This window comes from Lathyrus oleraceus, chromosome 7, assembly GCF_024323335.1.
Source record: "Lathyrus oleraceus cultivar Zhongwan6 chromosome 7, CAAS_Psat_ZW6_1.0, whole genome shotgun sequence".
Taxonomy (NCBI): domain Eukaryota; kingdom Viridiplantae; phylum Streptophyta; class Magnoliopsida; order Fabales; family Fabaceae; genus Lathyrus; species Lathyrus oleraceus.
The window spans coordinates 195,483,943-195,556,031 of NC_066585.1; the positions used below are offsets into that span (position 1 = coordinate 195,483,943).

Genomic DNA, 72,089 nt, shown 5'->3' on the forward strand with positions numbered 1-72,089 from the left:
TCTTTCTTTTTCATTTTGATGATGGTTGATGGTGGACCATTCCGGTGAGGTCCACCGGAGAAGAAGACCGGAGCTCTGGCTTCAGTGATATGTTGTCATGCATCTCAACCATAAGATCCAGTTCAAATGTTTTAATCTCGTGCGTTGCTTTTGATTACCATATGTGTGGTTCAGTTGACCAGGGAACATATGGAACGCGCGCTTGTCACCATCTAATCTGCCACCTCAATTAATGAGGGAGATCAGATGGCTCTCATTTTTTTGAATTTTTTATTATTTCATTTAATTGCTTATTTTTAATTAATTTCACTATTAATCCAAAAAATATGGGACTTTCACCAAAAAAATTAAAATATTTCCCTCTTTCATTTTCTGAATTAAAATTATTTTTTGGATTAATTTTGATATTTTTTATGTTTTAATTATTTTTGTGTATATCTTTAATTGTTTAAAAATACTTCTGACTTTTCAAAAATAATGAAATTTTTTGTCTAAGGTCCTTTGACCTTCATTGACCTAGGATAAATCTCTTGACCATTTATTTGATGTTGTAAGGAGGTTTTAGATTTTTGATCAAACATAATTTAATTTAATGCATTTTAATTTGATTTTTAATTGATTAATTGTGAATAAATTGTGTTGAGCCATTTTTATTGACTTGTGAAGTTTGACTATGTGTTTGTCCCCTGGTCAAGGTTGATTTGACTTTTGTTGGATTAAAATCATTGGATTTAGGGTATTGATGAAATGTACATTTCATCTCCCAAAATGAATGAATGATTTTAATTTGATAAAATTCCTCCCATGACCAATTTGTATTAGTCTCATTTCCCCTCCCTCTTCATCTTCAATCCCATTCAATCCCTATCCCTTTCATTGACCAATGAAGTCTCAATATCTGAGGGCTAATTGGTTCATCAATAACTTCATGTTAGATGAACCAATACAGGTATGGATGAGATTAGGTCCATCCATTGATCATTTTTTTTTGTATGTTTTAGGAGTATGGTTCATTATATCATATCTCTAACATGCATTAACACCAAACTTTCTATTGCCCGACCTCTAATAGTTGTGACTTTTACATAAGTCCAATTACGATTTCTTAACATAACCCTAAATTTTGACCCAAAGGCATAACATTCTAGTAAGTGAGATTGTAAGTCTCCCCCCTTTCATGGTATTATGTGGAAACTTGGCCTTTTTTCCTTTCTTTGGAAGATGTCTTGGTTCAAGGATCCATGCTTGTGAATAGAGGGTTGAGTGTTCTCCAAAGAGTGACTTAAACAATTAAAAAGCAAAACTCCACTAACATCTAATCAACTAACATTTGACTAACTTTTATTCTCGTTACTTTTAATTTCAAGTCATTTACTTTATGTCATTTAAATTCAAGTCATTTACCATTTCATTTTCCATTTACATATCATTTAACTTGTTTATGTTTATGCCATTTTCACTTTGCTCACTTGAGCCATATATTGTGATTGGTAATATTTGTTTGTGTATCTCGTTTGTGTTTGTGGTCTTAGGACCTTAAAATACCTAATAAACAACAAAAACCCTAAAAAATGTTTGTGTGGAGAGTTGGATTTGATCCGAGCTTTGAACTTAGAATTAGGCCACATTCCTTATGCAAAAGGACTTGGCCAATGCCAACATTTCTGAAACCAAGTTCTTGTGATTTAAATTTTCATCTGATGCAAGTATTGGGATCCACTTGAGTTCATCTACTACATGGTCTTGATGCAAATGTTACTTTGAACTTGTATCTAATGCCTTATTCTGAGTCATTCAAGGAGTATGTCATCTGATACATGGGAAGATTATGAAGAAGACTATGAAGTTGCTAGCTTGGATGTGGCTATATTTATTTGATGTCTTGCTCTTCATTGTTCTACTTGCTTATTGATATTTGATTGATTCTAAAGTCCAAAGGTAAAGTGGATTTCTATATGACACTCTTGTCTATTGGATTGCATCCCACTGGTCAGATCTTTTCAACCCTTAACTTTTAATTTTTGCTTAGGATTAGCCTATTCATCTCCTCCCATTTCTTAAATTTCAAATCTCTCCCCCCTTTTCAAAACCTTCTTTGCTTGTGATTTCAAAACTTGGACTCTTTATTGCAAATTAGAAACCTTGGCCTAATGCCATTGCATTTTGACACTCTTTTCTTAATCAAACTTGTAAATGAACTTAACCATATTGACTTAAAATTTCAAAAGACAAAAAGAACTAACACTCATTCAAACTCTTTTAGGTCATTTGTGCCTCCTTTAAACTTAAATTTTTGTTAAAATCAATTCACTCACTTTGAAATTGATACCACGAACTACAAGGTTTTGACCCCTCATTTTTATGTTGGTACGTAGGCACAAGTCCGAAGGTCTTGTCAAACACAAAAATATAATTAATGAATTCTTTTCTCATCCCCAAACTCTATTTATTGCAAACATCTTTTATACCAAAACACATACACACATAAAAAAGGGCTCCCTAGGAGTACCTAGGACACTTTGGGTGCTAACACCTTCCCTTATGTAACCAACCCCCTTACCTGCAATCTCTAGCATTTTATTAGTTTTGATTTGAAAACTTCTTATCTTTGGGTTTTGTTCATACTTTTCCCTTTTCCTTTGGAAACAATAAAAGCGCGGTGGCGATTCTGATTTTTATTGACGTTAAGCTTATCCATAGCTTAATGGTCATGAATTTACCGCTATAGAAATTAAGTGGCAACTCTGTTAGGGAGTAGTCCTCAGTGGGTTTAGCCTACTTTTTATGTGTATATATTTGTATACTTGATGTTTGTATATTTGTCTGTGTGATATAATCTGCTTGTTGTGCTTGGTGATCTCTGAGTGGTGAGATAAGTTCTAACCCGAACTTGAGTGCAATTAAGATAGGAAGATGGTATAGTCATGTTTGACTTGTGTGGAGTAGTCCTTAACAAGTTGGCTTGAGACCCATCTACTCAGTGGAGACCCTTTTGGAGCTATTGATGTCACACAAGTTATTTGTGGTTAGGTATTACTTTCTCTGATTTGGGGTCCGAGAAGCTAAGGATCGTAGAACATTTAACCCAACTTGGCCTATTTAGGACGTAGTGCGGAGACTGTTCAAGTGTAGACTTGATAACAGTTGTTACGCGATACTACACTCAGACGAGTTTCTCTTGAGAATATTATGGGTTGATGAGTCAGTCATCCTAACCTGTAATATCTGATAGATGGAATTAAGACTCTTGGAACTTTTTAGAACATGATCTATAGGTTTTTATCCTTAGTACACTCCTTTGGGATGGTTCTTAACTTGACTCCATTCTCGTGACTCACAACAAACCCTTGATTCTTGGTTGATCCAATCAAGTCTTGTCAATATCAATGGAACTTGGGTGTTGATAAGGTGAAAGCCATAATCCTCCAAAATGGATGATTGATCTTGACAATGACTTGATTCATCCCTTGACCTCTGTTTGTTTGCCTTATGTGTGATCCCTTATTTGTGATTGTTGAATTCATGCATTCATGCGCATCATAACATTTATCACACGAAAATTAACTTCAAGAAACTGAGGTTTTATTTGCAAATATTTTCAGACCATGGATTATGGACGAAGAAACACTAAGAAGTACAGTTTCAGATGTCCCGATTTGAAAGAGCTAAGGAAGCTATCATCTTTTGTATTAGATCCCTTGGACTTCAAGCAACGTCGTGGGAAGCTCCTAATTATATTGTCTGCTGATGTGGTTGAAGGACTCTTAAGTGTGTTGGTTCAGTTTTATGATCCTCTCTACCGTTGCTTCACTTTTCCCAATTATCAGCTTGTGCCTACGTTAGAGGAGTATGCCCATCTCTTGGGAATACTTGTTTCTGACAAGGTGCCTTTTAGTGGATTGAAAGAGATTCCCATATCTCATCTTATAGCTGAAGCTCTTCATCTGAAGAAGTCTGAGATTGAGGCTCATTGGGTGTAGAAAGGAGGAATATTTGGGTTGACTTCTGAGTTCCTTATTGGGAAAGCTACTGCTTTTGCTCAGGTCGGTAGTATGGATGCCTTTGAAGTCATCTTTGTGTTTCTCATCTATGGTTTGTCTTTGTTCCCTAACATTGATGGTTTTGTCGATGTTAACGCCATTAGAATCTTCTTGATTAGGAATCATGTGCATACTCTGTTAGGTGATATGTACTTATCTTTGCATCTAAGAAATTCTAAAGATGGTGGAATTATTGTGTGTTGTGCTCCTCTTCTATACAAGTGATTTATTTCGTACTTGCCTTAGACACCTACTTTTGTAGAGAACAAATAATGTCTACGGTGGTCCCAGAGACTTATGTTTGTCACTAATGATGATATTGTTTGGTATGACTTTGCATTGAGTAGCTTGGATATTATTGATCGTTGTGGTAAATTCTCTAATGTGCCTCTCATTGGTACACAAGGAGGAATCAACTACAACCCTGCTTTGGCTCGACGTCAACTTGGGTTCCCCTTGAGAGACAAACCTAATAACACTCAGTTAGAAGGTCTTTTATATCAAGAGGGTAAAGATCCCAAACATTTGAAGCAGAAGATGGTGCATGCTTGGCATAATGTGCATAGGCAAGGAAGATCCGAGCTTGGTCCGTGCAACTGTGTAGCTTTGGAAGCTTACACTACTTTGGTGAAGAAGAGAGCTTTGGAATTGAAGATGTCGTATGCTTGTGAAAGACCTATGTATATGGTTGTGGTTGAGCCATTAACTCTCCCTAACCAATATGTAGTGGAGTTGGAAGACGCACTCGCCAAGGAGAAGCAAGAGAGGGATATGTGGAATGAGCAGTTCCATGCTTTGAGCCGAAAGCATGAGGAGTTGCAGCTTGAGTCTAAGGATAAAGACACGCTTATTGAACTTCTTGAAGACCGAGCAGTGAAGAGACAGAGAGAGCCAGAGGGTCCATCTTTCTCTAGTATGCCTTAACCTTCCGGTGCTTGGAAGAAGATTGTTGATCAGCTTGTCCGTGAGAAGGCTCAGATGAAGACTTCTTTTGAGTTCGAGATTCGACGCATTCGAAGGTAGTATGTGCCTACAGCCAGATCATCTGACACTGTTGTTAGGGGATCCTTGGGATGATTAGTTTCCTTTTCTCTTGTACTTATATTTTGGTTTCTGAAATTGTACTCAGTGTAATCCTTCCAAAATTATGTGAATAAAAGAGATTTTTATGGTCAATCAAATTGTTATTTTTATTATATACTTGCAAATGAAATAGTATGTTCCTTGAAAATAAAAACAATCAAAACATTGCATTTCATGCATCATTTGCATAACAAGTTTTCTTCTGCCAGATGTCTTATTGGTTATTCTTATATGCTTCAGCCAAGCTGACTCACCGATACAACACTCGCGCCAATCAACCGAGAATCATGGAACATTTGGAACAAGAGAACCAAGAACTAAAAGATGAGATTGCTTGCTTGACTGCCATGATGGAGTCTGTTCTAGCTGCTTAGAATCAGTCTTCTCCAACACCTGTAACTCCTCCTCCTCAGAGGACTGTCATTTCAAAGGTTGCTACCTCAACTGTGCCTTCCACTCAGTTTTCTACGACTATGCTTGCCAGATTCCCGTGGCGAATGCCACCAAATTTCATGCCTGAAGGGTTTGCACCTACTTTTGCTTCCATGCCGGTATCTAGCCTGGTCATGTTTGTTCCGCCTCCAGTTGTTCACACTCTGCGTCGTGTTGAGGACACCATCTATCATTCTGAGCCGTCTGAGGGTCTCGATATTTATGAAAAGATGGATGAAATGAAAGACCAGTTCCTTGAGCTTCGAAAGGAATTGAAGATGTTGAGAGGAAAGGACTTGTTCGGTAAGAGTGATGTTGAACTTTGCTTAGTGTCGAATGTCAAAATCCCGATGAAGTTCAAAGTCTCTGACTTTGAAAAGTATAAGGGAAATACTTGTCCACTTAGCCACCTCGTCATGTATGCCAGAAAAATGTCAACACATACTGATAATGATCAGTTCTTAATTCAATATTTCCAAAACAGTTTGACTGGTCCTGCTCTGAGGTGGTACATGGGGTTGGATAGTGCAAGTATTCACACATTCAATGATTTGGGTGAAGCTTTTGTGAAGCAGTATAAGTACAATGTGAACATGGCACTTGATAGAGACCAGTTGAGGTCTATGTCTCAAAAGGATAAAGAGACGTTTAAAGAGTATGCCCAGAGGTGGAGAGAGCTTGCTGCTTAGATCAATCCTCTATTTAAAGAGAAGGAGATGACCAAGATTTTCCTTAAGACCCTGAGTTCGTTTTATTACGAACGAATGATTGCTAGTGCCCCCAACGATTTTACCGAAATGGTAAACATGGGGATGAGATTAGAAGAAGGAGTCCGGGAAAGACGTTTGTCTAAGGAAGAGGTATCATCAAGCAAGAAATATGGAAGCAGTTTCGCTAGAAAGAAGGAAGGTGAAACCAATGCAGTATCTATGGGGAGGCAGAGGAGGCCTCATGTTAAAAGAAATATGCAACCGTGTCAGCATCATCGTCACGTTTCATCTGTTATTCCAGTATTTTCAAACAATCAATCAGTACTAGTTTAACAATAACATCAACAACAGCCACAACAAAGAACAAACAACTACAACAACAACACCAATAATCAACAACAACAACATAATTTTGAGAGGAAGAAGGTCTCTTTTGACCCTATTCTTATGTCATACGCCGAATTGCATCCATCTCTGGTTCTCAAGAACCTACTTCAACCAAGAAATCCTCCTCAAATTCCAGAACCACTTCTGTGGTGGTATAAGCTCAAACTCCATTGTGCCTTTCATCAAGGAGCTTATGGCCATGATATTAAAAACTGCTACCCGTTGAAGTATGAGGTCTAAAAGCTAATAAAAAGTGGGATGGTGTCCTTTGAGGACCGTGTGCCAAATGTAAAATCTAACTCATTGCCTGCTCATGGTAATTCCTCTGTTAATATGGTAGATGGTTTTCCAGGAAGCTTCCGAGTCTTCGATGTGCGACGTATTCGTCGGTCCTTGGTGGAGATGCATAGGACCCTGTGCACCATAAGTAATTGTGAGCACGGCTATGATGGTTGTGCAATTTTCAGTGTAAATCCCCGTGGGTGTTTGATCGTCAAGAGGGATATTGTCATACGGTGAACTGACTTTTGGTGTTTTTTTTTTTGCTTTGTAAAGCAAATATCGCGGTTAGCAAGAGTCGCCACCGATTTTTCTTTTATCCAATAAGGAAAGGTGGAAAAGAACAGGAAAGACCTTAATTAGATTTTGGGTTCGGGAGGTACATTATACAAAGGGAAGGTGTTAGCACCCTTTGTATCCATGGTTATCCATGGGCTCTTAATTGTTTGATCACTTATGTTTGTCTGAAAAAAAAGTGTTTGTGAATTGCTTGAAAAATGTTTTGAAAAGAGAGTTTAACTTTGTAATGATTCTTGTGCGAATGTATACAAAGTATTTATCTCGTTTAATTTCGAAAGCAGTTTAGAAAAATATAACTTGACAATGATTCTAGTACGAATGTATGCCAAGTGGTGATTTTCTAGTATTTGCAAAGTGTGAGGTGTGAAAAGCAGTTTAAGTTGTGAGCAAGCATTTAGGAGTTATACCTACCCAAGGTCTTTATGGGCATTTCCTATCCTTATGAGGGTAAAACTGTCCTTACTATTGAGAAGTAAGTAGTCTTATCCCTTTGGATGTAAAAGGGTCATCGTAGGGTCATCGATTGGTCATTGAAAGCAACGGTTGTAAGGATACCTTAGCATTCGAAGGGACTATCATCATTTGACCGTAGGCTACACCGAAGGGTCATCGAGGGACAAAATCATATATTCGAAGGCAACATCCGAGGGGCTATGATTTATTTTAGAGGGACATGATGATTTAATCGAAGGGTCTTGGCTAAAGGTATCTCCACATTCGCGGGACATGACCGTAATACCGTAAGGCAACAAAGAGAGGTCCAAGATCACATATTCAAAGGCAATATTTTGCAATTAAGTATTTAAGATGAATTTCCACATTATGATCAATTAAGATGAATTTCCACATTATGATCAATTAGGATGAATCTCCACATTAAAATTAATTAATTAATTAGGATGAATCTCCACATTAAAATTAAGTAATTCAGAATCCATCTCCATAAGGGTATCCCACAAATAAAGTGGAATACCTAGCTGGCCGTTTCTTCGGGAATATGTAAGCCTTTACACAATTCAGCACACGGGTTAGAACATCGAGATAAAGTACAATTGAAAATTGCACCACAAAATAAACACAACAGTCATAAGGTCAGGCCAAATAATGCAGAATTATAATAAATCTTGATTAGATAAACATAAGGCAGAACAGAAAAGAAACAAAACAGCCACTGTCCCGTTCGCTCCTGCTTTGCCTAGCAAAGGCTTAGCGAGTGCTCGCTACAGGCTCGCTTAGCGATGTGCTAGCGAGCGGCTACGGGTTTTGAGTTTGATAGCAGCATGATCTCCGGAACCCTGAACTTTATGGCATTTAATTACAGGAATAGCATGGACAAACATCAGGATATTCATGCATACTTAAATTCACATGTGAAATCAAATTACATATCCGAAAATTTAATCATGATGCCTTATGTATGTAGAGATTACCGATCAAAAGCATAAAACAGTAGTGATGTGCCAACCTGTTTGCAACTGAGCTGCGATGTTGAAGGGACTGACCACTCTTGGTATCGGATGGAGTTGGGCGGAGGTAACTTCGGTGCGGATGAGCGGCCTTCAGGGTTTTTTGCCTCGGAATTCTCTGAGTTAGTCTCCAGGGTTTCTATGCCAGGGTTTCTGTCCGTCTTCCTCTGTCCATTTTCGTGACTGAAGTGTCGGTATTTATAGTGATTGTGGTGACCTAATGGGCTCAGAATGAAGCCCGAAAATTCTGATATATCACAAGCTTCGCTAGGCGAAGGAGTTGCTCACCTAGCGAGCAAGCTAGTTTGGGCCTTTTTCTGGATTGGGTCTGTTGTGAGCTGGGCTTTTGTTCCTTTAAGGTCAGTGCCTTGCAGAATAAGTTGGAGTGCTTCGAGAAATGTTTTGCAAGATTAATGGGCAAATTTTGGGGTATGACAGCTGCCCCTGTTCAATATTCTTGAACCGAGAGAGTTAGGATGGCAAGTATGCCATTCGTGGTCTGGAGGTGGAAGATTATTGAACACTAGAATGCCCCAAAAATTTGCACTTGTCAATTAGTCTTGATGGAGATGGGCTTAAAGATGCCATCCAGGAAGTTTGATGATGAGAGCTTCAGATTGTGTCGTACGTTAGACGATATCTGAAGACATGGGTGTCATACCGGGTCATTCGCTAGACCGTATCGTGAGTCCTCCCTTGTCGACTTCGCTGGGGAGTCAGAGTGTGTTATACGCTGCTGGGGATAAGGGATCAGAATAGATCATACGCTAGACCATATCTGAATAGCAGAGTGAGTTGTCCATTATGCGGAGGACTTCGCTAGGGATGAAAAATCAGAATGGATCGTACGCTAGATCGTATCTAAGTTGCGGAATGAGCCGTTCGTTAGGCTGTATCTGACGAAGGTAGAATCAGAATGGATCGTACGCTAGATCGTATATGAGTTGCATAATGAGTCGTACGTTAGGCTGTATCTGAAGAAGACAGTAGTCGTACGCTAGACTACACCCCGGAATGTACCGTACGCTGGGCAGTATCTGAGGATTTGAAGGTCAGAATGGATCGTACGTTAGATCGTATCTGAGTTGCAGAATGAGCCGTATGTTAGGCTGTATCTGAAGAAGAAAGTAGTCGTACGCTAGACTACATCCCGGAATGTACCGTACGCTAGGCAGTATCTGAGGATTTGAAGGTCCAAATGGGTCGTACGCTAGACCGTATTGGAGTCGCAGAATGTCAGGATGGATCGTACGTTAGATCGCATCTGAGTTGAAGGAGTCATATGTTGAGCTGAATCAGAGTGAACCGTACGCCAGGCTATATCTGATAGTATTTGTATGTGTTGTATTTGCAATGAATATCTGGGGTGGGCTTAATGATGCCACCATTGGGCGGATATCAGAGCGCTTGCCAGAGTGAATGCTCACATGGATTGTATCTGCGAGATGTAGTTGAATCTTGAATGTAATTGATAAAGATGTCCGTCTGGATGGACCTTTGTTTTGACTGTATCAGGAGGATAATTAACCTGAAAAACAAAGTTAGCTTCATGCCATGTCATGATGCATGAGATGTTTTATGCCTATGAAAATAAATGCGAACAATGTATGCATGCGTATGCTGTGATGTAATGAATGAATTATGCGTCTGAAAAGTTTTTCTTGGCGACTCCCTGGGGAAAATAAATCCCCCTCTTCTGGTTGGAGATACTTGTACTGATGACCTTTTCTTAGCTAGGGATACTTGATTTCCGTCTGATGGTAGAAATATTTAACAGAAGCCTGGCTGGGGATGGAAGAGATGACCAGTTTGTCTAGTAATGTCGATTTCTTCTGGGAAATAGCTGTTTTTATTGGGGAATGGAATTAGCAACCGGATTCATTGGAACGCGTGGTTAGACCTTCTCCTCGATCCTGAAGTCTCTTGTAATTGCTATTTCCATTTTATGCATGTATTTTGATAAACATCGATCATATTCAAATGCATATATCAGTTCAAATTAAATCAATGGACGTTTATGCAAACAAAACAGAAAAAGTAAAACAAAAGCATCTTTTTGGAAATAAAATTATATTGATTTTGAAAGAGGGCCTATAAACAGGCAATTTGTGTACATGGAGACAGAAATCCTAGTAAGAGGAAATTGTCGAGAACATAAAGAAAAGCTATGAAGGAAAAGCCCTGTTGATTTTAATTCTACTACTGTCATTATATCTTCAAGCGTCTCATCTCCTACTGTCGGATAGAATTGATTGGCTTGTTCAGTCCCTTGAACTTGGATAAAGCTGTCTGAGAACGGGACATAGTCATACGCTTTTAATCCCTAATTTTTGCCTGGACCGCCTTTTCAGGTTTTCAGTCCACCAGGATACCCTTTTTTGCCCAAGCCGCCTTTTCAGGTTTTCGACTTGCCGGGTGTACATTTTTATATGTTTATCCCTAATTTTTGCCCGAACCCTTTTGGTTCGCCGGGATGCCCTTACTTTTGCCTAGGTATGTCGACCTAGCGGGTCTCTTTTATGCGTAGTATTTTTTAACTATGTCTGCGTTCACGGGATGTGGGAAGTCTTCGCCATCCATCGTAGCAAGTATCATGGCTCCACCAGAGAATACCTTCATAACTACAAATTGCCCTTCGTATGTGGGAGTCCATTTGCCCCTGGGATCACCTTGTGGTAGAATGATACGCTTTATCACCAATTCGCCGATTTGATACACCCGTCTCTTGACCTTTTTGTTGAATGCCTGGGTCATGCGCTTCTGATATATCTGCCCATGACAAACAGCCGCGAGTCTCTTTTCATCAATCAAATTTATCTGATCGAGTCGAGTCTGAATCCATTCATCCTCGTCTAAACCTGTCTCTTTCATGATTCTTAGAGAGGGAATCTGAACCTCTACCGGTAGGACGACTTCCATTCCGTAGACTAAAGAGAAAGGAGTTGCCCCTGTCGAAGTGCGTACTGAAGTGCGATAACCATGAAGAGCAAATGGTAAGATCTCATGCCAGTCTTTGTACGTTACTGTCATCTTTTGTATGATCTTCTTGATATTCTTATTAGCAGCCTCCACGGCGCCGTTCATCTTTGGCCGGTACGGAGAAGAGTTATGGTGTTTTATCTTGAACTGCGTGCAGAGTTCAGTAATCATCTTGTTGTTCTTCCGGAGAGAGCAGGTTTTCTCAGATGTATACTTGATAAGATCCATCTTAGAAATCAATAAAGTGGTATGATTCAACATATACTGTCTTAGTCGGCGAGCAGCCCAAGCCAAAGCACAACAAGCTTTCTCGAGCTGTGAGTATCTTGTTTCACAGTCGGTACCTTTTGCTAAGGTAGTATATTGCATGCTCTTTTCGACCAGACTCGTCATGTTGCCCCAACACACACCCTATTGAATTTTCTAACACGGTCAAATACATGATTAGAGGTCTTCCTTCAACTGGTGGCATCAGAATTGGAGGTTCTTAGAGACATTTCTTGATTTTGTCAAAAGCTTCTTGACATTCATCATTCCATATTGTCTCCTGATTTTTCCCCAGTAATTTTCTTGTCTACTTCAGTACCTAGATTTCATTTGATTCCTCATGCGGCTGTATAGTCTTTTCTTCTTGCAGTACCAGTTTGGCAAGCTCTTCAGGTACTTCACAAACTTCCTCACTTCCATCCTCGGTTTGGTAGATCGGATTTTCGAAGACATAATTAACAGCAGCAGAATTATTATCAACAGGATCCAGAGTGAATATGGATATGAAATTTGTTACGTGAGTGTGTGCAAGAAAACATAGCTTATTTGAAAGATGACAGGAAAGATAAAGAGCGCAATATTTGAATGCAAAAAGGTCCATTGATTTATTGAATGTGAATATGCTTATGAAAATGACAAAACCTTTAACAAAATTTAATACATTAAAATAAGCAATAACAATTACTCCTGACTAAAGGAAATCAGGATAGAGTCTTCAGCCTTCCAATTGTCGAGTTCGTCGCCAGTTGTTGGGAAAATCCAGCTATCCAAGTCACAATCGTTATCAGCATCTTCCACAGCATTGACAGTCTCGCCGTGGTTAGGCAGAGGGGCAGTGATGTCATTAGGAGTCTCCGGAGGATCGGAGGTGGCCGCCTGTATCTTTCCACTTCGAATGCCGCGTTCCACATGCTCACCTGTTAATATAAGTTCAGTGAAACCCGATGAGGAACTTCTCAATAGATGGCTGTAGAATGGGCCAGTCAGTGTGCTCATGAACATGTCCACTAATTCTCGATCAGTCATGGGGGGTTTGACTCTGCCAGCCAAATCTCTCCATTTTTGAGCATATTCTTTGAAGCTTTCTTTAGAGCCCATAGTCATATTCTGCAACTGTAGCCGAGTAGGCGCTAATTCAGAATTATACTGGTAATGCTTGTAGAAAGTTGTCGCTAAATAAGTCCAGGTGTGGATGTTAGAGCTCTCGAGCTGATAGTACCATTCTAACTGTGTGCCAGACAGACTCTCTTGGAAGAAATGGATCCATAGTTTCCTATCAGTGGTATACGGCTGAATCTTTCTCACATAAGCTCTCAGATGCATCTGAGGACAAGACGCACCATCATACTTAGTGAAAGTGGGGGTCTTGAATTTGCGAGGAATGACCACATCAGAGACCAGTCCCAAGCTTTCGAAATCCAGACCGGGCGCCTTCTGACCCTCCATAGCTAGCATGCATTCTTCCAACAACTTATACTTATCCTCTTTTGGAGAGTACTGTTTATTTTCATAATCTTCATCCTCGTCCTCAGGGTTAAAGGGATCCACATTCTCCTCTTCCGAATCATTTTCTGTCTCCTCTTCCTGATCCTTCGGAATTCTAATCTTGATTCCTGTAACCTGTCCTTTAAGCCTTCTTCCCGGGTTAATGTAACTCACATGTTTCTTGTCTTTCTTCTCGAGCAATAGAGCCTTTAGTTCCTCCTGCCCCTTGGATAAGTTCAAGATCATCTCCTGGAGTTGAGCATTCTGAGCCTGGAGATCTTTGACAGCTTGTTCGAGGTCTATTTTTCTGTTTGGAGGAGAACCGTGAGAACATTGATCACTTTAGAGTACCTGTTATGCAATGTGATGTTATGCTATGCAATGTATGAAATGTTTTCAATGTTTAAAGTCCTTGAAATGGTTAGTACAATGCCATGATGTCATGATGTCATGATGTTATGATGTTAAATAAGTAACAAGCACAAACAAGTCACACAACAATCATTCTTAGGTTTTAAGGCCTGCATGAGTTCCATAGGTAAGTACCCTCCCCACTGAAGTTTGGTTGGTTCCACCTGTCCTAGAATAGTAACCGGGTTCTAGAAGGATCTCAAATCATTGACTTTCCTTTAAGTCCACTTCAGTGCAACACCAAGTGGTTGACCGAAGCTTCCCTAAAGTCCAATCTCAAAGAGTGTAGTATCGAGTCTCAACCAACCTCAGTCGGAACCGAAGTCAGTTATCTCACTACTTTCTAATGGCTAGGATGAGTCAATTAGGGTTCTAAAGGTCTGGTTAATGCTTTGATGACACCACGCGGAAGCCAAATTTTTCCTCAAGTAAACATGAGGAACATCAGGACATCCAAAGTGTCACATTAACCGTAGCCATCATTTTGACCATTCCAGTATACGCCGGATAGTCGCGATGATCTATTGCTACTTACCTAAGGTACACTAGATCCGGGTGTAGGATCTTTCACTCAAGCGTAAAATACCCAAGCAATCCCTTAAAAGTAAATCAGACAATTTGACTAAGTGATCTTGTTTTTAAGGTAACCTCTCCTTTTAAGGGTCCCCAGCAGAGTCGCCAGTTCTGTCATACGGTGAACTGACTTTTGGTGTTTTTTTTTTGCTTTGTAAAGCAAATGTCGCGGTTAGCAAGAGTCGCCACCGACTTTTCTTTTATCCAATAAGGAAAGGTGGAAAAGAACAGGAAAGACCTTAATTAGATTTTGGGTTCGGGAGGTACATTATACAAAGGGAAGGTGTTAGCACCCTTTGTATCCATGGTTATCCATGGGCTCTTAATTGCTTGATCACTTATGTTTGTCTGAAAAAAAAGTGTTTGTGAATTGCTTGAAAAATGTTTTGAAAAGAGAGTTTAACTTTGTAATGATTCTTGTACGAATGTATACAAAGTATTTATCTCGTTTAATTTCGAAAGCAGTTTAGAAAAATATAACTTGACAATGATTCTAGTACGAATGTATGCCAAGTGGTGATTTTCTAGTATTTGCAAAGTGTGAGGTGTGAAAAGCAGTTTAAGCTGTGAGCAAGCATTTAGGAGTTATACCTACCCAAGGTCTTTATGGGCATTTCCTATCCTTATGAGGGTAAAACTGTCCTTACTATTGAGAAGTAAGTAGTCTTATCCCTTTGGATGTAAAAGGGTCATCGTAGGGTCATCGATTGGTCATTGAAAGCAACGGTTGTAAGGATACCTTAGCATTCGAAGGGACTATCATCATTTGACCGTAGGCTACACCGAAGGGTCATCGAGGGACAAAATCATATATTCGAAGGCAACATCCGAGGGGCTATGATTTATTTTAGAGGGACATGATGATTTAATCGAAGGGTCTTGGCTAAGGGTATCTCCACATTCGCGGGACATGACCGTAATACCGTAAGGCAACAAAGAGAGGTCCAAGATCACATATTCAAAGGCAATATTTTGCAATTAAGTATTTAAGATGAATTTCCACATTATGATCAATTAAGATGAATTTCCACATTATGATCAATTAGGATGAATCTCCACATTAAAATTAATTAATTAATTAGGATGAATCTCCACATTAAAATTAAGTAATTCAGAATCCATCTCCATAAGGGTATCCCACAAATAAAGTGGAATACCTAGCCGGCCGTTTCTTCGGGAATATGTAAGCCTTTACACAATTCAGCACACGGGTTAGAACATCGAGATAAAGTACAATTGAAAATTGCACCACAAAATAAACACAACAGTCATAAGGTCAAGCCAAATAATGCAGAATTATAATAAATCTTGATTAGATAAACATAAGGCAGAACAGAAAAGAAACAAAACAGCCACTGTCCCGTTCGCTCCTGCTTCTCCTAGCGAAGGCTTAGCGAGTGCTCGCTACAGGCTCGCTTAGCGATGTGCTAGCGAGCGGCTACGGGTTTTGAGTTTGATAGCAGCATGATCTCCGGAACCCTGAACTTTATGGCATTTAATTACAGGAATAGCATGGACAAACATCAGGATATTCATGCATACTTAAATTCACATGTGAAATCAAATTACATATCCGAAAATTTAACCATGATGCCTTATGTATGTAGAGATTACCGATTAAAAGCATAAAACAGTAGTGATGCGCCAACCTGTTTGCAACTGAGCTGCGATGTTGAAGGGACTGACCACTCTTGGTATCGGATGGAGTTGGGCGGAGGTAACTTCGGTGCGGATGAGCGGCCTTCAGGGTTTCTTTACTCGGAATTCTCTGAGTTAGTCTCTAGGGTTTCTATGCCAGGGTTTCTGTCCGTCTTCCTCTGTCCATTTTCGTGACTGAAGTGTCGGTATTTATAGTGATTGTGGTGACCTAATGGGCTCAGAATGAAGCCCGAAAATTCTGATATATCGCAAGCTTCGCTAGGTGAAGGAGTTGCTCGCCTAGCGAGCAAGCTAGTTTGGGCCTTTTTCTGGATTGGGTCTGTTGTGAGCTGGGCTTTTGTTCCTTTAAGGTCAGTGCCTTGCAAAATAAGTTGGAGTGCTTCGAGAAATGTTTTGCAAGATTAATTGGCAAATTTTGGGGTATGACAGATATCCAGAAGTTGATGGATAAGAATGTAATCCAGATTCAACAGTCTATGGATATAGATGATGTGAATGTGATTGTTCCTGTGTTTAAGACCCCGGAGCGGGTAGTGATGCAATTTGATAGCAGCAGTAGTAACATCTTCAATAGATCGACATCGCTGTTAGTAATACGGTTAGCGGGCCCCGTCTCGTATGCATTCGATAGAGTTGTTCCGTACCAATATAATGCAACAATGGTGGAGAACAGTCAAGAGGTTCCGTTGCCTACGACCAACTCTGTTGTGAACATTGTTGATGTTACAAAGGTGACCCGTCGCGGTCGTGTTTTTGGTCCCGTTTTCCTAAAAGATGTAGAAGATGCTAGTAAGAAGTATGATGTGCCTGTGGTGAATCAGGTTAGTGCTCCAACGTGTCAGTCTGGTGAATCCAGCAAATTGAAGCCTAATAATGATGATGAGGTACTTAGATTGATAAAGAAGAGTGAATTCAATGTGGTGGAGCAGCTGCTCCAAACTCCTTCAAAAATTTCAATGTTGTCTCTACTCATGAATTTTGAAGCGCACAGAGAAACATTGCAAAGAGTGTTGGAGCAAGCCTACGTAGAGCATGATGTGACTGTGGATCAATTTGACCACATCATGGATAACACCACTTCCTACAAGAACTTGAGCTTTTGTGATGAAGAACTTCCTGAGGAAGGCAGAAATCACAATCTAGCACTGCATATATCAATGAATTGCAAGGAAGATGCATTGTCAAATGTGTTGGTTGATATTGGTTCTTCTTTGAATGTACTCCCCAAGTCAACTCTATCAAGGTTAACATATCAAGGAAACCTGATGAGATACAGTGGCGTGATCGTCAAAGCTTTTGATGGTTCTCGCAAGACTGTTATAGGAGAAGTGGACCTTTCAGTGAAGATAGGTCTGAGTGATTTCCAAATTATATTTCAAGTAATGGACATCCACCTAGCCTGTAGATGCTTGTTGGGAAGGCCATGGATACATGAGGTTGGAGATGTAACGTTCACTCTACATCAAAAGTTGAAATTTGTGAAGAATGGCAAGCTTGTCATTGTTGATTGGGAGAAAGCGCTGTTGGTGAGCCATCTGTCGTCTTTTTCATATGTGGAAGCTGAGGAGGAGGTTGGAACTCCGTTCCAAGCCTTATCTATTGCTGAAGTGAAGAAAATTGGGGCACCTATGTCCTATTTCAAAGACGCTCAGAAGATTATTGAAGATGACAGTTCAGATCAGTGGGGCCGTATGGTAGAGACCGCCGAGAACATGAACCGAGCCGGATTGGGATTTCAGCGAGGGTCGTCTCATGTCAAAGCTGAAGATGTACAGCCTAGTTTCTGTAGCAGAGGGTTCATCCATGGTAATGAACAACATTCAGCTGCTGTGATCGAGGGTGATGAAGATGAAGAATGCGCCAATTTTGTGACGCATGGAAAGGCTTGCAACAATTGGATCGCTGTTGATGTTCATGTTATCGTCCATCGCTCTAAGTAATTTGTTTTTATCATTTTTGAAAAATCCTTCTCCTATGCCTAAGAGAGAAGTAAACATTGTTGGGCATATTTCAAATTAATCATCAATAAAATGCAATTTTATTCATCCACATCTATGATGTTTTTATTTTGCTTTTTGCTTTTCTGAAAATGATAATCACAAAAAACATAAATAAATAATAATTGTCCATTTGCATAATATTTTGTCACAATTCACTTCTCTAAAATCAAAATATCAAATTATTATGCTGGTTGGTATCTAAACTCATTGAATACAATGATCCTACTCCTTCTCCAAACTATGAATTCCATGTGTTTGAGGCTGAGGAAGAAAGTGAGGATGAAGTGTCTGATGAATTGTCTCGTCTACTTGAGCGCGAGGAAAAAGCCATTCATCCATTTGAAGAGCAGATTGAGTTAGTCAACTTGGGTTTCGAAGATGACGTGAAGGAAGTCAAGATTGGGTCTCAACTGTGTCCAGAGGTTAAGAAGGGGTTTGTTGATCTTCTCCGAGAGTATTCAGATGTGTTTGCGTGGTCCTATCAAGACATGCCTGGTTTGGATTCTAAGATTGTGGAGCATAGATTGTCGTTGAAACCAGAATGCCCGCCAGTCAAGCAGAAGTTGGGGAGGACTCATCCTGATATGGCAGTTAAAATCAAAGAAGAAGTGCAGAAGCAAATTGATGTTGGTTTCCTTGTTACTGCTGAGTATCCGCAGTGGGTGGCCAATATTGTGCCTGTTCCGAAGAAGGATGGAAAAGTCCGTATGTGCATTGATTATAGAGGTTTGAACAAAGCTAGTCTGAAAGATGATTTTCCTCTGCCACACATTGACATGTTAGTAGACAATACAGCTAAATTCAAAGTCTTTTCGTTTATGGACGGATTTTCCGGTTATAATCAGATCAAGATGGCACACGAGGATATGGAGAAGACCACATCCATTACACCCTAGGGAACATTTTGTTATAGAGTGATGCCTTTCGGTTTAAAGAATGCTGGTGCAACTTACCAGAGAGCTATGCCCACTCTTTTTCATGATATGATGCATAAAGAAATCGAAGTCTATGTTGATGATATGATTGCTAAATCTAGTGATGAAAAAGAACATGTTGAGTATTTGTTGAAGTTATTCCAGCGTTTGAGGAAGTAAAAACTCCGCTTGAATCCCAATAAGTGTACATTTGGTGTTCGTTCTGGTAAGTTGTTGGGATTTATTGTCAGTGAGAAGGGTATTGAAGTTGATCCTGCCGAGGTCAAAGCAATACAAGAGATGCCTGTGCCCAAAACTGAGAAGCAAGTCAGAGGTTTTCTCGGCCGCTTGAATTATATCTCGAGATTTATATTGCACATGACTGCCACATGTGCACCTATATTCAAGCTTCTTCGGAAAGATCAATCTTATGATTGGACCGAGGATTTCCAGAAAGCTTTTAACAATATCAAAGAATATCTGCTTGAACCTCTGATTCTGTCTCCACCCGTTGAAGGAAGACCGTTGATCATGTATCTTACTGTACTTGATGAAAGTTTGGGTTGTGTTCTTGGTCAGTAAGACAAAACTGGAAAGAAAGAATATGTTATTTACTACCTCATTAAGAAATTCACCGACTGTGAGACTAGATATTCTATGCTTGAAAAGACTTGTTGCGTATTGGCTTGGGCTGCTAAACGTCTGCGCTAGTATATGTTGAATCATACCACTTGGTTGATATCCAAAATGGATCCAATCAAGTATATTTTTGAGAAGCCTGCTTTAACTGGGAGGATTACCCGTTGGTAGATGTTGTTATCCGAGTATGATATTGAATACCGATCTCAAAAGGCTATTAAAGGTAGTGTCTTGGCTCACCAACCCATTGAAAATTACCAGTCAATGTAGTACGATTTTCTTGATGAAGAGATCTTGTACTTGAAAATGAAAGATTGTGATGAACCATTGCTTGAAGAAGGCCCATAACCTGGTTTCCATTGGGGCATGGTATTTGATGGAGTTGTTAATCAATATGGTAATGGCATTGGGGCAGTGATTATTACTCCTCAAGGCACGCATTTTCCATTTACAACTAGATTGACTTTCAAGTGTACAAATAATATGGCTGAGTATGAAGCTTGCATTAAGGGGCTTGAAGAGGCCATTGATCTCAGAATCAAGTATCTTGATGTCTATGGAGATTCAGCTTTGATTGTGAATTAAATCAAAGGGGAATGGGAGACAAATCAACCCGGTTTGATACTGTATAGAGGCTATGCGAGGAGGATTTCACCTTTCTTTTCTAAGGTTGAGTTTCATCATATCCCTCAAGATAAAAACCGGATGGCAGATGCTCTTGCAATGTTGTCCTCTATGATTGTGGTAAAATTCTGGAATGAAGTTCCCAATTTAACTGCGATGCGTCTTGATAGGCCAGTTCATGTGTTTGCTGTTGAAGAGATCAAATATGAAAAGTCGTGGTATTTTGATATCAAGTGTTTTCTCCAAAGTCAGATTTACCCACCCGGGGCATCTTTGAAAGATAAGAAGACTTTGAGGAGATTAGCTGGAAACTTATACCTGAATGGTGATGTGCTTTACAAGAGAAACTTCGATATGGTTCTGCTCAGATGCGTGGAGAGACACAAAGCAGACTTATTGATGACTAAAGTCCATGAAGGTTCCTTTGGTACTCATTCCAACGGACATGCTATGACTAAGAAGATGTTGAGAGCATCTTACTATTGGCTGACAATGGAATCTGACTGTTGCAAGTTTATGAAGAAATGCCACAAGTGTCAAATCTATGCAGATAAGATTCATGTTCCACCGACACTGTTGAATGTTATTTCCTCCCCATGGCCCTTCTCCATGTGGGGAATCGATATAATTGGCATGATTGAGCCCAAAGCTTCAAACGAACATCGTTTCATTCTGGTGGCTATTGACTACTTCACAAAGTGGGTTGAAGCGCATCGTATGCGAATGTGACCAAGCAAGTTGTTGTGAGGTTTATCAAGAATCAGATTATATGTCGGTATGGTGTGGCAAGTAAGATCATTATTGATAATGGATCGAACTTGAACAATAATATGGTTGAAGCTCTTTACAAAGACTTCAAGATTTTACATCATAATTCTTGTCCCTACAAACCTAAGATGAATGGGGTTGTTGAAGCCGCAAACAAGAACATCAAGAAGATCATTCAAAAGATGATTGTAACTTACAAACATTGGCATAATATGCTCCCATTTTCTTTGCATGGGTATCATACATCCATCTGCACTTCAACAGGGGCAACCCCTTTCTCGCTTGTTTATGGTATGAGAGTTGTGCTCCTGGTGGAGGTTAAGATCCCATCACTGCGCGTCTTGATGAAAGCCAAGTTGACAGAAGCTGAATGGTGTCAGACCAGGTATGACCAGCTAAATTTAATTGAAGAGAAGAGATTGACTGCCATGTGCCATGGTCAGTTGTATCAGCAAAGAATGAAGAAAGCTTTTGATAATAAGGTCAAACATCGTGTGTTCAGAGAAGATGACCTTGTGCTCAATAAGATTTAATTTTTCAAACCAGATGCTAGGGGAAAATGGACTCCTAATTATGAAGGCCCATATGTTGATAAGAGAGCCTTTTCATGCGGTGCTTTGATTCTTACAACTATGGATGGTGAAGAGTTCACTTGTCTTGTGAATGCCGATGTAGTTAAGAAATAATTCGCCTAAAAAGAAAAGAACAACTCGCTAAGTTGAAAACCCGAAAGGGTGGCTTAGGCGAAAATGAGCGTCTCGGTGGATTGAAAACCCAAAAGGGTGATCCAGGCAAAAGTTAAAGACATAAAATAGAAAAAAATTTCATCCCGATAAATTAAGTACCCCACTTTAGGGCAATTTATGCAAAAATTAAGGATTATGGCAAGTAACTGCATCCTATTGATCTTCAGTCTTAAAGACGTTCTTGAGCACGATGTTTGGTTCTGATTTATCTTCAACCGAAGCCAAGAGCATAGTGGATATTGAAGTCGGTAGAAGGATTAGTGATCATTGTATTCAATGCAGCCCTTTTCCATGTAAATTACCATTTTTCAACTTTTGTAAAAATCTATGGAGTCTTGCCATTTACAGACTACCATTTTATTAAATAAAGTTGAGATTTTTATCCATTTGCTTCTAATCTTACTTATTTCAGCTAAATAGAATTAAATTTTATGATGATTATTTTGAAATTGAATTTAATAATTAAAATCATGTTTTTCTTAAATAATAAAAGCAATTAATTTTTAAGAGCAATCGATTTCATTTAAGGAATATCAATAGCGGTCTGAGAACATGTGAGTCCTAAGATGTGAAGCATTATTGGTTTTCCCCAAGCAGTTGCTGTGATCTCTATTTCCTCCCCAACACCATTTCCGCATCTCCAGCCGAGTTTTGTTGGTTGCTCCAACTAAGTTTGTAATCGCCTCCTTTGTTTTGATGGTGCATTTTCTTAGTGGTTCGCATAGATCCAGCACAAGGTTTTGATTCCCCTCAAGTCGCCGGCGAATTTCAGTTAGGACTGATTCTTGAGCAATATGTATGATCCTCTACAAGGTTGTCTCCCATTTGATATGGCATTTACCTAAAATTCCCCGTAGGGTTGATGGTGCAGATCCTCGGCAGATCCTTCCCAACCAGGGTTAAGCCTTTAAGATGGATAATTCACGTTCGTCCTTTACCTCTCTTTCTCCTGTTGATGCTCTCCTGTTGAGATTGGCTGAGTGTTGTATTGATGATTCAGATCGGTGACGTTTGTATCCTTTGTGATCATTTTGTCAGCATAATCATCATATATACATATACGTATACATATACATTCATAGATTTCATTTTTACATTATTGCACTCTGTGATTCATTATTTCTATGATCCTATGCTATGGTGGTATCCCCCCTCCCCGCGCAGATTCGGTGAGTTTGTCCTCTTTCGATTATAGAGTGTCAGCCCCCTTAAGCAGAAAGAATTTAACCTTTCTCATTCCCCACTAAGTTATTGCCTCGTGGATGATTATTAGTTCAGATTCCTCCCCAGTTGATTATATGGATGGAATTACTCCCCCTGAGTTATATCCTCATTGGGTTGAGTCTTTGGTTGACCTTCTCTTTCTAGATCTTGCCTAGATATATGCTTTTGGGTCCCTTGAGAGTCTATTACCCAGTAACTGATAATATTCTTCTCGATTTGTGAATATTTTACTCTTGCCCGATACTTGGTAAAAGTAATCTATTTCCTTTATTCTTCCCACCGGGTTCGTTTTCACGTTTCCCCAGGAAGTCTATCCTCGATATGTTCATCCTAACCGATGATGGATATTTTCCTTTCCTGCCCTGAGTCTATCCTTGATATGTTCATCTTAACCGATGACGAATATTCTTGCTTCGGTATTCCATCCAATAAAAAGGTAGTTGTAATCCTTATTTCATTCCCCAGAGGGTTAATCCTTGATATGTTCATCCTAACCGATGACAGGTTTCCTCCTTTTTGCGGTCTTCTGCCCAGTAATCGGTAGTTATAAATCTTGCTTTCCCCTTTGCGGATTTTATCCTCGATATGTTCATCTTAACCGGTGATGGATATTCTTTTTTTGGTTTTCTATCCAGTAATTGATAGATGTAATTCCTACTTTCTCCGGCAGTCTATCCTTGATATGTTCATCTTAATCGATGACGGATATTCTTCCCTTTGAGTCTATCCTTGATATGTTCACTTTAACCAGTGACATATATTCTCTTTCTTTGGTTTTCTTCCTAGTAACCAGTAGTTGTAAACCCTATTTGACTTTTCCCCAGTAGGTTATTCTTACCCAGTAACTGGTAATGAATACACCTCCTGGTTTCCCTCAGCGAGTCATCCTTGATATGTTTACCCTGACCGGTAACAAATGTCCTCTCTGACAGATTTTGTTATCTCCTCACCCAGTAACCGGTAGTAGATAATATACTTCTGAGACTCCTGTGCCAAAGATCTTTTCTTCCCCAATTGAGTTTGAGTGCATATTTCCTCAGTGAAATCTCCATTTCCTATTTGGTTCAGGCATTTCAACTTGGTTCTGATTTACTTGTTTCCCCTGCAAAATTTTCCTTTTATCCCCGACTGAGTCTTTCCATTGATTTATTTTCAGGGAATCCCTCGTGTCTCCCAGCAGTTTTAAGTCGTAGCCTTGCCTACGCACAATCGTTTATCCCCCAGAGTCTCTGTCTCCCCTGTGAGTTTTCCTTATGGAATGCATTATGCTTCTGCAGACTCTCAGTCTCTCTAGATTTCTTTTCATTTGTAGCAACATTTTCCCCACAGAGATTATTTTTTACATTTCATAGCATATGCATCATGAGGTCTCTTAGGGACCAAAATTTGATTGTATTATTGTTATTTAAGTCCATTCTACTGAGTTGATACAAAGATTTTAACCTTCATCTCCTAAGCTAGAACGTCCTTAAATAGGGGCAGCTGTAAGACCCCAATTTTGACCCTAGGATCCCTCATGCTATCTCATCATATGCATTAACATTGGGATCACACCTTGACATCCTCCTTACCCCTCATCCATTGGGTTTGCATTATGAGAGATCACCAAGCGCATTTGATTATATGATACTTTGTTCTTCATTATTTACTAACCAAAATACCAAAAATATGTCAATGTATAGTTTGTTGCTTTTATAGCTAGTGCACATGCTGACCTATGCTCTATCAAGTTCATATCTAGGGTCTGAGACCCTCAATGCAAGGAGCTAAATCAAGAATTGGTTTACATTGGCTCTAGACATCATATATGGATCCCCATTATCTTCACATGTTATTTTGATCAAGAAATGATCAAGAGTTTGGAGTTGGTTTGCCAGGGAAACCCTAATTCATCTAGGTATCTTGTGTGACTTCTTCAACAAGTTTCTTCAACAATTGATCAAATATTTCAAGGGATACCTCAACTTACATCATCTTATGCATATATGATTCTCCATGAGTCCCAAAAGTCAAGAAAATGTCAAGCTAGCAAGATGGTTCATGGTGGTTGACTAGAGGAAGTCAACTGGTCAAAACTGGGGTTCCCTAGACCCTATCTCCTACAATTTTGGTCATATGAAAATGATTCCAAGAGAAACGTTACTCAAAATGACATTCCAAACAACTTTCATGTTGAAGTCAATAGCTAGTTTTGCTTGGAAAGTCATTTTTTATGGTGAAATATTATAGGTCATTTTGTCTAAACCCTAGTTTAGAGGTCAACTACCCAAGACCATAACTTGCTCAATTTTTATGAGATGAATTCCATTAAAGTTGAATGATCACATTCAAGATGTCTAATTCAACTTTGATGTTTGGAGGAAGTGCAAATTCAACTTGCAAATGCATGTGCCAAGAGGAAACATTATAGGACATTTTGGACCAATACCATTGAACAAGTGATTTTCCTCAACTTCTAAAATGCATAACTCCTTCATGCCAAATTCAAATGAGGTCAAATTTGTGACCAAATTTAATATGATTGAACTAGATACAACTTTGATGAAGGAACCTTTCTCATTTGAAGTCCATATAAAAAGTTATTCAAGGTGGAAGAAGTGAACATTTGACTTGGGACTTAGAAAATTTTCAAATATGTTTGATTTCCCAAATTTCCACCTCAAAATTCATCATGATGCAACCTTAAAATGAAAATATGTTCAACATGAAAGTTGTTCCCCTTGATCTCACCTTTCTAAAACATCTAAGATCATCTCATTTGGATCAAATTTAAGGGACTTGCGCATGGATTCATTATGGAGAGTGTTTTGGCAAGATTGGATTTCAAGTGATCAAATTCTTTTGTATGCTTACACATGATGCATTCAGCATACTTTGTACATGAATTAGGAGTGGATTCCATCATCCCTAAGGCCCAAATAATTGCCCATGCACCCATGCAAAGGAGTTTCCAAATTTATCCAAATTTCAAGTGGTGTAAATATCAAGTGCATTGCCTATTTAAACAAGCTTAAGGCTTCAGGTTCATCATTAACACCTTGTCCAAGCTTTGCTAGACCAATTCAAACCCCCGCTGCCATAGAATTTCTAAAGGTTTCTTTTGAAATCGTGCTTGAACTTCATCTTCTGTTTGGAAGTTCAAACTCCAGAAATTCACTTCCTTTTTCATCTATTTGGCTTCTGAAAGCAAGAGGAGGAGAAAGCAATCAAATCCAGATCAAGATCAACTGGAATTAGATCAACTCGAACGTGATTTTTCAGAAACTTCTTCTCTTTGATTATCTCTCAATTCTTCACCATTCTTTGTGATTTTTGGTTGTCTGAAGTCCTATCAATGTAGGCAAGAAGATTAAGTTGCTTTGAGGTCAAATCAAAGTAACTCAATTCATGATCCTCAAAATTCAAATCCCTATATCTTTTTATATACTTGGAATTGGACAAAATTGAGGCCAAATTCGAGCTCCTGAGCATTTTTTCTTTAAATCCATGTCTTACTTTTTCATTTTGGTGATGGTTGATGGTGGACCAGTCCGGTGAGGTCCATCGGAGAAGAAGACCGGAGCTCTGGCTTCGGTGATGTGTTGTCATGCATCTCAACCATAGGATCCAGTTCAAATGTTTTAATCTCGTGTGTTGCTTTTGATTACCATGTAGGTGGTTCAGTTGACCAGGGAACATGTGGAACGTGCGCTTGTCACCATCTGATCTGCCACCTCAATTAATGAGGGAGATCAGATGGCTCTCATTTTTTTGAATTTCTGATTATTTCATTTAATTGCTTATTTTTAATTAATTCATATTAATTTCATTATTAATCCAAAAAATATGGGACTTTCACCAAAAAAATTCAAATGTTTTCCTCTTTCATTTTCTGAATTAAAATTATTTTTTGGATTAATTTTGATATTTTTCATGATTTAATTGTTTTTGTGTATATCTTTAATTGTTTAAAAATACTCCTGATTTTTCATAAATTATGAAATTTTTTGTCTAAGGCCCTTTGACCTTCATTGACCTAGGATAAATCTCTTGGCCATTTATTTGGTGTTTTGAGGAGGTTTTAGGTTTTTGATCAAACATAATTTAATTCAATGCATTTTAATTTGATTTTTTAATTGATTAATTGTGAATAAATTGTGTTGAGCCATTTTTATCGACTTGTGAAGTTTGACTATGTGTTTGGGCCTTGGTCAAGGTTGATTTGACTTTTGTTGGATTAAAATCATTGGATTTAGGGGATTGATGAAATGTACATTTCATCTTCCAAAATGAATGAATGATTTTAATTTGATAAAATTCCTCCCATGACCAATTTAAGTTTGTCTCATTTCCCCTCCCTCTTCATCTTCAATCCCATTCTATCTCATCCCTTTCATTGACCAATGAAGTCTCAATATCCTAGGGCTAATTAGTTCATCAATAACTTCATGTTAGATGAACCAATAAAAGTATGGATGAGATTAGGTCCATCCTTTGATCATTTTCTTTTTGTGTGTGGTATATTTTAGGAGTATGGTTCATTATACCATATCTCTAACATGCATTAACACCAAAATTTCTATTAGCCGGCCTCAGATAGTTGTGACTTCTACATAAGTCCAATTACGATTGCTTAACATAGCGCCAAATTTTGACCCAAAGGCATAACATTCTAGTAAGTGAGATTGTAAGTCTCCCCCCTTTCATGGTATTATGTGGAAACTTTGCCTTTATTCCTTCCTTTGGAAGATGTCTTGGTTCAAGGATCCATGCTTGTGAATAGATGGTTGAGTGTTCTCCAAAGAATGACTTAAATAATTCAAAAGAAAAACTCCACTAACATCTAATCAACTAACATTTGACTAACTTTTATTCTTGTTACTTTTAATTTCAAGTCATTTACTTTATGTCATTTAAATTCAAGTCATTTACCATTTAATTTTCCATTTACATATCATTTAACTTGTTTATGTTTATGTCATTTTCACTTTCCTCACTTGAGCCATATATTATGATTGTATATATTAGGACCTTAAAATACCTAATAAATAACAAAAACCCTAAAAAATGTTTGTGTGGACTGTTGGATTTGATCTGAGCTTTGGACTTAGAATTAGGCAACATGCCCTATGCAAAAGGACTTGGCCAACGCCAACATTTCTGAAACCAAGTTCTTGTGGTTTAAATTTTCATCTGATGCAAGTATTGGGATCCACTTGAGTTTATCTGCTACATGGTCTTGATGCAAATGTTACTTTGAACCTATGTCTAACGCCTTATTCTGAGTCATTGAAGGAGTATGTCATCTGATACATGAGAAGATTATGAAGAAGATTATAAAGTTTCTAGCTTGGATGTGGCTATCTTTATTTCATGTCTTGCTCTTCATTGTGCTACTTACTTATTAATATTTTCTTGATTCTAAAGTCTAAAGGAAAAGTGGGTTTCTATATGACACTCTTGTCTATTGGATTGCATCCCACTGGTCAGATCTTTTCAACCCTTAACTTTTAATTTTTGCTTAGGATTAGCCTCTTCATCTCCTCCCATTTCTTAAATTTCAAATCTCTCCCCCATTTTCAAAACCTTCTTTGCTTGTGATTTCAAAACTTAGACTCTTTATTGCAAATTAGAAACCTTGGCCTTATGTCATTGCATTTTTACACTCTTTTCTTAATCAAACTTGTAAATGAACTTAACCATATTGACTTAAAATTTCAAAAGACAAAAAGAACTAACACTCATTCAAACTCTTTTAGGCCATTTGTGCCTCCTTTAAACTTAAATTTTTGTTAAAATAAATTCACTCACTTTGAAATTGATATCACGAACTATAAGATTTTGATCCCTCATTTTTATGTTGGTACGTAGGCACAAGTCCGAAGGTCTTGTCAAACACAAAAAATAAAATAATGAATTCTTTTCTCATCCCACACTCTATTTATTACAAACATCTTTTATACCAAAACACATACACACATAAAAAGGGCTCCCTAGGAGTACCTAGGACACTTTGGATGCTAACACCTTCCCTCTGTGTAACCAACCCCCTTACCTATAACCAACCCCATTAGTTTTGATTTGAGAACTTCTTATCTTTGGGTTTTGCTTGTACTTTTCCCTTTTCCTTTGGAAACAATAAAAGCGTGGTAGCGACTCTGGTTTTTATTAATGTTAAGCTTATCCATAGCTTAATGGTCATGAATTTACCGCTACACCAACCATATCCAGTTGCTTTCGGTTTCTTTGTGGTTGCTATGGTAACACACCATGACAACTGATGCATCTGATATAAATGAGTTAATGGAAGAAAATAATAATAACTATGGAAGTATTTTAAATTTAAAATAGGAACATTAAAAAAATACATCATGAAGGTTTATTATATCTCATAGACAAAGAGGCGTAACATTTGACATGAACTTATCAAATGAAGTGATTTGAGAGCCATATGTGTTTTGTGACCACAAGTTAGATTGTGTATACATAATTTGACTTGAACTTCCAATGTTGATGTCCTTTGGCAGCCTTTCGAACCAAACAATATAATTTTCATATTGATGTCCATTGATAGCCTTTCAAACCAAACAACACAATAAAATATAACATTTTTTTATAAAGCGGATATATAGAAAATATTACCTATTTCTAAATTCAACTATATCTGAGATGTCTTAGTTAATAAGCAGATTCGTTATGTTGTACGTGTTCGATACTGAAAGCGGATACTTGCCTATTTAAAAACAAACATTTATAAGTAACTATGACACAATGTTATTTGATTTAATGTTATTAACTCAATAATAAGAAGAAAGATACCTTAGGCTTTAACTTTCACATATTGTAACAATATGATTGTCGGACCACCGTCTTTGTTCATTTGAACATAGTTCATGAATTTCACAACATATGTCTCCCAAAGAGTTCAATTCATTTAGGCCATTACCAAACATAAGTTTCATTTAGGCCATTACGAAAAGATAATTAAATTGAAATACCCATGTTACACTTAAGTCTGCATCAACAAATATAAGCTTAATGTGTTATTTATTGTTAGAAATTACAGTCCATTTGTGGTGTACTTTTACTTCATTTTTCCATAACTTTTTTGTCTCATTAATATTAGCTATTTTCTCAGATGGCCTTGCCATTAGTTTTAGCATGCATTTTTCAGCCTTGTCATTAGTTTCAGAAATACAACTTCAAGTTAAACGCTTAGTATCATATACTACAAAACAATGACATCAGCAAATTAAACACAACATATTAAGCTTTTCTGTAGAAAACAATCTATTTCCTACATAATACAACAACAAAATTAACAAGTTTTTTAGTTTCATATACTTCAAAATAATGAAATCTAAAAAGAAATATATGAAGTTCATGAAAGACATTTCGTAAATCATACTTAAAGCATGTTGACAAAAAAACCAGTAGACCAACTATTTCAAATGAAGAAGAAAATGCATATGGTGGTTGAAAACCCATCATGTTAAAGCATGATCATTACTTTTTACCATAACTTACCTTCAAAATCGCGTAGAAGGTGAAGAGAGACAAGAAGGGAACGACATAGAAGATTCCAATGAGAGAGACTACTGGAAAGAGTTGTTGTTGCAACAATACTGGTGCCAGAGAGAGAGAGAAAGAAGAGAGGAGCACTGAATATCAATTCATCCATACATTTTCATTTGAGAGAGAGAGAGAGAGAGAGAGAGAGAATAAGTGAACTGGTAGTAGTGATAAATATTTTGCATTGGAATCCATAATCAGTTGACAATATACAACTTATCTAGTTGGTTTGAAACAATATATTCATAACAACATCATATTTGTTCATAATTTCAAACTAATTGCTAAGAACTATGTTATTATATCATTAGAAAAGGTAATTTGGTTAGATAAAACATTATTTAGACATGAAATGCCCCTAAATGGATGAAGTGGCATATTTTTAGGCAAGGGCAAAAGAGGTTTAACCAGAACATCTAATTTTCTTATATAATAGATTCAGATTCGGATAAATCTCTTCATTTTTAAAAATGTCATTATGATCTATTAACTCTATAAACTACTCTCATATAACATAGTTATATCAACTTTAGTGATCAATTTAACTATAAAAAAACAGGTAACTAAAAAAATCCTAAGGTTCAATTTATGTTTTTCATCTTTTTCTCAATTCCACAAAATTCAAAATGTTTAAATCCAAAATTTAAAATCTTCTTCGTCATCTTTAATAAAATTCCAAAATATAATATATTAAATTTAATTATTTAAAATTTTATTTAATTATTTAGTGTTTTAATTAAAATAAAATTATGTTGTATGAGGGTGTTGTAAGACCCCAATTTTGACCCTAAGATTCCTCATGCAATTTCATCATGTGCATTAGCATTGGGATCATACTTTGACATTCTCTTTACCCCTCTTCATTGGGTTTGTTTTGGGAGAGATCACCAAGCATCATGTGATTGTATCACACTTGTATTTTATCATTTCACTAACCAGAATATCAAAAATATGTCTTTGTATTTGCCTAACCCTTTTGTAGGTAGGGCATGATCATCATTGATCTATCAAGTTCATATCTAGGGTTTGAGACCCCCATGGCTAAGAGTACAATCAAGCATTGATCCACAATGTCTCTAAGCATCATATTTGAGTCCCAATGATCTCTACATATTATATTGATCAAGCATTCTTCAAGAGTTTGGAGGTGATTTGCCTTGGAAACCCTAGTTTGACTAGGTATCTTGAGTAACTTCTTCAACAAGCTATCTCACCAATTGATCAAATTTCTCAACGGATACTTCAAAATTCATTATATTTTGCATATATGATCTATAATGAGCCTACAAAGTCAAGATAATTGAAGGTTAGCAAGTTGGTTAATGGTGGTTGACCAGATGAATTCATCTAATCAAAACTGGGTCTCCCTAGACCCTATCTCCTACAATTTTCACCATATGAAAATGATTCCAAGAGAAAAGTTATTATAAATGACATTCCAAACAACTTTCATGTTGATACCTAGAGCTAGTTTTGCTTGGAAAATCATTTTCTATGTTGAAACATTATAGGTCATTTTGTCTAAACCCTAATTTGAAAGTCAACTTCCCAAGGCCATAACTTGCTCAATTTTTATGATATGAAATATTTCCAAGTTGCGCAATCAAATTCAAGATGTCTACTTCAACTTTGATGTTTTGAGTAAGAGATAATTCAACTTTTATGAGCATGTGATATGAGGATACATTATAGGTCATTTTTGCCCTATACCATTGAACAAGTGATTTTTCCAAACTTCAAAAATGCATAACTATATCATTCTAAATCAAAATGACATTACATTTGTGACCATTTTTAAGGTCTTTTAAAGAGCTACAACTTTGATGAAGACACGTTTCTCATTTGAAGCTCACATAAAAGGTTAAGCAAGGTGGAATATTGAGATATATGGCTTGACCCTTAGAAACATTTTCAACATGTTGAAATTTCCAAACTTCCACTTCAAAATTCACCATGATCCAAGTTCCAAATGAAAAAGTGTTAAACATCAAAGTTGTTCCCCTTGATCTAAGCTTTCCAAAGAACCCAAGTTCATGCATTTTGGATAAGGACTGCTAGGTCTGTGCATGACTTTAACAGGTCTGCATGATTGGAAGAAATCAAATGCCAAAAATCACATTTCACATTGCCTTGACATCCAAGCCTCATTTGAACTTCAGAATGATTGTACATGGATCAAATTGGATTGCTTCATGGGCATGTACACGCCCACGCAAGCTTGTGGATGAAATGTCCAAATTTAGCAATTTTTCAAGTGTGCAAATATCAGTCCCAATTGCTATAAATACAGGCCCTTGGAGCTCAATTCAGAGACACCTTGCGCGCCAGCTTTGCCCCCCAATTGAAACCCTCATAATTCAAAGGAAAACCTGAGAATTTTCAACTTGAAAATTAAATTTGATTCTCACTGTTTGGAGATTCAAAAACTCCAGGATCCAAAGCTCTGTACCATTGCCAAACCTCTCCTGCAAGCTTCTTAAGTGTGATCAGATCAAGGTTGAAGCAAGCAAGATCCACTTCTGCACAACATTGAAGGTAAATTTCAGAAAACTTCATCTCTTCGATTCTTACTCAATTCTCTTGAATCTTTGGTTGTCTGAAGTCCTATCATTGTAGGCAAGAAGATTGAGTTGCTTTGAGGTCAAATTGAAGCAACTCAATTGACACACCTTAAAATTCAACTCCTCATATCTTTTTATATATTTGGAGTTAGTTGAAATTGAGGTCAGATTCGTGCTCTACGCCATTTTTTCTTTCAGATCATGTCCTCCTATTTTATTTTGGTGATGGTTAAGGGTGGACCAGTCCGGTGAGGTCCACCGGAGAAGAAGACCGGAGCTCTGGCTCCGGCGGTGTGTTGGCACGTCTCCCAGCCATATGATCCATTCAAATTGTTTTAATCTTAGGCGTTGGTTTTGATTACCACGCGTGTGGCGCGCTGACTAGGTTCCATCATGGAATGCGCGTTTGTGTCCACTTGATCTGCCACCTCAATTAATAGGGGAGATCAAGTGGCTCACGTTTTTTTGATTTTTTGATTTTTGTTTTAATTCATTTGATTTTCATTAATTCATATTGATCCAAAAAATATGAGAGTTTCACCAAAAAATTTCAAATAATTTTCTCTTTCATATTTTGAATTAAAATTATTTTTTGGATCATTATTAATATTTTTCATGATTTAATTGATTTTGTGATTATTTTTAATTGTTTAAAAATACTTTTAAGTCTTTAAAAATTCTGAAATTTTTTCTCCAAGGTCCTTTGACCTTGTTTGACCTATGATAAATCTCATGGTCATTTCTTTGGTATTTTGATGAGTTTTTAGGAATTTGACAAACCATATTTAATTTAAATACATTATTTTTAGTATTTTTAAATTGGATAAATGCCAAATAATTGTGTTGACCTCTTGTGATGGTTTGTGTAAGTTTGACTTGTGTTGTTGGGCCTTGGTCAAGGTTGATTTGACCTTGCTAGGTTAATATCATTGGATTTAGGGGATTGATGGAATGTACATTCCATCTTCTAAATGAATGAATGATATTAATTTGATAAAAGTCTTCCTTTGATCAATTTGAGTTTTGATCCATTCCCCTCCCTCTTCATCTAATTCCCTTTCTTTATGCATACATTTCATTTGGCCTATGATATCTCTAAATCCTAAGGCTAGTTGATTGCAAAATCAACATAAGTATGGATGAGATTAGGCCACATCTTTTGCATATTCTTTTTGTGTGTGGTATGTTTCATGAGCATAGTCCATTATACTATGTCTCTAACATGCATTAACACCAAAATTTTATTGTCCGACCTCAAATAGTTGTGACTTCTACATAAGCCCAATTACGATTGCTTAACATAACGCTAAATTTTTGACACAAAAGGCATATCATTCTAGTTAGTAAGATTGTAAGTCTCCCCTCTTTCATGGTATTGTGTGGAAACTTGGCATTTTTTCCTTCCTTTGGAAGATGTCTTATCTCAAGGATCCATGCTTGTGATAAGTGGGTTGAGTGCTCTCCAAAGAATGACTTAAAATGAAAAGAAAAAGCAAAACGACACTAACTTCTAACTCATTAACAACTAAATTTAATTTTAAGCCTTTTACTTTAATGCCATTTAATTTCAAGTCTATATTCATTTGCCATTATTCATACCATTCTAACTGTTTATATTAATGCCTTTTCACTTTGTCCACTTGGACCATATTATGTGATATATCTTGCTTGTGTATATTTTGTTTGTTTGTGTGGTCTTTGACCATCAATGTACATAATAACAACAAAAATCCTAAAAAACTTTTGTGTGGACTTTTGGCTTGATCTTTGACAATTGGACTTAGAATTTAGGCAACATTCCTATGCTAAAGGACTCGGCCAATGCCAACTTTCATATAACAAGTGCTTGCAATTTGAAACTTCATCTGATACATCTTCGAAGATCCCTTTGAGTTCATCTGCAACATGATCATTATGAAACTGTTATTTTGAACTTGTGACTTGTGGAATTCATCTGCTACATGGGCTAATTTGAGAGAGATCATGTAGTGGCTAAGGCTTGGATGAGCTATCTTTATTTGATGCCTTGCTCTTCAAGATAATATTGTATGCATTGTTTGTGGCTTGATTCTAATATCCAAAGGAATTTGGTGTTTCTATAAGACATTCTTGTCTATTGGATTGCTACCCATTGGTCAGATCTTTTCAACTCTTAACTTTTAATTTTGTGCATAGGATTAGTCTCTTCATCTCCTCCCTATTTCTTTAATTTCAAAATCTCCCCCTCCTTTTTAAAAATTCTTCTTTGCTTGAACTAGTTTTGTTCTAAACTTTGACCACTTTGCAAACTAGAAACTTTGACCTTATGCCATTGCTTTTTCAAACTTCTTTTCTTAAATCAAACTTGTAAATAAACTTAATTATACTTGACTTAAAATTTCAAAAAGCCAAAAAGAACTAACTCATTCAAACCATTTTTATACTTTTGTACCTTTCAAACTTAATTTTTGTTAAAAATAATGCACCCACTTTGAAATTTGTATCACGAACTATGAGGTTTTGATCCCTCATTTTTATGTTGGTACGTAGGCACAAGTCCGAAGGTTTTGTCAAACATAAAAATTTATTTTCTCATCCCCCATTCTATTTGTTTGTAAACCTCACTTTTGTACAAAATACATATGCACACAAAAAAGGGCTTCATAGGAGTACCTAGGACACTTTGGGTGCTAACACCTTCCCTCTGTGTAACCAACCCCTTACCTGTAATCTCTGACATCTTATTAGTTTTGATTTGAAAACTTCTTACTTTTGGGTTTTGTTCGTACTTTTTCCCTTTTCCCTTGGAAATAATAAAAGCGCGGTGGCGACTCTTGTTATTTGATGTCTAGCTTATGCATAGCTTGATGATCATGAATTTACCGCTACAAGTGTAATGATATTGAAATGTGTGGTGAGAGATAGTTGTTTAATATAGTGATTAAAAAATAACTTGAATGTTGACATTTTAATTAATAATAGAATATAGTTATTTTATTTATTTAATTAGAATAAAATACATAAGGAGATTTGGATGGAAATAAGAGAAATAAAAAATAATATATTAGTATTCTTAATAAAAGAAAATTAGAGATGAGAAGGGCATGTTGGTAAATAAGAGGATAAGTAAGGATAGTGTTGGAAGTCTCTAATTGTGGGAGATTATGCTATTAATAAGGAGGAGTTAGTAAGGGTTTAGGATTAGAACATGAAACTCATAATTTGGTGAGAAAAGGAGGAGGCAAAGGCTAGGGCATAAAGAGAACAACCATTGAAGAAATTTAAGGAATTTTTGCTGGAAAATCAAGGTAGAGGAGGGATTACTCATAATAGGGTATATATTGCATGTTAGGGTAGAGGGACACCCTTGATCCATTAGATTTTCTTTACTTTTTATGCCTTTGGATGAATTGGTACTGAATTATGTAATTGTGTGGTATATGTGATGTGATATGTGAAATTCATGCACTGTTATACCATGAAAATTAGGTGTTCTTATTGATGAAATTGCTATGAAGGTGTGTTCATATGTAGTTGTGAAATTGATGAAAAACCATGATTTAATCCATGATTAAGTAATGAAATTGCATGATAATTGGTGGATAAGTACTGTATTGTTGTTATATGTTAGTATCCTTGTGTTGATGTGCGGTTTATGGCCAATAGATGATTTTTTTTATTTGACCTTCATTGCAGAAAACAAAGTTTACGTTTTGGTTCAGGGTGACGACGTCACCCTAATGAAGCCTTGCTCGTCATCGATTTGGAGGTGCTGACATGCGTCAGTTGCTTGATGGGTAGATCATTATGGTCCTCAAGCACGTTTGGTTGGGACGGTCGTCACAGGTGTGACATGTGATATGATGTGGAGGGTGACGAGCGTCACCTTAGTGACAAGTAACCTATCATGTAGCCAGAATGAATATTCTTCGTCCAGTTGCGCATAATTATTTTGTCGTTCGATTTTTGGTGTTGTGTTGGGTTTTTAGGCTATTATTAGGTCATTGTTTGGAGATGAATGATGTTGTTATATATTTACTCCACTTGTTTTGTGTGATGATTATGTTGTTGTTATTAAGGTGATTGCATCGTGAACATTTTTGGTGATATTGTATGTTATGGTGAATCATGCATCATGGTGTATGGACTTTGGTCCAATTTTTGTGTGCTCTGGTCCTATGATGGGGATTCAGGAGCGAGTACCTGGTTCCTGATGAGAATCAGTGAAGCGTTACCTATGGTGATGGTAGCGATTTTGGTATGCTCTCATCCTATGGTGGGAATTTAGGAGCGAGATGGACATGTGTTATCCATAATGGTACCACATGCATTGTTGAGTCATGGTGTTGAGTTCGTTGCATTCATTATTTGTATATGCATGACTATGTTGATGTTGGTGATTGAGAATAATTCGGTGACATATGCAATCGGATTGTGTTGAATAATTGTTGTTATTTGTTTAGGCTACCCTTGCATACTTTTGCATTGTTAATTATTATGAACATATTCTCACCCTTTTTTTGTTTATATGGTTATATGCTCCTTTTTGGGGTACAAACGAGCAGATAACTGAGTAGTTGCTTAGAGGCTTAAGGATGGCATATAGGTTGTTATTCTCTTTCCTATTTTATGTGTTTATTTTAGTATCATGTTGCTCTGATCTGTAACACTGATCGGGTGAATAATTCGTTTGATTATTGTTTCCATCTGAAATGTTGTTGATTTTGAAGGCATTTAGCCATAACCATGTTTATGTCATGAGATTATTTATTTGGTAGATAATTCATTTGATTATTGTTTCTGTCTGAAATGTCGTTAGATTATTTATTATTCATTGATTTCCGCTAGGAGGCAAGCATGTAAGGGCATGTGTTTATATTAATACATGTTTTATATAAATTATGTTACGTAGCAGATTTATGTTGTTTTTCAGTGACACCTTATGTGAGTATTTGTCTTATTTTCACATTAGTTTCTGTTTCAGGGTTTAGGGTGTTACATAGTGGTATCAGAGCAGGTCGGTCCATCCGACCAGGTTTTGACATGTTAATTGTCCCTAGTATGCGACATCTGTGTGTACAATATCGATGCATTGTTTCTTCTAATGCTTGTTTGGTGGTGTGCAGAATGGCTGGAAGAAATGATCGTATAATTGTTGATGCTTTGGATTCAGTGGCTCAAGTGTTGTAGGGTCAGCAAAATCAGGTTGGTGATGAGTTTTGTGGCTTGTGGAAATTTCAGAGGAATAATTCGCTAATGTTCAAGAGCGAGTATGATCTAGAGGGTGCTCAGGTGTGGCTCAGAGAAATCGATAAAAAAAATTGAGTTGGCTTGTACTGAGGAACATAAGGTATTATTTGGGACTTACATGTTGTTTGAGGAATCTGAAGAACGATGGGATAATGCATACTAGAGACTTGAGGTTGTTGGTGTTGAGATCACTTGGGTTATATTTAGGGTGAAATTCCTTGAGAAGTACTTTCCTGAGGATGTGTGTAGCAAGAAGGAGATTGAATTCCTTGAGCTTAAGCAAGGAAACATGACAGTTGTTGAGTATGCTGCCAAGCTCGAGGAACTTGTGAAGTTCTATCCATACAACACTGGTGCGGTTGTGGAAGGGTCAAAGTGCATTAAGTTTGAGAACAGAATGCGTCCAAAGATTAAGCGGGGGTATCGGCTATCAAGAGATTCACATGTTTCCTATGTTGGTGAATAAGTGTAGGATTTATGATGAGGATTGCAGGGCTTGTTCTGCTCACTATAAAAGTGTTAGTGAGAGGAAGGGAAGGGACCAATATCACGGGAAGTCGTATAGTCCGCCAGCTGAAAGAGGGAAACAAAGTGTTGTTGATGAGAAAAATCCAAGTGGTGGAGAGACTATTTCTTCTATTAAGTGCTTCAAGTTTGACGAGTTGGGCCACCGTTCTAATGAATACAGGAATAATGTTCTGAGGTGCTTCAAATGTGGTAAGATCGGTCACCATATTACAGGTTGTAAGAGTGTTAGGCCAACTTGTTATAACTGCGGTGAACAGGGTCACATTAGTACCATTTTCAAAAACCGAAGAAGGCACAGTCTAGGGGAAAAGGCTTTGGTTTGTTAGGGTCGAAGACTACTAGAGATAACCGGTTAATTCGAGGTACATATTTTTATTAATAGTATTATGTTGATTTCTATTATTGACATGGCTTCAAAACATTCATTTGTTTCGCTTGATTGTGCTGAAAGGTTCGGTTTGAAGTTGTCTTATATGGTTGGGAGTAAGATATTTGATACCCCAACTTTAGGTCCGGTAACCACTTCGTAGGTTTGTTTGAATTGTCCACTTACTATTTATGGTAAGAGATTTTGGATGGATTTAGTATGTCTATCTTTGAGAAATCTCGATGTTATCCTTGGAATAAACTGGTTGGAGTTCATACTGTCATACCCCAATTTTGTCCGGGTAAGAAAAAATCTTCAACCAACATTCACTACCCAATGTTATAAGACATGTATTTTATCTTAAGACATAAGCTTTATCTTAGGGTTTCTCAGCCCTTGGTGACATCAAGTCTTCAATGACATTCTCATTTTTTGAGATCCTTAAGAAGACATCTGCTGCCTTTGTCTCTTACTGCTATTACTGAAGCATGGGATGGTATGTGCACTTTTGGTTAACAAGGCCCATTTTGGTTTATCCATAAGAACTTTGGGTTTTAAAAAGGTCCATTCACAAAAACATGTTCATGATTAATATTGCAAAGTGTGGTCCAAATCCTTTTACATTACTAATCCAAAATCCATTTGGTTATTAGTAAGCATTAAGAGTCATGGATATTTTTTTAATGATAATTTGTGGTTAAGCTCACTTCCACATGTTTAGGCCAAAGTCTTGATCCTTCATAAATGTCTTGACTCAAATTGCATTTTTAAAAACATGCATTTGTTTTAAGCTAAAGTGGATTGTTGAAAAACTATGATAATGAACAATGTTTTAAATCTCACTTTGAATTCTTCCTTTTATTGCTTATGATGCACATTTCATATTGTTCATTCAAGTGAATAATAAGCATAATTAGAAGTGACCAAGTGGAAAGTCCAATTTTGATTAATATGGCCCAATCCATTTTCAGTTTGAGTTAGAGTTTAGGCATTCTTGTTTAAGACATATAGAATAATTAGGACAAAGTTCAAGTGATAAAAAAGGGATTAATTGCATAATTAATTTCATAATCCAAGATATTCCAAATAAATTACAAATAGTCAAAAAGAGGGCCAATGCATAATACAAAGGGTTACACGATTAACCCAAATTTTCATAATCCAAAATTCCAATTAATTCCAAGTTTACATAATAATCCAAAGTAATTACATAATTGTCCAGAAAAAAAGAAGTTTCAAATTAAGTTTGTACGTATTACAGACAATTCCCAAAATTCTTATACATTGTCCAAGAGTTTCTGTTACATCAAAAAAGTTGTAAAAGTTGGAAACATCCAAAAGTCTCTATTACACCAAATGAATCTAAGAAAAATTGAATAAGATGTAAAATCCAACAGTTTGAAGCAGCAAGCTTCAAAGACTTTTCCAAAAGCTCTTTTGGAAATTTCAGCCCCCCAATTCCAAGCAAGCGCCCCCCCCCCCCCCCCCCCCCCCCCCCCTTTTCTAATCAACATCACTTCACCTGCAAAACCATTTCAAGGGTTAAAACAACTTATCAAATAGGAACTTAAAAAAACTGGAAAATAAATGATAAAATAAACAGATAAATATGTTGCACAGTAAATCAAGGTGAATGCCCAAGAACACATCTCATTATCCAACTCAAAATAACCTTAAATCCATAAGGTAATCATCCCATGAAATCAGGAAGAGATAACTTCACAAGTTATCTTAAGATCTAACATTCACATATATAACAACAAATCAATTAACAGTAAAAAACACGTTTTTTTGGAGATCCAACAAAACAATCAAGATTTTTTTTTAAAACTCAAACCAAACATAGAACAGGTTCTGGGAAATCCAAGAAGAAATTATCAAACTTTTTAACATCAAAACAACCAAATACACGTCTGTTTGAGAATCAAACAAGAAATCAATAAAAATATTTTTGCAGTAATCACAACATCCAAAAGAACCAAAATAGGAAAAGAGCATCACAAACGAAGAAAGAAGGAGACGAAGTTACTTATCTGAAGCACGGTAGGAGCGTCGCCGACGTTGAACTTCACCCAAGTAAATCCTCCATTTTTCTTTCAAATCTTTGCATCATTCATCTTTGCCTTCGCATACTGAGCAAAACCCCCATGTTAATTCCTTCAAAGTATAGCAATAGGAGACTTAATTTGATATTATAGGGTTAGGGTTTTGACGGATAAGGTTTGTTGTTTAGGTTAGGAAAGAGTTAGGGTTTCGTTTGGTCGTGCGAGAGAGAGAGTTTAGGGCTTAGGTTTTTTTTGGGAGTACCGATCCGGTTGTTTGAGGGAGATTTTGAAAAAACCAGGGTTGGATTTGGATAGAGGAGTGAAAAGCAAGTAGTGTTTGTGTTTGGATTTTTTGGTTTGGGGTTGACGTCGCCGGAGAAGAAAACGGCGCCGCTGTGGTTGGCCGGCCGCCACCGTCTTCTCCGGCAGGCTTGGCCGGGGTTGGTGACGGAAGTGAGAAGTGAGAGTTGCAGAGCAACTCTGCTCTTTGGTGAAGAGAGAGAATGAGAATGAGAGAATGAATTCTCTCTCTCAGATTTTTGTTTTTATTTGTTGATGGTGGTGGATGCATGGGCGCCACATGGCACCTCATGCCAGCGAAACGCGTTTGGTTGAACTTTGAGTCAACCAGGGGATCCTGTGTGGAGCCCCCCACCATATGGTGGTGCGCCCTCACACCCCTACCTCTTGATTCTCTTGACCAGGTCAAAGTCTCCCCATCATGTGGCCTAGATTTCTCCACAGGGTCAACGTTTGACCAGGCCATTCAGGGCCTTGATAATTTCGTTTTGGGCCAAATTCAGTTTGGCCCAACGTTTTTTTTTGCTAATAAACTCCCTATTTTTTCAGCTTAGCCCATTTTCTTTTATTTTTTTTAATTTATTCAACTTATTTTCTTTTATTTATGTACATATAAAACACATACATTAAATTTTTATGGTTATCAAACAAAAATAAAACAATGTTTTAGTTTATTTACTTTCTTTCAAAATTATATAATTATATATTATTATTACTATTATTACTACTTAATAGTAAATATGCAATTATATTGTTATTATTATTATTATTATTATTATTTAATAAATATGCAATTATTTGGTTATATTCATTATTTTTTAATTACTTATTATTTAATTAAAATAATCTACTAAATATTTAATTAATTAATTATATTATTATTAATGTCATCTATAAATTCGATAATTGTTTATTTTATGGAGTGTATGTGCATGATTATTCTTTATTTATTTATTTATAACGAGCCTTGAGCGCACATGAATGACATGTTATAATTGTGACAAAATTATGTCGCCTTCACCGATTTAAAATCATTCGAGCCAATTTCAAAAATAAATCACATACCTCTCGATTCAAAGTCGAGGCTATTTCCAAAATACCTTTGTAAGTCGATTACTTGTAAAAGTATCGCCATCAACCTCACATGGCTTACTCTTGGGTCTTCTTACAATGAGACCTATTCGGTTTTTATCAATCGATTAGATGAACTATTCACTAAATAAATTCAATTCATTCACAAAAAATACAAATTTAAAACCTCGATCCAACATCGAGTATTCTTTATTAAGAATTAAAAACACCTAATCACAATCAAATACTATTTCACTTAAGAATAAAAGAGGTAATGGTTTTGAGTTTTCAACTCCTCTCCTCGATTATTTGAACACGAACTCTTGTATTCGATTAATCGAACAATCGTCATCTCTAATCTACCTAAGCACAAACAAATCAAATTCTTTTACAATAAGGAATAAAAAGGGAGATGACTTTGAATCTTCAATTTTTCTCCTCGACTATTTGAGTACAAGTTCTCTTACTTGGTTAGTCAAATAGTTGTCGCTCCTCTACAAACCTCCAAACCCCGATTAAATCAAAATATTTTCACAGTAAGTTAAATGAAAAAAGGAGTTGACTTTGAGTTTTTAACTTCACTCCTCAATTGGTCGAATACGAGTTCTCTTACTCAGTCAATCGAACAATTGTCATTTTTCCGCAAACATATAACTTAATCAAGTCACTTTCATAACAAATTATACGAAAAGGGAGATGGTTTTGAGCTTTCAACTCCTCTTCTCAAATGCTTGGATATGAGTTGTCTTACCCAACCATTCAAGTACTTGTCGTTCATTATAAAATACATCAACCATATACAACCTCATCTTCATTAATATTCAGATGAAACAGAAAACGGTTTAGAGTCTTCTATTCCCTTTCTCGATTATTAGGATACGAGTTGTCTTACTCGATCATCCGAGTATTCGTCATCATTCCAAAACACATTAACTATTATCAAATCTTTCCTATAATTAAAGATGAGAAAGAAAGTGGTCTAGAGTCTTCTACTCCCTTTCCCAACTGTTAGGATACGAGTTGTCTTACTCGACTAACCGAGTGATCGTCATCTGACCAAAAACATCCAACATATTAATCCCACTTCTCTCCTCCGTGTGACCTAAACTCTTTTCAAAAGAACATCATTTAATCCTTTCTAACGCGCATAACAAATCAATGCTTAAGCCTCCTCCGAGAGTAGACAAGCCAACGTTTAGCCTTTAGGATGCGATCTAAACAGTTGTTCATTTAAAAAACACCAACCAACCGTAGTTCCCCGAACTACGAATGCTCTGATTTCCTTATTTAAGGATACGTAGGCAGGAGATTGCTGTATCTTCGCGAGCACACTAATAAAAAACCTCCCCTTTTCCCTTTCTGAGGTTCCCATCCATTTCTATTTTCAATATATTTATAACCCAATGATAACAAACAAACATAAATTAACACTCGAAACGCACATTAGAACTAAAAGGTTCCCGTTGAATACAACGGACGTAAGGGGTGCTAATACCTTCCCCTTACGTAATTCACTCCCGAACCCGAATATGGTTGCGACGACCATTATTCCATTTCCTTAAGGTTTTATCGATATTTTCCTATCCCTTCATTGGGATAAATAAAGTTCGGTGGAGACTCTGTTCGAACATAATTTTTCCGCGACTATCGTGAGAAATTTCATTTTCGAGATGCGATAGATGGCGACTCTGCTGGGGACTAGCTCCAAGCAAAAGAGACTGAAGCCTAATTTAGTTCAGTTGACGTATTGTGTGTTAATTTTGTGTATCTATTTGTCATTTATTTTTTTATTATTATATTGTCATAATTATTGTATGATGTTTTATTGACTATGTATTATTGGGGTTCTCTGGTTGGTGATACTTTATGAGATAGGCTCTCCACCCGAGTCTGAGAAAAACCATAAGATTAAGTTGGTGGTTGCGTAGTGGGCGCCCACAAGGAGTCTTCCTTGTTGGGAAGAAACGAAGACCCCGCCTAGAGGAGATTCTCTTGAGATATTATTGTCCGACGAGTCTTCGTCACGACGATAGTATTCTCAAATTGGATCAATGACTCTAGGGACCTTTTAACCCATTATATCCGGTGGTTATGTAGTATTTACCTAAAAAATCTCAGACTTATTAGGTTAATACGAAAGCCCCAATCAGATGAGATCCCTTGGGTGTATTATTACCTTACAATGGTATTCCTAACCTCGATCTATGACTCTGAGAACCTTATTAGAACCTTGGACTCGAGAGTTGTGTAGCATGGACCCACTAGGAGTCTTCCTCTTTGGGACCATATGAAGGCCTCACCCAAATGAGACTCAGTTTGGGGATGTTATTTGCAAATGAGTTTTCGTCATGACAATAACTTTCCTAAATAGTGATTGATGACTTTGGGAACCTCTTACCTTTAGCATCCTCCCAAAAGGGTTTTGTTTAGTAACCAAGAATACCCACTCTCACGACCTGTATACTAACCTACATGTGGCACGCATAATATCATTCATAGCATAACATTTATATTATTTTATTTCCAAGGAATCTGAGTATCATGAGTTGCAGGAATTCAAGAAACATGGAATCAAGCAAAAGAAACATTTACTCTTTCAAGTTCAAGGATCCCGATCTAAAGAGCTTATGTGACTTGGTCTCTCAGATGCACCCGGTATACAAAATCAACTTTGGGAAGGATTATGGCAATCTGCTCAGCATCCTCAATCAATGAGTAGACTATACACCTTTAATCACCTTGGCCCAATTTTATGACCTACCTTTAAGATGCTTCACATCCCAAGAGTTCTAGCTAGCACCAACGTTGGAAGAATTCGAGCGTCTTATTAGGATTCCTATGAAGAACACGCCACTATTTGAAGGGATAAATGAATCTTTGCCCCTTGAGGTCATCGCCAGTGCGCTTCACATGGATGAAAAGGAAGCAGAGGATAACTTAGAGACCAAAGGGAATACCAAAGGATTTTCATTAAGTTTTCTCTTGGAAAGAGCTCATACCCTATTGAAAGCAGAAAGTTGGGATGCTTGTTACTCTGCTATTGCATTGGCCATCTATGGCTTCGTCCAGTACCCACTTTGTTAGCTGATGTCTACTATTACATAAGTCATAGGTATACTAAGAAGAAGGGATTGATTGCTTGTTGTGCTCCTTTATTATATCAGTGGTTTCTAGAACATCTCCCAAAGGCAGGTGCTTGGGTTGAATAGACAGATGTTAGTTGGCCTCAGAGATTGGGATCACTCCGATCTGAGGATCTCTCTTGGTACTCCAAAGAATACATCAAAATAGACATCATATTCAGTTGTGGAGATTTCCCAAATCTACCGCTTATTGGAACTCAAGGATGTGTGAATGCTAATCCATTTCTATCACTCAGACAACTTGGCTACCCAATGGAAGGCCCTTCAGAGGCAAAATCTTTGGAAGCTTTCTTGTTACTTGACTTTGGGGTTGAGAATCCTAGCTTATTCCAGCAAATCAAAGAGGCTTGGAAGAATGTCAATTGAAAAGGGAAAGCTGATTTAGGGAGAGCAAATGGGATTACAAAAGAACCATATTTTCAGTGGGTAAAGGAAAGGGTGGAGATGATCAAAATGCCATTCGTTATTCGAGCACCTGTACCTCTTCCTAAACCTAAGCTCACCCATGTCCCTATTGAAGAAGTGGAGGAACTCAAGACCTCCATGGCCAAGTTAGAAAAAGAGAATGAAGAGTTGTAGATAAAACTCCAACAAACCATCAGTGAGAAAAACACCATGAAATGGGAGCTTGAGAGAAAAGAGGCACAACTTCAGGCACATGTGGAGAAGTTCAACAAGGAGGAGCATAAGAGAAAAAAGATCAAAGTGGGTTTAGAACAAGCTGATCATTATTTAGATACTCTTAAGGGTCAACTACGACAAGCTCAGAAAGAATGTCAAGACAATGAGCATTGGTGGCGTCTAGCCATGAAGGAAAACAAGACGATAAGGGATACACTTGGGGCTCAGATAAAAGAACTCACGAATTCTATTCGTCATGCAAAGGCTGAAGTAGATCTGGAGCGCCAACTCAAAAATATAGCCACTGAAGCTTCTAGGGTTTCACCCATGGTATGGGAAGAGAAGTGTCGAGAAGTAAGAGATGCAAGGGAGTCTGTCAGCTATTGGAAGAACCATCTAGAGTCATTACGCCAAGATAGCTCCATATGGTTAAAAGAGCGAGACTATGTGATTGAAGATTATGAATCCTTTAAGAAGACCATAGATTTCCTACAAGGAGATAGAGATAAGTTTCGTGCAAAGCTCGATGGGCTAGTGGGGTTCTGTAATTGGGCGGCTAAAGAATTTCCATGGAAGTTGAGAGACGCAGTCGAAGAATTGAAGGAAGATAGCACTTCTCCAGCCATAATTAGTTTCATTTTACTCTGTAGAGGGTTGCTAAAGAGATTCAAGGAGGAACTAGAGGAGCTTCAAGCCGGAAAGCCAGCAGTTTAATTTTCTTGTCTTATATTTTGTTCCTTTAACAAATATATTTTTGAACTATGACCTTTTTGGACCTCTATGTTATGTACTTGAATGAATGAAGTTTAAAAATTACTCCATTATTGCTATTCTAAGTATTTCTTGGTTCTTCGAACTACTAACAACTAATGGAACTCGAATGATTCCCTGAAAATAAAATACGCATGACATTCGCATCTTCATTATGCATCACGCTTCATAAAAATTCAAAAAAACTTACCCAACCTTTTTACCCTTTATCCAGCCACACTGACTAATCAACACCGATACGAGACGCGAAGCAAATACAAGATGACATTAGAGCAAGTTGAGGCCAACCAGGTTACCATGAGGACAAACATCAATACGATCTAGGAGAAGATGGATCAGTTGTTGGAGACAATGCTCGCAATCGCTCAAAGAGAGAGGATTGAGGAGGAAGAAGCTAGGGCAAAAAGGAATGATAGCACACCAGGTCTGAACTCCCAAGACGAGGGTTACGTCCCCACCAAGAAGAGACTGGTTCAGATACCAGTAGGAGGCAAAGGAGATGGAGATCGTGCAGAACCTTCTGATACGTCTACTCATCATGGATCCGAAATTGGAGATGACCATACGATGGATTTTATATGCCTGATCAACCGAAGCCTAAGATACTTCCAGATCCTACTGCAGATAGGCTCTGTGCCCTGGAAAAGAAGATCAAAGCCATAGAAGGAAACAATATCTTCGGCGCTTCTACCATGAACATGCGTTTGGTATCGAATTTAGTCATCCCGGCTAAATTTAAAACTCCTGATTTCGAGAAATACAAAGGACAGACTTGTCCAAGAAGTCACCTGGTAATGTACTTCAGAAAAATGGCTGCTCATACCGAAAATGAAAAACTACTTGTACACTATTTCCAAGATAGTCTGAGTGGGGCATCTCTGAGATGGTACATGAGCTTAGAGCAGAGGCGGATTCAAAGCTGGGAGGATTTGGCTGACGCATTTCTCCGTCAGTACAAATATAACTTAGATATGACACCCGACCGAATGCAGTTGCAAGGGATAACTATGAAGGATAGTGAGTCATTTAAAGAATACACCCAGCGATGGAGGGAGTTGGCTGCTCAGGTAGAGCCACCATTGTCTGAAAAGGAAATTACTGGGATATTTGTGGACACCTTGAAGAACCAGTTCTTCGATGGATTGGTGAGCAATGCAGCATCTGACTTCGCACATCTAGTCACAATTGAAGATCACATAGAGAAGGGGTTAAGGGATGGAAAGATTCCAGGAGCTGTGATAGCCCCTAGCGCACCAAAGAAGTATTCTGGAGGCTTCCCAAAGAAAAGAGAAGGTGCGACAAACGCCATATCCAGAAACTATAAAGGGAAGCAACAGGCTTCATATGGTCAAGTCGCCGTCGTGGTACCCATACCTTATCAACAGCCAATGCAGCAACAACAAATGTATCAACCACAACATTAACAACATCACCATCAGCAAAATACAGCACCACCAAGGCAATTCAATCCAAGACCTCTGAGAAGGCAACTTGATCCCTTACCAGTACCTTATAGCCAGATATTCCCATATCTACAAAAGGAAGGCCTTCTGACATTGAGAGAATTAAAACCAGTTGTTTTTCCATATCCACCCGGATACGATGCTAACGCCCATTGTGAGTTTCACATGGGAGCACCTGGTCATACCTTGGAGAATTATTTTGCATTTCAAAATCGGGTGCAAGACTTGATCGAAGCAAAGGTCGTATCTTTCACTCTGAGACGCCCGAACGTGAACACCAATCCTATGCCAACACATAAGGATGCTTCCGTCAGTGCCATTGAGGAGAGTGATCAAGGCAAGTTGATCCGTAAGGTTGAAGAAATTCAAACCCCTATCACTAGGATATGAGCATAATTGCTGAAGAATGGTCTGATCCCGGAGGAGCTGGTTGCTGAAGAGAACGATGGAGGATTGAGGAATTTTATACAACAAATGATGGATCAGGTGAGTTACAGATAAATTATCGTATCAAGAGCAAGCGCCAGGAAGAGATAGCCATGGTGGACATCCCTTATGATGAGGTTAAAGTAGAAATACCTATAAGCCCATTGGTGATAGAGTTCCTAGCACCATTCGAATATAAAGATGAGAAGGCAGTCCTGTGGATATATCAGCCCGAGCTTTTAAGCAAGGCCAGGAAGATAAACCTTTGATGATCAACGAACCAAATGTCACTTCAATTGTGGGGCCAGCAGGAATGACATGTAGTGGCCGAGTGTTCGCGCCAAGAACTGCTGATACTTCTGCAAGGGCTAAAGGGAAGGAGGTTGCTGTCCAGATCCCCGCCCCTAATCAAGAAATGCAAGACATGCACCTGTCTCCTAAAGCTGCGGTCACTCGTGAAGAGGCTGAGGAATTTCTGAGGATAATAAAGAAGAGCGATTATAAGGTGGTGGACCAGCTAAATCAAACACCTTCCAAAATTTCCATGTTATCTCTACTACTCAACTCAGAAGCACACAGGAATTCGTTGTTGAAAGTATTGAGCGCCGCACATATCACGAAGGACATAATAATAGAACAGTTTGATGATGTGATAGCTTGTGTAACCACTGGGAACTTCTTGGGTTTTAATGATGATGAATTGCCAATCGAGGGAAAGAACCATAACAAGGCCCTCCATATCTCCTTGAAATGCATAGACACTATACTATCAAGGGTATTAGTGGACACAGGTTCCTCATTGAATGTCATGCTGAAGACAACTTTGATAAAGCTGCCAGTGGAAGGGATAAGTATGAAGCCCAACACCCTAATCATGAAGGCATTTGATGGCTCAAGGCGAGCAGTGATAGGAGAGGTTGACTTACCAACCAAGATAGGTCCAACTATTTTCAATATCACGTTCCAGGTCATGGACATACATCCCGGTTATAGTTACCTACTTGGGAGACCCTGGATTCATTCCGCAGGTGCTATCACCTCCACTCTGCATCAAAAGCTAAAATTCATTACAAATGACAAGATGATTGTGATTGGAGGAGAAGAAGATATTTTGGTTAGTCACTTGACATCTTTCCGATATATCGAGGTGGATGGTGAAATCACTGAGACACCATTCCAATCCTTGGAAGTGGTAAATATGATGGCCATCCAACAAACCTTGGAGACCCCGAAATCTGGACCATCCATGGCCTCGTGGCAAGGGGCTAAGGCTGTTATGGAAAGTGAAAATGCTCAAGACTGGGGCAAAGTGGTGGAAGTGAAAGAGAAACGAGACAAGTTTGGCCTGGGGTATGACCTGTCATCAAACAAAGCCGGTAACCAACTTGACAAAGAGAAGATTCCTTCTGTAGAGAAAACCTTCACCAGCGCTGGCCGCATCTTTGGCAAGCAGGTGGCAATGATCAGTGAAGAAGACCGCAAGGAGGAGGTGTCTAGCTGGATGCGTCAAGCCGCACCTAATGAAGAACTAACAAACTGGAAGGCCGTGGAAGTTCCCCAAATATTTCAGAAGTAATTTTATTATTTTAGACAAAACCCTATGCTCTGCCCAAGGCACAGTGGCATGCTGTAAGGCCTCCTTTATCTTTTTCAAGAGTTTTTATCAATGAAATGACAATTTGCATCCAAATTTTTGTTCCTTTCCTTTCGTTTTTTTATCTATTTACAAAAATGGCAATCAATTTTTATGCACGCACTTTCTAAATAAAATGCATAAATCATAACATGCAGAAACACCACCGATATCATTGATAACGACGCTGCTAAGGTCCAATATGATTTTGATTGTCCAATCTACCAAGCTGAAGACGAAGTGGGGGAAGATTGCGAACTCTCTGAAGAGTTGGCCAAATTACTCAGACAAGAAGAGAAAGTCATTTAACCACACCAAGAAGACGTTGAAGTTATCAATACGGGAACAGAAAAAGACAAGATAGAAGTAAGGGTAGGCGTCACGCTTCAAGATGCAGTGAAGACAAGACTGATAGAGCTCCTCCACAAATATGACGACGTGTTTGCTTGGTCATACGAAGACATGCCTGGATTAGATACTGATATTGTGACTCACAAGCTTCCCCTTAAAGAAGAATGCCTTGTTGTCAAACAAAAACTAAGAAGAACTCGACCTGATATGACTCTCAAGATCAGAGAAGAGGTGAGAAAGCAGTTTGACGCTGGTTTCCTGGAAGTCACTAAGTACCCACAATGGGTTGCCAATATTGTACCAGTACCGAAGAAAGATGGAAAAGTCTGCATGTGCGTAGACTGCCGAGACTTGAACATAGCCAGTCCTAAAGACGATTTCCCATTACCTCACATTGATGTATTGGTGAATAACACAACTCAGTTCTCCGTATTTTCCTTTATGGATGGTTTCTCTAGATACAACCAAATTAATATGGATCCCGAAGACATGGAGAAGACCACATTCATTACCCCTTGGGGCACCTTTTGTTACAAAGTAATGCCGTTTGGATTAAAGAACGCTGGGGCAACATATCAACGTGCCATGGTGACTCTCTTTCACGACATGATTCATGAAGAGATTGAGGTGTATGTCGATGACATGATTGCCAAATCCCAGACAGAAGAAGAGCATATCACCAAACTGGGGAAACTATTTGCTCATTTGAGGAAGTTTAGGTTGAGACTTAATCCTAACAAATGCATATTTGGGGTTCGATCTGGGAAGCTTTTAGGCTTTATCGTAAGCCAAAAGGGAATTGAAGTAGATCCTGACAAGGTTCGAGCCATTCAAAACATGCCTGCACCGAGGACTGATAAAGAGGTCCGTGGTTTCTTAGGGAGATTAAATTACATCGCCAGGTTTATCTCTCACCTTACTGCAGCATGTAAACCAATATTCAAGCTTCTGAGGAAGAATCAAGGCGTGGAGTGGAACGATGACTGCCAAATAGCCTTCAACGAAATCAAAGAATACTTGCAAGAACCACCGATTCTAATGCCTCTGCAGAAGGGAGACCTCTCATCATGTATCTAACCGTGCTCGATGAGTCCATGGATTTTGTATTGGGATAACAAAACGAGACTGGTAGAAAAGAGCATGCCATCTATTATCTGAGCAAGAAATTTAATGATTGTGAGACCAGATATTCATTAATCGAGAAGACTTGTTGTGCACTCGCATGGGCTGCTAAGCGTCTCAGGCAGTACATGCTAACTCACACGACTTGGCTGGTACCTAAAATGGATCCCGTCAAGTACATATTCGAGAAACCAGCTCTCACTGGTAGGATTTCCCGATGGCAGATGTTGTTGTCAGAATATGATATCCAATATGTTGCGTAAAAAGCGATCAAAGGAAGCATACTAGCAGACCATCTTGCTCACCAACCACTGGAGGATTACCAATCTTTGAAATTTGACTTCCCAGATGAGAACATCATGGCTGTTAAGGATGTTGAAGACTCCGAACTAGAGGAAAGCCTCGAGCCAAGAGCAGGTTGGACGCTCATGTTTGATGGTGCCTCAAATGCAATAGGCGATGGAATTGGGGAAATGCTGATGTCTCCCAAGAATTTCCATCTACCGTTCACCGTAAAGCTCTGTTTTACCTGCACAAATAACATGGCCGAGTATGAAGCTTGCATACTAGGGTTGGAAGAAGCTATTGAGTTGTTGATAAAGATACTAGAAGTATTTGGGGACTCCGCTCTAGTCATACATCAGATCAGAGGCGATTGGGAAACAAGACATGCTAACCTAATTCCATACCGGGATTACATGCTGAAGCTACTCCCAAAGTTCGACGAAATCACTTTCTCTCATATTCCTCGAGAAGAGAATCAGATGGCAGATGCTTTAGCAACTTTGGCTTCCATGTACAAATTAATATGGCCCAACCATCAGCCTCATATTGAAATTAGGCGTTTTGACGAACCTGCTCATTGCCTAACGACATCAGAAGAGCCAGATGGTAAACCCTGGTTCTTTGATATCAAACAGTATCTGGAGAAGCAGGAATATCCGGCAGAGGCTTCCAGCCTTGACAAAAGGACCCTCTGGAGGATGGCATCAAAGTTCCTTTTGAATGGAGAGGTGTTGTACAAGCAAAACTATGACATGGTTTTATTAAGGTGTGTGGACAAACACGAAGCTGATCAACTTATGAAGGACATACACGAAGGGTCTTTCGGTATGCATGCCAATGGGCATGCCATGACAAAGAAAATCCTAAGGTCAGGTTACTACTAGTTAACGATGGAAGCCGATTGTTATCATTACACCAGAGCATGCCACAAATGCCAAATCTATGCTGACAAAATACATGTATCGCCTACCCCGCTGAATGTCATAGCATCACCTTGGCCTTTCTCTATATGGGGCATCGACATGATTGAAATGATAGAACCCAAAGCATCAAATGGACACAGATTTATCTTGGTGGCCATAGATTACTTTACCAAATGGGTGGAAGTCGTGTCTTATGCGAATGTCACAAAGCACGTAGTCGCCCATTTCTTAAAAAATAACATCATATGCCGATATGGGATTCCCAACAAGATCATCACTGATAATGGGTCCAATCTCAACAACAAGACCATGGATGAGTTATGCGCAACATTCAAAATCAAGCATCACAACTCATCACCCTATCGACCTAAGATGAATGGGGCTGTTGAAGCTGCGAATAAAAATATCAAGAAAATCATCCAAAAGATGGTGGTCACGTATAAAGATTGGCATGAGATGTTACCTTTTGCGCTACATGGCTATCACACGTCGGTACGAACTTCAACAGGGGCAACCCCTTACTCCTTGGTATACGGCATGGAAGCAGTTCTCCCTATAGAAGTGGAGATCCCCTCGATGAGAGTCTTGATGGAGGCTAAGCTAGACGAGGCAAAATGGGTTCAATCAAGGTACGACGAGCTCAACCTTATTGAGGAGAAACGCTTGAAAGCGTTAGGTCACGGTCAACTCTATCAGAGGCGTCTTAAGAAGGCATTCGACAAGAAAGTTCGTCCCAGGGTGTTTCAAGAGGGAGATTTAGTGCTGAAGAAAATCTTGCCTATTCACAAAGACTCCAGAGGGAAATGGACACCAAATTATGAAGGTCCATTTGTGGTGGTTAGAGCCTTTTCCGGAGGTGCTCTGATTCTAGCAACTATGGATGGTGATGAGTTGCCGCTTCCCACCAACACTGATGCGGTTAAAAAGTACTTCGCCTAAAAAAATGGAATAATAAAAGCCGCTAGATCGAAAACCTGAAAGGGTGATTTAGGCAAAAATGGCTATCCCGGTGGATCGAAAACCTGAAAGGGCGATCCAGGCAAAAATTAGGGATAAAAATAAAAGAATTGACCCGCTGAGTTGAAAACCCGAAAGGGCGATTCAGGCAAAAAAGGGTATTCAGGTGGATCGAAACCCCGAAAGGGCGGACCAGGCAAAAGTTAGGGATTAATTCCAAGGCAAAAAGTTGTGTTTGCAGACATCTGACATACCCCTCGAAGACAAAGGATCAATCTACCTCACTTTTCAAAAGCAAAGTGCTCGGATTATCAAAGACATAAGGATCATAGCAGTGTGGAAACTCGATAAGAACTCAATTTTCATTGCCATTTTGTTTCTATGCACAACAATTACCTCATTAAGGAATTGCATCTTTATGTACAATCGCCCATTTAAGGGTCAAATCAATAAAAGAAAAAATTTCTCAACAAAAATGTGCCCGAATCATTTTTTGTATTTTATCTGTTTGTTTGCAAAGCACCTTTTATTTTTGATAAACATCACTTTTAAAAACTATTGGAGAAAATAAAACACATGTTTGAATAAAGTGGTAAAATTGCTTTTAAAATAGTAAGCGGATGAATCGTTTAGTCTCCAAGTTCGTTCTTGTTTTTCATAAAGGTGTAGGACTGTTTGCAGATACCTATGTTCCTTTCAACCACTAATTCACACCTCTCATAAATGTACTCATGGTATAGCTAAACCGGGGCAAGGCTCCATTTCATTTCCAGCAGAAACATTGATAAATCAATTGATGGAGTATCACGTGTTGAGAAGTCTGAACCTTTCAGTAACTTGGAGCAACCCAACTATATTCCCAAAAACCACCTAGTAGGGGCATCAAAACATGATCTTCATTGATCACCCTAATAACAAAAGTCCACACTATTGGCATCATACCCCAAAGCAAAAATGTCTTAACCGGGGCATGTCCAATTACCCATTTACATTCTAACAAGCATCATATAAATCATTCATAAATGGTTTTCCTACCAAACAGAAAATTAAAAAACACAGTCATATCAATCATCAGCATACTCATGCATAACACTCCCATAAAATGGGAAGTTTAATAAGATAAAAAATCATTAGCGTTCCTACATGCACAACCAAATATCCCCAGCAATTGCATACGTATGCATCTCATGCATCATCCCATGCATGGTATTCCCACCTAAAGTGGAACATCATACGAAAATTAAAGGTATCAGGATCCAAGATCATTCATGCATATCTTGGACATTCCTCATTCCCAAATGAAGTTATTACCCTGCATATGCTCGTAGGATTATTTTCTCAGCAAATCATCTTTCAACTTTATAATTAAAAATGGTATTCCTAACATTTTTTGATATACAATCATTGCTCCCCAAGCAGAGGTTACCCTAAAAAGTCTCTCATGAGCTTTTCCCCCTGCAGAGCATTTCTAGTAAATCTCCCTCAAAAGGAGTCCTTTCTTAAAAAATATTCCCCCAACAGACGAATATTCGAGATACTACTTCATTTATCTGAAGAATCACATTTTTACTGTTTGAGATGCTGCTTCATCAATATGAAGAGTCTCATTTCAGATTTTTCTAGAGATACTGCTCTAATATCCTCGGAGAGTCTTATATTCAATTAAGGTATTTTTTCCTTGCTGGAATATCTTAATTCTATCATATAAGATGTCATTTCGACCCGATACAGAGAATCTCATTTTTACTGTTTGAGATGCTGCTTCATCAATATGAAGAGTCTCATTTCAGATTCTTTTAGAGATACTACTCTAATATCCTCAGAGAGTCTTAGATTTGATTAAGGTATTTTTTTCCTTTGCTGGAATATCTTAATTCTATCATATAAGATGCTGTTTCGACTCGATACAGAGAATCTCATTTTTACTGTTTGAGATACTGATTCATCAATATGAAGAGTCTCATTTTAGATTCTTTTAGAGATACTGCTCTAATATCCTCGGAGAGTCTTAGATTCGATTAAGGTATTTTTCCTTTGCTGGAATATCTTAATTCTATCATATAAGATGTTGTTTCGACTCGATACAGAGAATCTCATTTCTACTATTTGAGATGCTGCTTCATCAATATGAAGAGTCTCATTTCAGATTCTTTTTAGAGATACTGCTTTAATATCCTCGGAAAGTCTTAGATTCAATTAAGGTATTTTTTCCCTTTGCCGGAATATCTTAATTCTATCATATAAGATGTTGTTTCGACTCAATACAGAGAATATCACTTTTACTATTTGATATGCTGCTTCATCAAAATGAAGAGTCTCATGCCAGGTTTTCTTTATATTATTCTAGCATCCTGGGAAGTCTTGAGATTTAGCTAGGGATTCCATTCCACATATCTTGACTGAGATGTCCAAGATACTGTTCGGATGACTCACAGAAAGTCTTGACTATTCCATTTTACTGTGGGATAATGTCTTTTGCCATTTCTCACCGCATTTTCTTCCTATATTTTATTCCTTACATTTCCTAGGACAAAATTTGGGTCTTCTTGTATTTAATCATCTCCCACCGTGAATGCACAAAGACTACTGTCATTCTTACTTTCCGGTTTAAGGTAATTAAATAGGGGCAGCTGTCATACCCCAATTTTGTCCGGGTAAGAAAAAATCTTTAACCAGCATTCACTACCCAATGTTATAAGACATGTATTTTATCTTAAGACATAAGCTTTATCTTAGGGTTTCTCAGCCCTTGGTGACATCAAGTCTTCAATGACATTCTCATCTGTTGAGATCCTTAAGAAGACATTTATTGCCTTTGTCTCTTACTGCTATTACTGAAGAATGGGATGGTATGTGCATTTTTGCTTAACAAGGCCCATTTTGGTTTATCCATGAGAACTTTTGGTTTTAAAAAGGTCCATTCACAAAAGCATGTCCATGATTAATATTGCAAAGTGTGGTCCAAATCCGTTTACATTACTAATCCAAAATCCATTTGATTATTATTAAGCATTAAGAGTCATGGATATTTTTTTTAATGATAATTTGTGGTTAAGCTCACTTCCACATGTTTAGGCCAAAGTCTTGATCCTTCATAAATGTCTAGACTCAAATTGCATTTTTAAAAACATGCATTTATTTTAAGCTAAAGTGGATTGTTGAAAAACTATGATAATGAACAATGTTTTAAATCTCACTTTGAATTGTTCCTTTTATTGCTTATGATGCACATTTCATATTGTTCATTTAAGTGAACAATAAGCATAACTAAAAGTGACCAAGTGGAAAGTCCAATTTTGATTAATATGGCCCAATCCATTTTCAGTTAGAGTTAGAGTTTAGGCATTCTTGTTTAAGACATATAGAATAATTAGGACAAAGTTCAAGTGATAAAAAGGGATTAATTGCATAATTAATTTCATAATCCAAGATATTCCAAATAAATTACAAATAGTCAAAAAGAGGGCCAATGCATAATACAAAGGGTTACACGATTAACCCAAATTTTCATAATCCAAAATTCCAATCAATTCCAAGTTTACATAATAATCCAAAGTAATTACATAATTGTCCAGAAAAAAAGAAGTTTCAAATTAAGTTTGTACGTATTACAGACAATTCCCAAAATTCTTATACATTGTCCAAGAGTTTCTGTTACATCAAAAAAGTTGAAAAAGTTGGAAACATCCAAAAGTCTCTGTTACACCAAATGAATCTAAGAAAAATTGAATAAGATGTAAAATCCAACAGTTTGAAGCAGCAACCTTCAAAGACTTTTCCAAAAGCTCTTTTGGAAATTTCAGCCCCCCAATTCCAAGCAAGTGCCGCCCCCCTTTTCTAATCAACATCACTTCACCTGCAAAACCATTTCAAGGGTTAAAACAACTTATCAAATAGGAACTTAAAAAAACTGGAAAATAAATGATAAAATAAACAGATAAATATGTTGCACAGTAAATCAAGGTGAACGCCCAAGAACACATCTCATTATCCAACTCAAAATAACCTTAAATCCATAAGGTAATTATCCCATAAAATCAGGAAGAGATAACTTAACAAGTTATCTTAAGATCTAACATTCACATATATAACAACAAATCAATTAACAGTAAAAAACACGTTTTTTTGGAGATCCAACAGAACAATCAAGATTTTTTTTTTAAAACTCAAACCAAACATAGAACAGGTTCTGGGAAATCCAAGAAGAAATTATCAAACTTTTTAACATCAAAACAACCAAATACACGTCTGTTTGAGAATCAAAGAAGAAATCAATAAAAATATTTTTGCAGTAATCACAACATCCAAAAGAACCAAAACAGGAAAAGAGCATCACAAACGAAGAAAGAAGGAACGAAGTTACTCATCTGAAGCATGGTAGGAGCGTCTCCGATGTTGAACTTCACCCAAGTAAATCCTCCATTTTTCTTTCAAATCTTTGCATCATTCATCTTCGCCTTTGCATACTGAGCGAAACCGCCATGTTAATTCCTTCAAAGCATAGCAATAAGAGACTTAATTTGAGATTTTAGGGTTAGGGTTTTGACGGATAAGGTTTGTTGTTTAGGTTAGGAACGAGTTAGGGTTTCGTTTGGCCGTGTGAGAGAGAAAGTTTAGGGTTTAGGTTTTTTTGGGAGTACCGATCCGGTTGTTTGAGGGAGATTTTAAAAAAACCAGGGTCGAATTTGGATAGAGGAGTGAAAAGCAAGTAGTGTTTGTGTTTGGATTTTTTGGTTTGGGGTTGACGTCGCCGGAGAAGAAGGCGGCGCCGCCGTGGTTGGCCGGCCGCCACCGTCTTCTCCGGCAGGCTTGGCCGAGGTTGGTGACGGAAGTGAGAAGAGAGAGTTGCAGAGAAACTCTGCTCTTTGGTGAAGAGAGAGAACGAGAATGAGAGAATGAATTCTCTCTCTCAGATTTTTATTTTTATTTGTTGATGGTGGTGGATGCATGGGCGCCACATGGCACCTCATGCCAGCGCCACGCGTTTGGTTGACCTTTGAGTCAACCAGGGGATCCTGTGTGGAGCCCCCCATTATATGGTGGTGCGCCCTCACACCCCTACCTCTTGATTCTCTTGACCAGGTCAAAGTCTCCCCATTATGTGGCCCAGATTTCTCCACAGGGTCAACGTTTGACCAGGCCATTCAGGGCCTTGATAATTTCGTTTTGGACCAAATTCAGTTTGGGCCTAACGTTTTTTTTTGCTAATAAACTCCCTGTTTTTTCAGCTTAGCCCATTTTCTTTTATTTTTTTTAATTTATTCAACTTATTTTCTTTTATTTATGTACATATAAAACACATACATTAAATTTTTATGGTTATCAAACAAAAATAAAACAATGTTTTATTTTATTTACTTTCTTTCAAAATTATATAATTATATACTATTATTACTATTAATAATACTTAATAGTAAATATGCAATTATATTGTTATTATTATTATTAATATTTAATAAATATGCAATTATTTTGTTATATTCATTATTTTTTAATTACTTATTATTTAATTAAAATAATCTACTAAATATTTAATTAATTAATTATATTATTATTAATGTCATCTATAATTTAGATAATTGTTTATTTTATGGAGTGTATGTGCATGATTATTCTTTATTTATTTATTTATACCGAGCCTTGAGCGCACATGAATGACATGTTATAATATTGACAAAATTATGTCTCTTTCACCGATTTAAAATCATTCGAGCCAATTTCAAAAATAAATCACATACCTCTCGATTCAAAGTCGAGCCCATTTCCAAAACACCTTTGTAAGTCGATTACTTGTAAAAGTATCGCCATCAACCTTACATGGCTTACTCTTGGTCCTTCTTATAATGAGACCTATTCGGTTTTTATTAATCGATTAGATGAACTATTCACTAAATAAATTCAATTCGTTCACAAAAAATACAAATTTAAAAACTCGATGCAACATCGAGTATTCTTTATTAAGAATTAAAAACACATAATCACAATCAAATACTATTTCGCTTAAGAATAAAAGAGGTAATGGTTTTGAATTTTCAACTCCTCTCCTCGATTATTTGAACACGAACTCTTGTACTCGATTAACCGAACAATCGTCATCTCTAATCTACCTAAGCACAAACAAATCAAATTCTTTTACAATAAGGAATAAAAAGGGAGATGACTTTGAGTCTTTAATTTTTCTCCTCGACTATTTGAGTACAAGTTCTCTTACTTGGTTAGTCAAATAGTTGTCGCTCCTCTGCAAACATCCAAACCCCGATTAAATCAAAATATTTTCATAGTAAGTTAAATGAAAAAAGGAGTTGACTTTGAGTTTTTAACTTCACTCCTCAATTGGTCGAATACGAGTTCTCTTACTCAGTCAATCGAACAATTGTCATTTTTCCGCAAACATATAACTTAATCAAGTCACTTTCATAAAAAATTATACGAAAAGGGAGCCGATTTTGAGCTTTCAACTCCTCTTCTCAAATGCTTGGATATGAGTTGTCTTACCCAGCCATTCAAGTACTTGTCGTTCATTATAAAATACATCAACCATATACAACCTCATCTTCATAAATATTCAGATGAAACAGAAAATGGTTTTGAGTCTTCTATTCCCTTTCTCGATTATTAGGATACGAGTTGTCTTACTCGATCATCTGAGTATTCGTCATCATTCCAAAACACCTTAACTATTATCAAATCTTTCCTATAATTAAAGATGAAAAAGAAAGTGGTTTAGAGTCTTCTACTCCCTTTCCCGACTGTTAGGATACGAGTTGTCTTACTCGACTATCCGAGTGATCATCATCTGACCAAAAACATCTCAACCAATAAAAACATCCAACATATTAATCCCACTTGTCGCCTCCGTGTGACCTAAACTCTTTTCAAAAGAACACCATTTAATCCTTTCTAACGCGCATAACAAACCAATACTTAAGCCTCCGCCGAGAGTAGACAAGCCAACGTTTAGCCTTTAGGATGCGATCTAAACAGTTGTTCATTTAAAAAACACCAACCAACCGTAGTTCCCCGAACTACAAATGCTCTGATTTCCTTATTTAAGGATACGTAGGCAGGAGATTGTTGTATCTTCGCGAGCACACTAATAAAAAACCTCCCCTTTTCCCTTTCTGAGGTTCCCATCCATTTCTATTTTCAATATATTTATAACCCAATGATAACAAACAAACATAAATTAACACTCGAAACGCACATTAGAACTAAAAGGTTCCCGTTGAATACAACGGACGTAAGGGGTGCTAATACCTTCCCCTTACGTAATCCACTCCCGAACCCGAATATGATTGCGACGACCATTATTCCATTTCCTTAAGGTTTTATTGATATTTTCCTATCCCTTCATTGGGATAAATAAAGTTCGGTGGCGACTCTGTTCGAACATAATTTTTCCGCGACCATCGTGAGGAATCGCATTTTCGAGATGCGACACATACATGTTCATATCAACTGTTACGATAATACTGTATCATTTTTAGAGTTTGATACAAGTGATGAGTTGTTTGTTTTTGCTAAGCAAGTGGATGAGTTCATGAATGATGATTCTAAGATGTTTATTATAATAGCTTCTGTAAAGAACGAAAGAAAAGCTGCGATTGGCGAGTTGTCGATGGTGTGCGAGTCTCCAAAGGTATTTCCAGATGATATCGACGATTTCTCACCGGAGTGTGAGGTGGAGTTTTCTATAGACTTAGTACCTGGTACTAGTCCGGTGCCGATGGCTCCTTATAGGATGTCTGCTTAAGAGTTGAGTAAACTGAAGAAGAAATTGGAAAGTTTGCTTGAGAAGAAGTTTGTTTGATCGATTGTTTAATCGTAAGGAGTGTCGGTGTTGTTGGTGAAGAAGAAAGATGGTAACATGAGGTTGTGTGTTGATTATCGACAACTAAATAAAGTGAAGATCAAGAACAAGTATCCACTTATGAGGATAGATGATTTGATGGATCAATTGGTAGGTGCTTGTGTGTTTAGCAAGATTAATTTGTGTTTGGGCTATCATCAGATTCGTGTGAAGTCAGAGGATATTCCTAAGACTGCGTTCAGAACGAGGTATGGTAATTCCGATAATTTAGTGATGTCGTTTGGAGTGTCTAATACGCATGAAGTGTTCATGGAGTACATGAATAGAATATTCTATCCATATTTATATCAGTTTGCAGTGGTATTCATCAACAACATCTTGATATGTTCGAAGTCTAATGAATAGCACGTGGAGCATCTGAGAATTATGTTGCAGACTTTGAAAGAGAAGAAGTTTTATGCAAAGTTGTCCAAGTGCGAGTTCTGGTTGCAAGAGGTGAGTTTTCTTGGTCATGTGATTTCTAGTGGTGGTATTATTGTTGATCTATTGAAGATCTATGTTTTGTTGTAATGGAAGACTCTGAGTTCTGTTATTGAGATTAAAAGTTTTCTTGTTTGGCTGGTTACTACATGAAATTTATCAAAGGCTTTTTGAATCTAGCATTGCCTTTGACTCAGTTGAATCAAAAATTTCAAGCCTATGTTGGGGATGTGCATTACGAATAGAGTTTTCAAGAGCTCAAGAGGAAGTTGATGTCTGCTTCAATGTTGATTATTTTCGAATCCAAGTGAGTCCTTTGTGGTATATTGTGATGCTTCTAAGATGGGCCTAGGTGGTGTGTTGATGCAAAGATGTCAGGTTGTGGCTTACGCTTCTAGACAGTTGAGAGTTCATGAAAGGAATTATCCTACGCGTGATCTAGAGTTGGCAACAATCATATTCATATTGAAGATTTGGAGACATTATCTGTTTGGATCCATATTTGAGGTGTTCAGTGATCACAAGAGTTTGAAGTTTCTCTTTGATCAGAAGGAGTTGAATATGAGGTAGATTTGATGGCTCAAATTTATGAAGGATTATGATTTGGGTTGAGTTACCATCCGGGTAAGGCCAATGTTATAGCAGATATGTTGAGTATAAAGTTATTGCATATGTCGACACTGATGGTTCGAGAGTTAGAATTGATCGAGCAATTCAGAGACCTGAGTTTCGTATGTGAAGAGACTCATAATAATGTGAAGTTGGGTATGTTGAAGCTAACCAATGATATCCTTTAAGAGATCAGAGAAGGTCATAAGATCGATATGAGATTGATTGATCAACTAGTGTTAATTAATCAAGGTAAGAGAGGGGACTTCATAATCGATGAGAATGGTATGATGAGGTTCACAGACAGGGTTTGTGTATCAGATATGTCAGAGCTTAAGGTGTATCAGATATGTCAGAGCTTAAGAAGAGTATTCTAGAGAAAGGTCATATAAGTGGTTTAAGTATTCATCCTGGTGCCAATAAGATATATCAAGACTTAAAGAAATTGTTTTGGTGGCCAAGAATGAAGAGGGAAGTAACTGAGTTTTTTTATGCATGTTTGACTTGTTAGAAATTGAAGATTGAACATCATAAGTCGTTGGGTCTTATGCCACCATTGAGTATTCCTGAGTGGAAATGGGATAACATTTCCATGGATTTTGTATCGAGTTCTCTAAAGACGACAAAGGGATGTGATTCCATTTTGGTGATTGTTGATAGGCTGACTAAATTGACTCATTTCATTCCGATTAAGATCAATGATTCTTTGTAGAAGTTGGTTGAGTTACATAAAGAGACGATTGTTAGCTTACATGGTATTTCGTCGAGCACCGTGTGGGATAGAGACCCGAGGTTTACGTCGAGGTTTTGGCAGAGTTTGCAAGACGCGTTGGGAACTAAGCTGAAGTTGAGTTCTGCTTATCAACCACAGACAAATGGCCAGACGGAGAGAACCATTCAATCCTTGGAAGATCTGTTGAAGGCTTGTGTTATAAAACAAAAAGGTGTTTAGGGTAGCTACTTGTCGCTGATTGAGTTCACTTACAATAACAGTTTCTATCAGAGTATTGGAATGACTCCATTTGAGGCGTTGTATGGTAGAAGGTGTAAGACACCTCTATGTTGGTATTAATCTGGTGAGAGTATGATGATTGGACTTGAGATTATGCAACGAAATTCTGAGAAGATCAAGATAATCCTAGAGAAAATGAAAACTTTGCAGAGTTTCCATAAGAGTTACCATGATAAGAGGAGGAAAGCACTTGAGTTCCAAGAGGGAGATCATGTGTTTTTGCGATTTACTTCGGTAATTGGTGTTGGTCGAGCTTTGAAGTCTAGAAAGCTCGTGCCATGTTTTGTTGGTCCATACCAGATCTTGCAGTGGATAGGGGAGGTGACCTATCAGATTGCCTTTCCACCTTAGTTTTCTAATCTTCATGATGTGTTTCACGCGTCTGAGTTGAAGAGATATATTATGGATCCGTCCCATGTGATCCAAGTGGATGATGTGCAGGTGAGAGAGAACTTGAATGTTGAGGCATTGCCCATGCAAATAGAGGATCAGGAAGTGAAGCAGTTGTGTGGTAAGGAGATTGCCTTGGTGAAGGTAGTGTCGAGAGGACCAGCTGGGGGAAGCATAACCTGGGACTTGGAGAGCCAAATGAGAGAATTGTATCCGAGTGTGTTTCTTTTAGGTAATTTTTGAGGGCGAAAATTATTTAAGTGGGAGAGAGTTGTAACACCCCAAATTCAATTAATTAATTGAATTTAATTATTTAGAATTTTATTTGATTATTGGGTACTTTAATTAAAATAAAATTATGTGATATGTGTGTGTAATGATATTGGTAGGGTGTGGTGAAAATAAGTGCTTAGTAGAGTGATTAGAAAATAACTAGAATATTGACATTTTAATTAATAATAGAATATATTTATTTTATTTATTTAATTAGAATAAAATAGAGAAGGAGATTTGGATGAAAATGAGAGAAATAGAAAATAATAGTATTAGTATTCTTAATAAAAGAAAATTAGAGATAAGAAGGGCATGTCGGTAAATAAGATGATAAGTGAGGGTAGTGTTGGAAGTCTTTAATTGGGGGAGATTAGGTTATTAATAAGGAGAAATTAGTAAGGGTTTGAGATTAGAACGTGAAAATCAAAATTTGGTGAAAAAATGAGGAAGGAAAGGCTAGGGCATAAAAAGAACAACCATTAAAGAACTTTAAGGAATTTTTGCTGGAAAATGAAGGTAGGGGGTTACTCCTAATAGGGTGTATGTTGCATGTTTGGGTAGAGGGAAACCCTTAATCCCATTATATTTTATTTACTTTTTATGCCTTTGGATGAATGTTGGATGAATTGGTGTTGAATTCTGTAATTGTATGGTTTATGTAATGTGATATGTGACATTCGTGCATTGTTATACCATGAAAATTAAGTGTTCTTATTGATGAAATTGCTATGAAGGTGTGTTCATATGTAGTTGTGAAATTGATGAAAACCATGATTTAATCCATGATTAAGTAACGAAATTGCATGATAATTGATGGATAAGTACTTTATTGTTGTTATATGTTAGTATCCTTGTTGTTATTGTGTGATTTGGGGAAAAAGGATGAAAATTAAGAGTTCTGATTTGAACTCCAATGCAGAAAACGGATTTTTTTTTCTGGTTCAAGGTGACGTGCGTCACTCTAATGAAGCCTTGGTCGTCATCGATTTGGAGGCGCTGACAGGTGACAGCTACCTGACGGGTAGACCGTCATGGTCCCCAGGCTTGTTTGGTTGGGACGGTTGTCACAAGTGTGGTGTGTGATACGACGTGGAGGGTGAGAAATGTCACCTTGGTGATGGGTAATCTGTCACGCAACCAGAATGAGCGTTCTACGCTCAACTGTGCAGAATTGTTTTGTCGTTCAATTTTGGTGTTATGTTGGGTTTTTAGGTTGCTGTTTGGCCACTGCTTAGAGATGAATGTTGTTTTTATTATGTTGTTATTAATTTACTCCACTTGTTTTGTGTAATGATTATGTTGTTGTTATTATGGTGATTGTCTGATGAACATTTTTGATGATATTGCATGTTATGGTGACTCATGCATCATAGTGTACAAGCTTCAGTCTAATTTTGGTGTGATGTGGTCCTATGGGGGGATTCAGGAGCGAGTAACTGGTTCTAGATGGGAATTAACGAAGCGTTACCTATGGTGATGGTAGTAAATTTGATGTGCTCTGGTCCTATGGTGGGGATTCAGGAGCGAGATGGACATGTGTTGTCCATAATGGTACCGTGTGTATTATTCAATCATGGTTTTGAGTTCATTACATTCATTATTTTTATATTCACTTAATGACTAAGAAGATGTTGGTGATTGAGAATGCTTTTGTGATGTATGCAATTGGATTGTGTTGAATAACTATTATTGTTTGTTTAAGCTACCCTTGCATACTTTTGCACCATTAATTATTATGAGCGTATTCTCACCCCTTTGTTATTTATGGGAATTTGTGCTTCTTATTAGGGTATAGACGAGCATGTAACTGAGTAGCTGCTTAGAGGCTGAAGGATGGCGTAAAGGTTGTTCTTCCCTTTCCTGTTTTATGTGTTTATTTTAGTATATCGTTTCTCTGATCTGTAACACTAGGCATGTGAACGATTCGTTTGATTATTGTTTTCGTATGAAATGTTATTGATGTTGAAGGCATTCAACCATAACCATGTTTATGTCATGAGATTATTTATTGTTTGAATTATTTCGATTAATTGATTTCCGTTGCGATGAGACGATGTTTAGGCGAGCATGGGATGAAAGGTGTTTATATTAATGCATATTTTATATAACCTGTGTTACGGAGAAGGTTTATGCTGTGATTGAGTGACACCATATATGTGTATTTGTATTATTTTCGCATTAGTTCGTGTTCTGGGGTTTAAGGAGTTACACAAAATATATTTAAGTTTTTGTCAAATCCCTAAAATAGAACTTGCAACCTCTTTCATGAATGGGCCTTCCATGAATGAGCATGTTTAGTTGTCGAAATAGAAACATAGAAACAATATAATCCGTTTCAGAAAAAAATCGAATTCATACCTGTCAAAAAAACCCTTTAAAGGCTTTTCCAATAATTTCCATATCTAAATCCTAAACCCTTCCACTAGGAGTGAGAATAGGCTAAGCCAAGTTGGGTTTTGTCAAACCTAAGTTTGGCCTGTTAAAAATATGAAAGTCTATGTTTGGCTTGTAACTTGTCATAAATTTACTTTTACGCTTGAGCCTAATAGTTTCTAATGTTTGATTAACTTATTAGCCTACTTAAAAATCTATTTTATTTTAACTATGTTAACAAGCAATTCAATTAATAATATGGGCTAAAAAACTAGAAGATCAATGATACTAAAAGTTTATTTGAATTAACTTATAGCTTACATAGTAGCATAAGTTTTGTGAGACTATTTGTTTAAGAAAACTTATGAAAAATAACTTATGACAAGAATATTAAATGTTTATAATACCCATGTGAATCTATTCTTGATTTGCAAAATAGATTTAGTCATTTAACAAATCATTTGATGGTTTTTGGTAAAACATTTACAAATAATGAATTAAATCTAAAAGTTCTTAGATATTTGTCAAGAGCATATCAACCAAAGGTAACAACTATTTAGGAATAGAAAAGTCTTTCAAAAATGTCTTCGACAACATTGTTCGGTAAACTTCAAGAACACAAGATAGAACTTGAAAACTAGAAAGGCATGAAGATGAAAAGAAGAATTCAAAAAGTCTTGTTTTAAAAATTAGAATCAAAGATCACTATAGCAATCAAGAGGACGAGTTCACTATTGATGAAAATTATAATCTTATTAAAAAGTTTTAAAAGTTATTAAGAAAATAAAACAAAAGTAAGGTCATTCATAAAGAAGCACCAACAAGGAAGGTTACCTGCTTAGAATATGGAAGGAGATGACATGTGTAACACCCTTCTAAAATACCCAAACTATTTAATTAAAATAGCAATATATCAATCAGAGTAATTATGCCCTGAAGGGTGTCACACAATCACTTCACACCAATCATCAAAATATCCTGTCATGCTCGTTTATTTAATTAAAATAAGACACTTTTGCATAATTCACAGCGGATACGAAATAACAACATTCAAATCATGTACTACATTACATGTAAAGTTATTCAACAACCAAAAGAAAACATAGTAAAACATCCCATCCCGATGTTACATCTACCAGAGCATGACCCACTAAGGACTACACTAGACTCCCAGGACTAGCTTCTATTCAATCACTGCTCGTTACCTGAAAACATAGTTGTAAGGGTGAGTCCTTCAATCGATATAATAAGCATTATAAAACATCATGTAATGCTAAGTAATTTAACACATATCATCACCCTAATCAGATTACACATATACAGCAACGGCAATATCAACTCATAATCATCATCATCATCATACTCAAACTCAACACAACCATAAAACACACGTATAATATTGGAATACATCCATTCATATTATACGCCATACATACATACGTTATGCAATGAGACTCCACGCATGCAGTACCGACTATTCGTGAACATATAGTTCAACCTCACCGACCAAATCCAGGTACGGCTACCAAGCTCACTAGTCCCATTCATTTGAGACCTAGTGACTCACATCACTAATTCCTCACCATGGGAATTAGCTACCACCCCAAGGGCCATGCTATGCACGCTAAATCACCTAGCATGCAAACATCAACAACAATTCACAATAACTCATCACTAATTCCTCACCATGGGAATTAGCTACCACCATAAAGGCCACAACATGCATGCTAATCACCTAGCAATGCTACATCATCAACAACAATTCAAGAATAGATATATGCTCACACTCTAAGCCATAAAACAGTCTATTCACCAATGCACACATAACTGATACATTCACAGCATCACGCATACTATCACACATCAGCAGTATTTTATCACATAAGCATATCATATCATGCCAAATAACAACCACAGTATTAGCACACTCTACTAATACCTATACTACTCAAACAACGGGAAATGATCCCTAATATATCATACATCATCTGCATTACGTTACTCAGCTGAACAGTTAAAAACTGCACAACAACAGCTCAGGAAAATCACAATCCTGCCCATACGCGTATTGCCTAACCCCATACGCGTATGGCCCATCTCCTGACAAAATCCCATACGCGTAACACCATCTCATACGCGTATGCTACGCGTACCACTTCCCCGTACGCGTACCAACAGAGACCAATCTACGTTCAAAACATCATCTTCCTCCTCCATACGCGTATTGCCTAGTGCCATACGCGTACCAGACCATCTCATACGCGTATTGCCTAGTGCCATACGCGTATGACCAGAAACCAGATTTCCAGATCTGTTATGGCTTTCTCTGCTACGAGATCTATCCAATTCAACCTTCTACAGTCCAATTTTACACAATAATCGTTCATATCCTCTAACACGAATTATAACCTATTCGATCTCACAACTCCTAACACTATTGCATCTAATTCCTACGAATTTCCTCTCAATTGTAACCCAATTTCGTTCATCCAAAGAGTTCACAATTTCATCATAATCATCCAATTCAGAAGTAAATCAATGGTTTATCACTACCCATTACATATTATCCCATAATACCCATTAAACGATGATAAACCCCCCTTACCTGAGTTAATCCGGCGAATCTTTAAGCTTCAAGCTTTTCCTTCCTTCGACCCTTGTTCTCTGGCTTTCTTTGCCCTTTTTCCACTTTTCTGTCTCTTTTCCCTTTTCACGTGAAAATGAACCTTTTTACCAAATGGAACCTTTTTACTGATTTCTACTTTTATTCCAATAATAACAATAAAAATAATCCAATAATAATAATCCCAATAATATTCCAATAATTATTATTCCAATAATAATAATAATTCCAATTATTTAATTAAATTAATAAATATATTATTAACTCAATTTAAATAATTATCTTATTTTATCGGGGTGTTACAACTCTCCCCCACTAAAAGAGTTTTCGTCTTCGAAAACATACCTCAAGTGAATAACTCAGGATAAGACTCATTCATCTGACTCTCAAGTTCCCAAGTCACATTGCCACCTGCTGGTCCGCCCCAAGCTACCTTTACCAAAGCAATCTCTTTACCCCGCAACTGCTTCAACTCTCGATCCTCGATCCTCATAGGTGATGTTTCAACAGTCAGGTTATCTCTCACCTGTACATCATCTACTTGGACCACATGCGACGGATCAGGAATGTACCTCCTCAACTGAGACACATGAAAAACCTCATGTAAATTTGCAAGTGACGGCGGTAAAGCGATACGATAGGCTACCTCTCCTATCCTCTCCAAAATCTGATAAGGACCAATAAATCGAGGTGTCAACTTCCTCGACTTCAAAGCTCGACCAACCCCAGTTATCGGAGTAACACGAAGAAACACATGATCTCCCTCTTGGAACTCAAGTGACCTCCTCCTCTTGTCGTGATAACTCTTCTGACGACTCTGAGCAATTCTCATCTTCTCCTGAATCATCTTAATCTTTTCCGTAGTTTGTTGAACAATCTCCGGTCCAACCACAGCACTCTCACCGGACTCATACCAACATAAAGGTGTCCGACATCTCCTACCATACAAAGCTTCAAACGGTGCCATACCAATGCTCGAATGAAAACTATTGTTGTAGGTAAACTCAATCAAAGGTAAGTAACAATCCCAAGTACCTCTTTTTTCCAAAACACAAGCTCTCAAAAGATCCTCTAGTGACTGAATCGTCCTCTCAGTCTGACCATCAGTCTGCGGATGATATGCAGAACTCAATCTCAGTTTAGTTCCCAAAGCCCTCTGCAAACCTTCCCAGAACTTCGATGTAAATCTAGGATCTCTGTCCGAAACAATACTCGACGGAATACCATGCAAACTTACAATCTTCTCAATATACAACTCAGCTAATCTCTCTAACGGATAATCCATTCTGATCGGAATGAAATGAGCCGATTTCGTCAATCTATCAACAATCACCCAAATGGCTTCAAAATTCTTACTTGTCCTCGGTAAACCAGAAACAAAATCCATACTGATACTATCCCACTTCCACTCTGGAATAGCCAACGGTTGCATTAGCCCAGACGACTTCTGATGCTCAATCTTTGACTTCTGACAAGTCAAACAAGAATAAACAAAACTCGCAATTTCTCTTTTCATTCCCGGCCACCAAAATAACTTTTTCAAATCATGATACATCTTCGTAGCTCCAGGATGAATACTTAAGCCACTACGATGTCCTTCCTCAAGAATACTCTTCTTCAGTTCGGTAACATCCGGAATACACACCCGATTACCAAATTTCAAAACATCATTCTCATCAACTCTGAATTCACCACCTTGACCTTGATTCACTAAAGTCAACTTATCAACCAAAAGCACATCGGATTTCTGACCTTCTCTAATCTCATCCAGAATACTACTTGTTAACTTCAACATTCCCAATTTAACACTATTGTGAGTACTCTCACACACCAAACTCAAGTCTCTAAACTGCTCAATTAAATCCAATTCCTTAACCATTAACATAGACATATGCAATGATTTCCGACTCAATGCATCAGCCACTACGTTTGCTTTACCCGGATGGTAATTCAAACCAAAGTCATAATCCTTCAAAAACTCTAACCATCTCCTCTGTCTCATATTCAGCTCTTTCTGATCAAACAAATACTTTAAACTTTTATGGTCGCTGAAAACCTCAAATCTTGACCCGTACAAGTAATGTCTCCATAACTTCAGAACAAATACCACGGCTGCCAACTCTAAATCGTGCGTCGGATAGTTCCTCTCATGAACCCTCAGTTGTCCCGAAGCATAAGCTATAACC

The 72,089-nt window shown here is 37.6% G+C and overlaps 1 protein-coding gene across 1 annotated transcript; it reads left to right on the top strand.

Moving 5' to 3' along the window:
• Window positions 1-17,699: 17,699 nt before the first annotated feature.
• Window positions 17,700-39,181, top strand: LOC127102878 (uncharacterized). Its single transcript, XM_051040199.1, has 6 exons — window positions 17,700-17,877; window positions 38,062-38,122; window positions 38,204-38,258; window positions 38,319-38,369; window positions 38,491-38,747; window positions 38,800-39,181. The coding sequence occupies exons 1-6, from the start codon at window positions 17,700-17,702 to the stop codon at window positions 39,179-39,181; spliced, it is 984 nt and encodes a 327-aa protein (XP_050896156.1).
• Window positions 39,182-72,089: the final 32,908 nt, after the last annotated feature.

Coding starts and splice junctions, on each gene's coding strand:
- LOC127102878 (XM_051040199.1), top strand. CDS start 17,700: ATGTCCTATTTCAAAGACGCTCAGAAGATTATTGAAGATGACAGTTCA. Junction 38,259..38,318: donor CTTTGGATTCAGTGGCTCAA/GTGTTGTAGGGT, acceptor TGGAAATTTCAG/AGGAATAATTCGCTAATGTT. Junction 38,370..38,490: donor ATGATCTAGAGGGTGCTCAG/GTGTGGCTCAGA, acceptor AATGCATACTAG/AGACTTGAGGTTGTTGGTGT.